This window comes from Ovis aries, chromosome 2 (assembly GCF_016772045.2).
Source record: "Ovis aries strain OAR_USU_Benz2616 breed Rambouillet chromosome 2, ARS-UI_Ramb_v3.0, whole genome shotgun sequence".
Lineage (NCBI taxonomy): Eukaryota > Metazoa > Chordata > Mammalia > Artiodactyla > Bovidae > Ovis > Ovis aries.
In genome coordinates, this window is record NC_056055.1 from 28,475,573 (window position 1) to 28,547,103 (window position 71,531).

At 49.2% G+C, this 71,531-nt stretch overlaps 1 protein-coding gene across 11 annotated transcripts; it reads right to left on the reverse strand.

Moving 5' to 3' along the window:
• Positions 1-16,716: 16,716 nt before the first annotated feature.
• On the reverse strand, positions 16,717-59,195 carry FGD3 (FYVE, RhoGEF and PH domain containing 3). 11 transcript variants are annotated; one of them, XM_060409039.1, is made up of 19 exons: positions 59,175-59,195; positions 57,755-57,826; positions 49,971-50,156; positions 41,750-41,839; positions 40,942-41,078; positions 38,573-38,729; positions 37,252-37,390; positions 36,648-36,706; positions 33,789-33,935; positions 33,370-33,462; positions 31,482-31,561; positions 30,234-30,264; positions 29,203-29,310; positions 27,765-27,827; positions 20,830-20,949; positions 20,274-20,396; positions 19,819-19,959; positions 17,921-18,067; positions 16,717-17,646 (listed from the first exon to the last, which is right to left on the reverse strand). In XM_060409039.1, exons 1-19 carry the CDS (start codon positions 59,178-59,180, stop codon positions 17,404-17,406), a joined length of 2,142 nt encoding a protein of 713 aa, XP_060265022.1. In that variant the 5' UTR covers positions 59,181-59,195; the 3' UTR covers positions 16,717-17,403. The 11 variants fall into 11 exon arrangements, with proteins under 11 accessions (XP_060265022.1, XP_042098940.1, XP_042098937.1 ...); XM_042243006.1 differs by having other exon boundaries at positions 16,717-17,649; XM_042243003.2 differs by lacking the exons at positions 57,755-57,826; positions 59,175-59,195 and adding exons at positions 48,627-49,140; positions 49,759-49,827 and having other exon boundaries at positions 16,717-17,649; positions 49,971-50,084.
• Positions 59,196-71,531: the final 12,336 nt, after the last annotated feature.

A 71,531-nucleotide genomic window follows, 5' to 3' on the forward strand; every position in this document is an offset into this window, starting at 1 on the left:
GCCCTCGCAGGGCAGAGGGCGGGGCCGACCTCGCAGGAGCCGTCGGCCCCGAGGGGGCGAAAGTCGCGGAGCGGAAAGTCTCGCTCCAGGGACTTGCGCAGGCGTTGCTCTCAGTCCCTGCCCCTCCGAACACCAGGGTCCTCCCCAGCCCAGGTGTCCTCGGTGAGTAGCACATGTGATCCCCATCTGTGTCACTGGGTCAGGCCCTCTGTGGTGGGTGACGATGTTATGCTTCTTCAGTGAGGACCCCCGGGTCGTGGGGGCAGGATTCAGACCTCCAGGGTCTGGCCCTAGGCTCACATACCACACTGAAGGGTCCTGCGCTCTCCTGACTCCTCCTGCCCAGCCCCCTTAGAGGGGGCCCCTGGCTAGGCTCAGAGCTGCGGCCCGCCCTTTCCTCTCTCTAGGACCCCGCCCAGCCCAGGAGCAGCACCCCGCCCAGGCCCAGGAAATGCTGAGGAAGCTCTAAGATTACCGAGTCCACAGCGGGGTCTTCCCAAGGCAGCTCCTGGTGACCAGTTCTGCAAAGCTGGAGGAAGGTGTGTGGAAGATTCTGGGTCTGTCTTGGACCGCAGTCCTGGTTTAATGGTGGATCACTAAGTGTATCCAACTACGTAGTGGTGACCAAGATAGACTTATAGATCCATCCTTTAGACTAGGGGTGCAGACCAAGGTAAATCCAGAGATCCGCCCTTAAAATAGGGCTTCCCTGGTAGCTCAGCTGGTGAAGAATCCACCTGCAATGCAGGAGACCCCGGTTCGATTCCTGGGTGGGAAAGATCCCCTGGAGAAGGGATAAGCTACCTATTCCAGTATTCTTGGGTTTCCCAGGTGGCTCAGTTGGTATAGAATCTGTCTGCAATGAGGAAGACCTGGGTTCAATCCCTGGGTTGGGAAGGGCATGGCAACATACTAAGTATTCTTCCATGGAGAATCCCCATGGACAGAGGAGTCTGATGCCTGCAGTCCATGGGATCACAAAGAGTTGGACACGACTGGAGTGACTAAACACACCCTTAAATAGGTAGTGGAGAACAAGATAGACAACATTAGGGTAGCAGTACACACAATGATAGACACAGGGATCTTCCATTAGACTAGGTAATGGACACCATGGTCGATCCAGGGGTCCACCTACAGACCTTGGAATCCTCCATTACTAAGTAGTGGAGACAAATACAGACACCAGACAAATACAGGGATCCACCATTAGATTAGGAATGCAGACTAAGACATATACAGGAATGCCCCGTTTGCCTAGAAATGGCAACCCAGGTAGACACAGGGACCTCCATTAGACCCAGATAGATCTGGGACCCAACACTGAACTACGCAATGGAGAGCAAAACAGACACAGGATCCACCGTTAGACCAGGAGTGCAAACCAAGACAGACCCAGGGATCCACCATTAGACTAGGAGTAAATACCAAGATAAATCCAGAGAACCACCATAAGACAGTCAGTGACAGAACAGCTGATGCAAAGGCCTTAAGATCTTAATTCTTTGGAACCTCGAGGTACAACCAGAAGTTCAGTATGGCCACCACTGGAAGTCTCTGAGATGGCCCAGGTGGACAGAACTGGCTCCGGAGTGCCTGGCAGGCAGCAGCAAAGAGGTTGGTGTCTTGTGGGACAGTAGGGCAGGGTCCCAGCAGGCCAGCCCCTCCCTGCCTTTGCTTTCTTAGTCTGGTAGACATTCATGTTCAGTGTAATACATAAGGGCCCTCCTTTTTCCTGAGTCAGAGTTGTTTTCCCCATACTATCTAATTCCCACTTCAGACTTGTGGGTCACATGTAATGACTTTCTTCATTTCCCTAGATATGAACCAAGCATGTACGTCCCGTCTGCCACACTGAGAATCCAGGGGAGTCTGCAGGGCCCACTGTGATCTGCCCCCTCCAGACCACACTCAGGGACATGTGACAGTGGCTCAGTCATGTCTGACTCTTTGCAAGCCCAGGGACTACACAGGCCATGGTATTCTCCAGGCCAGAATACTGGAGTGCATAACCTTTCCCTTCTCCAGGGGACCTTCCCAACCCAGGGATCGACCCCAGGTCTCCCGCATTGCGGGCAGATTCTTTACCAGCTGAACCAAGTCATGTCTTCCTTTGAGCCCCAAAGGGAAGCCCTCAGGGACATGGGACCCCAGAATTCCCTACAGATGGCTCCATGTCCACCTCTGGGGTCTTGTGGCCTTCCTGTTGGTTCTGATCTTTTGTGTACAACACTGTACCCAGGACAGCTATCTGAAGATGCATTAGCAGGGTTGGGAGGGGAGGTCTGGTGTGGCCCTTGAAATCACAGGATAGAGCTGGTAGGAGCTGCCTGCAGGCTGCCTACACTACCACACGCTGGCCCAGGGCCTGGTTATTTAGAATGTATATGCTTCCCAGGGCTGCTATAACAAGGTACCACTGACTGGGTACCTTGGGACTTCAGAAGTGTGTAATCTCAGGGTTCTGGAGGCTAGAAGTCTGAGGTGAAGGTGCCTGCAGGGCTCTGCTCCCTGTGAAGGCACTAGAAGTGGTCTTTTCCATGCCTCTCCCACACTTCTCCTCAGATAATTCCCTGGCTGTGGCAGCATCATTCCGGTTTTTACACAGCTGTTCTGTCCCTTTGTGCATGCCTGTCTCTGTGTCCAATTTTCCCCTTTTTCTAGGGGTGCCAGTTCTATTGGAACAGGCCCACCCTGAGGACCTTGTTTTAACTTGATTGCTTCTATAAAGATCGTATTTCAAAATAAAGTCATGTTCTGAGGTACTCAGGGTTACAGTTCAGCCTATAACAGCCTGTAACATGTCGGGAATGAAACAATGTGTTTTCTTGGCCATCTGCAGCACACTTACATGTTCTGGGTATTCAAGCATGTGGTGCTGGCCTCCATTTGTCCTGTTAGGGAACTGGGAGTGGCCTGAGACTTCTGTACAAGAAACCGTACATCTTGTTATGCCTCAGAATGCCCACTTGTGTCAAAGACATCTTCAGGAGCAGTGGGAGACAGTGGGTTCTTGGCCAATATGAACTCAATCTAGACCCCATCCACCTTTTCTGGGGCTTCTTGGAATGGCATGCTCCTGGAACACCAGCAACACCTACCATGGGTAGGGAGGGAAACTGAGGCAGTAGCTCACCACAGACTCAGACTGCTTGGGCCACCACCTCGCCCCCTGCCCCATTCATGTCAGGGATCATAGTTCTGACAGGCACCTGATGCCTGAGCCTTAAAAGTCTCATCTAAGGAATAGAAAAGATCTTGCCACCCTCCCAAGGGAAGGGAGACTGTGACATGATCAGGAATGGACCATCATCTGAAAGCTGGGCCAACCCTACCTCCCCGCAACCTCTCCAAGACCTGGCCCAGATGGGGAGCAATGCCTGTGCTATGCCAGGATGGTGTCCCCAGGCCCCCAGGCCTTGGTCACCTCCTTAAGGGAGCCCTCCCTGATGCCCTTCCCTGTTCCGTGCTGCATGACCCCAAGTTCTAGGAAGCAGACAAGACATATGGCTCCCCTGCGGAAGGCAGCATGTGGGCAGCTGGCAAAGAGGCAAGAAAAAGCCAGCAGAGGCTCTTAAGAAGCTGACCCAAGCCTTGGCCTCTCTGCATTTGGGGATCTAGCCCCTACCCCATTACCTCTTCTGCATCTTCATTGGTATCTGGGACCACAGAGTATCCCCAGACAAACATTTGTTGAATAAATGAACTGGCAGGAAGGAACCAGGGAGACTGGTGAAAGGGGAGGGTTCTGGGAGCTCTGGGTCTCAATATTCTGCTCTGTGAAATGGTCTTACACACATGCTACCAGAGATTTTGAGGGGATGTGAAAATCTCGTCTGGGCATCTTCTCTTCCCTCAAGACTTAGCTGGAGTGTTGCCTGTCCCAGGGAGCCTACCTCAACCTGATTCTCCTGACACAGCATCCATAGACCATGGTACCCCAGTGGGTGGTCATTTTGTGTGTGTTTGTTTTCCACAAATTGTATAATAACTTTGGAAATGTAAAATGCTTTTTGTTTTTCTTTAAATATTCTTCATTTTTTCTCTCACTCAGTATAAAAATAAGATTTTTATCTTAAAAACTTCTCATAATGGACCAAGGCTAGGAAATTGCATCCCAAAATAAGAGTCAGGGAAGCAGGTTGGTCTCATGGGCTTAAGGGCTTCCCAGGTGGCAACCCACCTGCCAATGCAGGAAATGTGAGAGCTGCGGCTTCTATCCCTGGGTCAAGATCCCCTGAAGTAGGAATTGGCAATCCACTGCAGTATTCTTGCCTGGAAAATCCCACGCACAGAGGAGCCTGGCGGGCTACAGTCCATGGGGCCGCAGAGAGTTGGACCTGAATGAGCAAAGTAACTAAGCACTTATGGGCTTTGCCTCTTTTCTAAAAAATTACATTTTTAAATTAAGAGTAATTATTTTAAAAAGTAATCTGAACTTGTAGCTCCAATGAGCTGGGTATCTGAGGAGAGAAGAATTCTCCCCCGAAATATTTTCTGCCAGGCTGTTTGGCATCCTCCACACGCACTAGTCCTCTGGCTGCTCCAAAGGCAGGCCAGAGCTGGTCCTCTTCTGTAGGGAACGCCTGCCCGGAGCCCATCCCCACCAGGGTCCAGGCTCTGACTGCTGGGTTGCCTTCCCTAGCCCTGAGTCTGCACAAGCGAGGCATTCCTCGACTTTCAGGAGGGAGAAAGGTGAGTTACCCCCGGTGACATCTGAGCCACCACCCACAGGTTCACAGTGATGACTTAGAGACATGTAGCAAGGCAGCTGGGAGGAAACAGGCCTATGGGCTGTGTGCTTTCCCAGGGAGGGCAAAAGCAGATGACGGAGTCACGGAACAGAGAGGACCAGCCCCTCCTGAATGCCAGGCCCACATGAGAGCCAGGACACAGGGTGCCCAGGAGGAACAAAGCCTGATGGGCTGCTTCCGGGGCTCCTCCTTCACCTCTGGGTGGCCAGATTGTGGCTCATTTCTCCTGCCTCTTGACGCTTCTCTGCATTGTCTGAATTTTTTGCAATAGGCATGAATCTATTCTCTCTTCAGAAAACAGGAAACTAATAAAGATTTTAAAGGTGGAATACATGTGAATGATTACACACATTCACTGGACAGTTCTGAATTCTACCTGTCAGTGGCCCCTCATTTACAGATGGGGAAGTGGAGACTCAGGGAGGTAGAATGATCCCACCTGTGGCCATTTGCCTGCTCGAATGATGCCTCATGACTGTGGTCTGAGGGCTCACTCATAGGGCTTGGGTGTGCTCTGCCAGGGGGAAGAGGTATGTTTTCACAGACAGAAGTTTTTCCTAGGTAAGCCTGGGGTAAAATGTGCATTGGTGAGTCCAGGGTAATTCAGAGGGTTGGTGGTTTTGAGCCCCAGTTAAGCTTCTTTGAGGCCATATACCTGCACAGCCAGCATGGCGGGACCCCGAGTCCCCAGTCACAGGAGAGGTATGGGAGCCTGCCTCCCATGCTCCCTGCCTGCTTCCCCCTGCCTAACACAGACCCTGTGACCTCTTGGCCCTCATCAGCCCCTCACAGGGCATTTTAACTACTTCTGCACCCTGCTGGTCGACTTTGGGTAAGCTCTGTCCTGTCTCTGGGCTCCTGTCTCCTCCCCACCTCTCCCAAGCCACATCTACCAAGGCTGTGGCTCAGGGGCACTGAGGCCCAGGCTTGTGGCCTGGCACACTCCTTGTGGGAAGGCACTTCCTGGGCCTCCTAGGAAGTGGTCTTTCACAAGGTCTGGAAGGCTGGCCAAGGCCATCCAAATGAACAGATTGGAGAGACCTGCATGGAACAGGTGCTTGGAGGGCTCCCATTTCACAGATGTGGAATCTGAGGCCTGGGGGAAGGACCTGTCCATAGCAACAGTGCTTACCCCCAAGGCCCAGCCTCTGGGGCCTGACTTTCTGGCTCTCTCTGCCTCTCAGTTTCCCTGAGATGGGCATGTTAACACTCCTCATACCAGGGCCAAAGGAAGGACAAGATGTACATTGCAAGTCCAAGTATGCCCAGGATCCGAGCCCCATAGTCAGGGCCAGAAGGAAGGTTGGGACAGCAGAGAGCAGGAAGGGGCTGTTCTGAGCCCTGCAGCCTGCGTACCTACTCACCTCCTCACTCCCTGTGCTGACAGCTGCTTTTCTATCATTCAGTCTGATGATTACTGATTTTCCAGTAATCAGCATGAGCGCTTTGCTGTCCCCATTTTACAAGTGAGAAACTGAGGCTCAGGACTGTGAGTCATACATTTGCTAAATAGCTGCATTAGTCATCTTCAAGGAATAGAAACCCAATATCAACCCAGAAGAGATAGCTGTTGGCAGTTACAAAGTTTTTAGGGAAGCCCTTGAGGCTAAGGATCCCAGAGCAGGGGGGCCACTCTTTCAGCATCCCAACACCTCATCCCAGAGGTAGGCTGGACCATGTGTTCATCCCTGGACAAAGAGCTGTGTCAGGTAGAGTCACTCGATGGACCAGGGTTATGTGAACCTGTGACTGCATAACCACAGATACTGTTTATAACAGATACTGTTTATTACAGCAACAGTCATTTCTGCTCATAAATCTGCAGTCCAGGCAGGGCTCAGCATCTTGGCTCTGCTCCACGGTGAGACCCCACTAGACAGGGCTCATCCCAGGGCATCATCACCTCTCCATAGGGCTGCTTGAGCTTCCTTATGACATGGTGCTGTCTTCTAGGAGCAAGCATTCCTGAAGACAGGGAGTGGAAACTGCCTGTTTATTCAGGCCTTAGCCTGGAATGTCACTTCCATTGTATTCTGTTTATCAAGCTGCCATGGAACTCAGACCTCACCTTCAGCAAATCTGAGGGCCCCCATGGGAGCACAAGCACTAGGCCAGACTTCTCCTGAGTATCTGATGGGCACCTGCACACTATTAGGCCACTCCGTATTAGAGAGCTAGGATCAAATTCAGACCCTAAGTGTAGGTATAGTCTGAGTTCTGATAAAACACGCCCAAGCAGATGCAAACACAGGAGGGCTGGAGGACATGGCGTTAAATGCTGATAGGAAATATGAGTAATGTCTGTGTTTTTGATGTTTGTCCACATTTTCTGAACTGTTCAGGGGAATGTACACTTTATTCGTCTGGCCTTGGGCTGTAAAGATGCTATCTGAGGGCAGGCGGACAGAGACCATAACCAGAGACAAGGTCATCTCTCACATACCCACTTGTGGAGTCCCAGTGATGGTGCCCTCGAGTTTTCCTTCCCGTCGAGGCCCAGCTCAGCCCAGGTGGGTCCAAGCTCATGTGAATCATGCATATTGCTATACACGTTTCTCCCCTGTCCCCCCATGGTCCCCGTCATCCTGGAAACCGCCTTGTTTTCAGCTCCTCTGAGAGGCTCAAGGAGGGCCAGGGGAGGCTGAGGCCAGCCCGTTAGGTGAAGGCCAAGATCCTTGAGGGTAGTGCATGGGCTAAATGTCTTTGTTTCTCGGTGCTCACTGGGGCCCCTGTGCAGAGACAATGTGTGGAAGGAAGATAGTGATCCTCGGTGGGGAACATGCTCCTTCAGCCTTCAGAGGACTGGGGGCTGCACAGGTCCTGCCTTGCCTTGCTGATGGCCACCACCTCTCAAAACCAGACTCACAGTGTGATTAGTTAAAAGGTCCCTGCCCAGCTCTTCTTGACTCCCTCTTTTATTCAATCTGATCGTTAAATACCTGCTCCTACCTGACTCTGTGCCCCATGCTGCCAGCCTCTGTGATCTCTTGGGTTCCCAGGGCCTGGGAGTAAAGCCTGCTCACTCATTCCTTCCTGTAGAAACCATGGTAAAGGTTCTCGCCACAGGTCCCCCTCCCCCTCTGCGTCCTAAGCAACAGTGGTGCTTCCTTGTATAGCCCTGCATAGTGCAGCGTGCTGCCAGCTCCCAGCCCCCAGCCCCAGGGGCAGGTTAGCTCCGAGGCGATGGTTCTGCACTATGAGAAAGCTGGGGCTATCCTGATGAACAGAAACTGTCACAGAACATCAGCATCAGACAAGGTCACTCTGTGAGACAGGCAACACCATATATCACCAGGATAGAGACATAACTAACCATCCCCATCCTGGTGATATAAGTGACCGCTGCTTTGTTACCAGCCACAGCCTTTGCTTCCCTTCATTCCTCACACTTTCCAATAAAGTTTACTGATACTCAAGCATGGAACAAGTCCCACTTCCTAACAGCGTCCAACCCAGCTCTGCTTCCTTGAACCCTCATCAAAATTGCCTCACATGAGCCCAAACCCTACTCAGGCCCTCCCTAACATCATTGTACTGAGATGGCTCACACGTTCCCATTGCAAGCACTTCATCTCATCTCACTGCGGAAGATCTAAAAACCCCAACGTTGTCCTGGGGTCTCTGCTGGGAGGAATGGGTGACTGGCACACAGGCTTCCCCTGCAGCCAGGCTTCAGTTGCTCCAGACCTCAGTTGCTTGCTAATAGACTCTGTGTATCAGTGTCCTGGGGCCATTACAAGGAAGTACCGCACATCAGGATGCTTAAAACGACAGATGAATCCTTGGTGTGCCTTGGCTTGTAGGTGCACCGCTGCAGTCTGCCTCCACCAGCACGTCTCTCTGTGTGTTCTCTCCCTCTTTTTATAAGGACACCAGTGATTGGATGGACCTCATCTTAGCTAGTTACATCTGCAAAGACCTTACTTCCAAATAATGTCACATTCTGACATTCCAAGTGGACATGAATTTTAGTGGACATGAATTTTAACCCATCATCATCTGCCTTCTAACCCCCTCAAAAGTCACTTTGGTCCCCCATGTACAAAATACATGCACCCCATCCCAACATCTCCCAAAGTCTTAAATCAGTCCTAGAGGGAGAAAAAGGAAGGTGCAAAGGAGCCACTGGTGCAAGTCAGAAGCCCAGCAGTGCCAGTTCCAGTAGATTTCACGGCCTGTAAATAACCCTTTGTGTCTTGATGCTCTGGGTGCATGATGGTGGCCCTGCTTTCTGTGGCTTTGGCAGTAGCTGTAGCCCCACCTTCTCGTTTCTCTGCCTCTACCTCATGGCTCTGCCTCCAAGCCATTCTTCACTTCATTCCATCCCTGGGCCTCTCAGTCTAGACTGGCAGATGTAACTGATGTAATAGTCTCAAAAACCTTGCTGGTCTTCTGTATAATTCACAGGGAGCCACACCATCAGATAAGAGGCTCCACAGATCTTTCCTGAGTAACCCCATCTCTGTTCCTTCATTCCCCTGAGATGGTGGAGTAGGCCTGCAAGTCATGTGCCTAATCTCTTCAGCAGTAGGCTCTCCCACACCTTTGGTGCTGTCTTTAGATCACACTTTCTGAACAAGAAGTTTTCCTAAATTTAACAAACTGAAGTGAAGTGAATTGAAAGTCGCTCAGCTGTGTCTGACTTTCTGCAACCCCATGGGCTGTAGCCCGTGAGGCTCCTCTGTCCATGGGATTCTCCAGGCAAGAATACTGGAGTGGGTAGCCATTTCCTTCCCCAGGGGATCTTTTCGACCTAGGGATCAAATTGGGTCTCTCATATTGCAGGCAGATTCTTTACTGTCTGAGGACTTCCCAAATCATCAAGTGCTGATTCCTTTTTGCTTATCAGTTCCTTCCCCAATTTCTTTCTTTTGTCTCAGACTTTACTATAAACAGCAAGGAGAAACCAGGCCATATCATCCACATTTTACTTGGAAATTTCCTCAGCTAAATAGTCAAGTTCATTCCTTACAATTTCTACTTTCCGCTCAACATTAGAACATAATTCAGCCGAGTTTCTGCTACTTCATGGCTTTTCCAATAACCAGTTCTTCACTTCCATCTGAGATCTCACTGGAAGAACCTCTCATGTTCATACTTATATCAAAAATGTGTTCATGATCATGTATGTATTCTTGGAGACAATAGAAACTTTCTCTACATTCTCCTCACTTCTTTCTTTTCTTTTCCATTTTGGAGGTTTTTCTTTTTTTTTTTAATTGAAGTAAAAATTTACAATGTCGTACACCAGTACAGAAAAGTGGTCCAGTTATACATACATATATATTTTTTTCAGATCATTTCCCCTTATAGGTTATTGCAAAATATTGAGTATAGCTCTCTGTTCTATACAGTAGGTCCTCATCAGTTATCTGTTTTATATATAGTGTGTATATGTTAATCCCAAACTCCTAATGTATTCTTCTCTCCCACTCTCTCCTTTGGTAACCATAAATTTGTTTTCTATGTCTGTGCATTTACTTCTGTTTTGTATATGGGTTCATTTGTGTGGTTTTTGTTTGTTTTTTGATTCTACATATAAGCAACATCATGATGTTTGTGTTTTTCTGTCTGGCTTATTCCACTTAGTGTGAGATATCTCTGGGTCTATCCATGTTGCTGCTATCATGCCTACTTTATCCATTTAGATTGCTTCCATGTCTTTGCTATTGTAAACAGTGCTGTGATAAACATTGAGGTGTGTGTATCTTTTTGAATTATGGTTTTCTTCAGGTATATGCCCAAGAGTCCTCACTTCTTTCTGACCTCAGTCTCACCAGAATCACCTTTGTTGTCCATATCTCTACCAACAATGTCTTCAAGGAAATATAGGCATTTTCTATCATGTGCCTCAAAACTCTTCCAGCATCTACACATTACCCAGTTCTGCAGCATTTTTAGATATCTGTTATAGCAGCATCCCCCTTCCTGGTACAAAATCTGTATTAGTTTGCTAGAACTGTTGTACAAATTTAGTGGCTTAACACCACAGAAATTTATCCTTTCAAAGTTCTGGAGGCCAGTAGTCTGAAATCAAGATATTGTCAGGGCTATGTACACTGTGGAAGCTCTAGGAAAGGATCCGTCTATGCCACACACACCAGAGTGACACCAGAGTGAGCTTCTGGTGACTCCGGGTGAACTTTGCTGTTCCTTGGCTCATAGTCATGACATGCCAGTCTCTGCCTCCATCATCACAAGGCCTTCCTTGTGAATCCTGTCCTCTTCTTATAAGGACACCAATCATTGGGTTTAGGGTCCACTCGATCCTCATTTTAACTAACTTCATCTGTGAAAAATATACTTGCAGGTAAAATCACATTCTGAGGTTTCAGGTGAACATGGATTTGGGATGAGGGACACTATTCAACTCAGGAAGCCAACTTGTGTTGGCTTTCTTCCCTTTTCTGCCTCATTCTCCATTCCACTACTATTCTTCCTGGGTTGCCTCCCAAATAAACTCCTTGCATTCGATCTGTGTAGCAGGATCTGCTACTGAGAGAAAGTTACATAAGACACAGGCCCCCTGCTGGGAGCCAGTGGGGCCCCACCTAAGACATGTTCCCCTCCTCTGGGAGCTACTGGGAACCCACTTAGGGTATGACTCTCAGTGATGAGCTACAGTGTCCCCCTCTGTGAATGGAGTGAAGATAATGGTCCCTTCCTCTGAGGTTTTGGGAGGAAGGAGGGAATGCTGGAGGACTCTGGGCTTAGGACCACACACAGAGAATGGCCACGCCCTGCCTCTGGGAAGTGGGGATGCTTTGGGAATTACTCCAGTATTTTTCTCTGGAGATGGGCTGCTCTGGTGTCAGTTTTCCAGTGCCCTTTGGGGGCAGATGTTCCAGGGGGCTATAATTTGCTCTCTGAGTTTGGATAGAGCACAGGGAAGTGGCCCTCCAAGATGAAGATAGATTCATGAGATGTGGCAAGCACATTTTCAGCAGGCAGAACTGGAGTGCTGATGACCAGACCCCCCCAGGGGCAGGCCTGGCCCTGGCAGGAAAGGGGAGGGTTTTGTCCCTCTCAGGGATACTGCCAGCCTGGATCCTGTTGGGAATATAGGGTCAAGGCAGGACATTTTGGAGGATGCAGGCTGGTCCCTGTCTGTGCGTGCTGTGGGGTGGAGCAGGGCCGTAGAAGAAATAGGACTCCAGATGAACTTTATTCGCTCGTCGTTGCTGCTTCAGGCAAAAGTCAGAGATGTGTTTCTTCCCCTCTGTTCTCCTATCCTAGTCTGGGCTCGCTGGGAGGCCCTCTCATCTCATTCTAGGATGGTCCCCCTCCACCCTGAAAGGGGGACTGACTGTCTTGGGTCACATGGCCATCTTGGACCAACCCCGGCAGAGGGAGCAGAGAGCCGGCCAGTGAGCCTGTGGTATAGGGGCCCAGATGGAGGCCTTCTCCTGCACACCTTCCCTTTCTATGACCTTGGGGCCAGATGGCCCACCGGAGCCACCAGCTCTTCTCCTTGGCACCGCCTGGTACTTGCCATCCTGCTGGGGTGGGTTCCTGGCTGCTCCCCATGGCTTGCCCTAGTCCTGCCCACCTCTCTGGCCCTCCATTTTCTCTCTTATAATTGAGGGGCAGGGGTGGATGTAGGAGGGTATGTGACTAGGGAGCAGCCAGGCCTCCTGTCACAACTGGTTGCCTTGGGACCACCTGGAGCTCCTCGGATCACTTGGAGTACTTAGGAATACCTGAGCTCCCTGGGGAGACCTGGAGCCTCACAGGGACCATATGGAGTTCCTGAGGACCACCTGGGGTCCCCCAAGACAAACTAGAGACCCACCTTGGGCCCTCAGAAACACCTGGAGCCCCTCAGGACCACCTGAATCCCCTGTGACCACCTGAAGTCCTCTAGGACCATCCACGGCCCCCTGGGAACCCCACGAGGAAGGGGAGGTGACTAGTAGGAATGGGCAATTGGAGTCCACAGAACAGCTACTCTCAGTTGCCAGCTGGGCTCACAGAAGGATCGTTCAGAGAGATCTTGTCTACAGACACATTGCAGTGGCTCTTGAAGAGGTGAGCCCACCCTCCTTCCTGGGTGCCCAGCACCTGGGCCAGCTCCTAGGAAGGGCTTGGATTCCAGGGCTCTATCAGACCTCAGGAGGTGGGAAGGCCCTGTGAGCATCTAGGGGATGCGGATTAGAGCCCCCCAAGGCCTGGGAGTGTCAGCCGGGGCTTCAGGGGCTGATTCTACCACCTCCATGTGTACAGGGGTCCACTATCTCCTGGGAGGGCAGTGAGGGATGGGCACAGGTGTAAGTCAGACCCATTTGGGTCCCAATGCCCCTCTGGTTGGAGAAGGCAATGGCATCCCACTCCAGTACTTTTCCCTGGAAAATCCCATGGACGGAGGAGCCTGGTAGGCTGCAATCCATGGGGTCGCTAGAGTCAGACACAACTGAGCGTCTTCACTTTCACTTTTCATTTTCATGCATTGGAGAAGGAAATGGCAACCCACTCCAGTGTTCTTGCCTGGAGAATCCCAGGGATGGGGGAGCCTGGTGGGCTGCCATCTATGGGGTTGCACAGAGTCAGACACGACTGAAGCAACTTAGCAGCAGCAGCAGCAGCCCCTCTGGTGATTTTCTGGGGGCGTGGCAGCTCTCTTGGTCTCATGTGCTATTCTCTGCAATGGGGACCAGATGTCTGAGGAGAACCTGGCTATGTCCCGGATACCTGGGGACCTCGGAGCGGGCAGGAGAGCCACTGGGCCTTTATGATCCCAGGCAGCCACTGGCTCTGTTTCCTGATCTGTTAAAGTGAGTGAAGTCGCTCAGTCATGTCTGACTCTGCGACCCCATGGACTGTAACCTACCAGGCTCCTCCGTCCATGGGATTTTCCAGGCAAGAATACTGGAGTGGGTTGCCATTTCCTTTTCCAGGGAATCTTCCCGACCCAGGGATCAAACCCAGGTCTCCTGCATTTTAGGCAGATGTTTTACCATCTGAGCCACTAGAGAAGATCTGTTAAAAGAGGAGTCCAGCCCCAAAGGGCTCTGGGGCTGCATGGCAAGAGCAAAATCCCTGAACTTTCACTAATGCTGTTGGAAGATATTAACTGAGCACTGATTCTCTGCCAGGTGCTATCCTAGGTGCTTCATTCTGCCCTCAGAGCTTCTGCTCTAGATGAGGAGACAGAGATTAAACAAGAAGGCAGATACCCAAACAAAAACTAGAGAGATTAGGGCAAGGGCTCTGCTGAGGTTCATGGAGCAGACTCTTGCAAAGTCATGAAGGAAGAACCCCCAGGCAGAGGAACAGCATGTGCAAATTTCCTGAGATGGGAGGGAGACTAGTATGTTCTGAAGACCCAGTGACTGGAGCCTGGTAATCTGAGGTCAGGATGAAGCAGCAGGGGAGCAAGGGAGGGCAGGAGAAAATGAGGCTGGAAATGTGGCAGGGTCAGAGGCTAAAGGGCATTATTCAACCCCTGAGTCCCAGAGATCCGAGTGGCTGGCGCCCTAGTGCCTAGCACACAGGCATGCCGTCAGTGCTTGCTGCATGAAGAAATGGACAGAGAGTGAATGGGTGACCCAGCTGGGTCCCTGATTTACTGTGTGACCTTGGGCAAGTGTATTTCCCTCTCTGGGTCTTTGTTTCATTACTACTAAGACACTCCCTGAGTTATAATTCTTTTCAGCTAATGGCTGGACTGGGTGCCTGGCTGCAGCAGGCCCTTGTGTATGGTGGCTCCTTCCTCTTCCCATGACTATGAGGGACACAGCCAACATCCCCCGTGGCCTTAGTGGGGACATGTGTTCCTCACACTGCAGGCAGCAGCCCCTGGAGGCACAGAAGACTTTTAGCTCAGGCCTTTAACTCCTGTGGCAGTTGGGTACCTCAGACCTTTTCCTGCCCTGACTGGCATTCTTTAGGACAGGGGGATGGCCTCCTGTCCTGCAGGATTGGGAGCTGGACTTGGGGAGGAGGAGATGATTGAAAAGGAAGGACAGTGAAGAAGCTATAAGCCAGTGTGCATCCACCTCCCCGCTCTGTGGGTGGGCAGTGTGGTGTGGGCAGGCCCTCGGTTATTGGGACAAGAAGAGAGTGGACAGATGTTGGCAATGTGTGCGTGGGAAGAAGCCCAGTCTCAAAGTCACCCAGACATATGGTGTGGAGACTCAGGCAGGCAGCCTGCTTTTCCCAGTCCTTACTGGGGCATCCAGAGGGCTCAGGGAAGGCCAGATGCCCCTAGTCGGAGAGATCCCTGGAGCCATCCACTGGCCACCCACCCCATGACTTCAAACTCTACAATAGTTAACATTTATTGGGATGTTTCATAAGAACATTCAAGTTTCTTTCATCTCCTGAAAAGCTGGAAGCTCTGGCCACATAGGTCCATGCCTGCATGGGCACAGTTGGCAGAAGTGTCCCTATATCACCATGACTGCTGGTGTGCCCATCATGGGGGTCTGTGTTGAGATACCTGGCCCTGTCTCCATCTCTGCCCTGGTCATCCCTATTGCAGCCAACTGGGTCTATTAAGACTCGCCAGGCCTGCCCCTTGGCTCTCGCCTCCTGGAGCTTCACCAAAAAAGACCCTGTGGAGACCCCATGACTAGGCCTTTTCTCCCCCAGGCTCCTTCTCCTCACTGTGTCTCACTGGTTCCTCCAGATCTTGGTGGCCCTGCCCTCAACTTAGGCACTCTCTCTGTAACCCCTCCCCATGTCCTGGTCAGGAGTGAGGCTTCCAGGGCAGAACCCACAGTGGCAGCCCTGGGTGAGGACCCCGAATAGGGGGCCCAGTCTTGACCCCTCAGACTGGCAGAGTGGTACCATGTCCAGTGGGTCAGTTCTGGCTGTGCACTTGGTCTGGAGCTGTGAGACTCTTGGAGGAGTCCTTTCTGTGACTCAGTTTCCTCAGCTGTTAAGTGGGAACATCTTGGGATTCAGGTAAGACGGGAGTGTTACAGAGTTGACCCTGAGAAGGAGCCCCACTAGGCCCCCTCGCTCCGAGGGAGAAGGGGCAGGACCAGTGGGGAGGGGCTGGCTGGTCCCTTCACTGCCTCTGACACCCGCCTTGGCTCCATGGGTAGGACTTTGCTGTGTTTCCTTGAATAAGAGCACAGTTGGAAGGGCCTGGCCCCCCTTTCCCAGTGGGCAGGTTGCTGTTATCAAGCAGCATCAGAACACCTACTGCAGGGTGGGTGGGCTGTCACAGGACTGAGGCCCAGGTATACAGCTGCTGCAGCATGCAGGCATCACAGGGTGGGCATGCAGGGGATGGCGCTGACTCATGCATAAGCTCACCTGTGCCCTGCCTGCCTCACCTGTGTCTCTACCTGTGCTCTCTCCTACCTCACCTGTACCTCACCGACCCTGTCTACCTTACCTATGGCCCACCATCTCACCTGGACTCTACTCACCTCACCTGGGCCCTGCCACTCCTCACCGGAGCCCAACCCCCACCTCACCCACGATCAGTCATCCATTTCTGGCTCTCCCAATGGCCCTCTCAGCCTCCAGGTAGGTGCCCTGCAACTCTGCCCACAACTGGGCAGTGATAGACATCCCTGCAGGGTGCCTTTTGGATGTTGGAGAGATGGGGGTCCCCAGGGACTGGATACCCCTCAGTCATCACTCCCTAAGTCCCTCAACTCTCTCCCAAGGCTCTGGACCAAATAGACCTTCCTGTTGACTTTGTGAGTGTGCAGCACTCCACGATCCCATAGCTAAGTCTGGCTCCACTTGCTATAGGGGCAAACAGTCCTGTCCACCCCACTAGCATGAGCAGCGACACCGCAATTGTCCAGGCATGGCACCTTGCCTGAGGCCTCGCTATCTGATGCCGCTGTATCCTGGGGCACCCACAGGAGTGTGACTTGCACCCTGAAGGCCTATATGGGGGTCCAGGCCCCAATTACTGGCTGAGCCCCTGTACCCTCATTCTCCATCCAACCACCAGCAGGCCCACTGTGTGGAGACCCTGCCCCAAGGCTATATCCACCTGTTGGCTGCCAGCATTTATTTATTTATGCAGATAAGCACTGTCCACCACCCACCAGGGGAGGCAGGCACAAATCTCGGGGCCCCACACAATGCCTGTGTGTCCCCCTGTAGTTTTGCAGCATGGTTATTTAGGAACGTACCATTCGCCCCCTTGGGCATCTCCAAATGAAGTGGAAAACTACAATGCTGTGCCCAGTCGCTGGGAGGGGAAAGAGAAGAGAGGTGGAGTCCAGGGGCCAGGTCTGGTTCAGCTCGCATGGATGTAGACGGTGGGCAGTCACTGGGAGGGATGGCATGACTGCAGACATCCACCAGGTGTCCCTGGGCACCGCCCATGAGCTCCTTCTGTCTTCTGGCACAGGTGACTGCTCATGGCCCACTCAGACAGACTTTACTTGACAGTCACACTACGCCCTACTCTGGGCCACACGACGGGGCCTGCAGGCAGAAGCCCAGGTCTTTGAGAGACATGCTGGATGACATAGGCAGTTGGCTGCCCTTCTCTGGGCCTCATTTTTCTCCTCTCTGACATGGAGGAACTCTCCAGAGCAAAGTGCTGTGTGGCCCATTGGCCCCTCAGAGGTCCAGGTTCTCTTCATGCCCATGTGTGGCCTTGACACCACCTCTCAGAAGAGCATAGGCCCTGCTGTGGCGGCTGTACAGTTAGGAGAGATGGCAGAGACTCAGCTCATGGGGCAGCTGGAGCCTGGGGCTGCTGGGCCCCCAGGCTGGCCTGGAATGAACGCCCATGGGCTGCTGAGCTGAGAGCCTCCAGCCACTGCTGCTGCAGCTCGGCAGACGGGGCACTCAGGTACAAAGACTGCTGGGCCTGCTGCAGCTGGCACACGTGCCTGGCATCCAGTCTCTCTGCAGGCTCCAGCACACTCACCCTGCAGCCGGAGAGGGGGATGGCATGGAGCAGCTGGCCATCCTGCTGAAAAGTAGAGGAGCATCAGCACCCTAGCTTCTGGAGTCCTGGCATCACTAAATACCACCTCCCACAAGTGGGCAGCAGAAGGGTGATTCTGGACAGTCGGGGAAACAGGCCCTAGGGTCACGTGAGCCATCATCCAAGTGAAGTTGGTCCCAGGCAGCATGGCGCAGGCCTATATGGGCACGGGCCTGAGGCCAAGGGTCTGAGGTTCTGGTTGCCGAAGCAGGGTGAACCCCCATCCCCAGCGCGGCCCAGTGGACAGAGCACACACCTGGCTGCCTCCGTGGAGGTGCAGCACCAACTCCAGGGAGTCCGACTCAGAGATGGCAGCCCACACATTGCTCCATGCTGTGCCGCCATCTGACACCTGCAGGGGGCCGCAGAGCAGGCTGGGTGGGGGGTCCGCAGTGACTGGCTTCTGGGAACGCAGAGAACAAGTCAAGTGAGTCTCACTTGTAAGAGCTACTCTCCTGGGGAAGCATCAGGGCCAAGGCTCTGTGGGGAGAGAGGCAGGAGGGGAAGACAGACTGGACAAAGGCCTAGGCCCACCTGACTTTGCCCAGGGTCACTGCAAGGCCACTTGGGGTTGGGCTGGACCCTCTAGGGACTGAGACCACAAGAAAGGTCAAAGACAGAAATAAAGGCAGAGCAGAAAACACTGGAACTGCAGGAAACCAGAATGTGGTGGCTTTTGGTGATTTATCTGTACACACACACACACACACACACATACACACACAGGTACACACCCCTCACACATACCACACACACACACCCATACAACACCCACACACACCTCACACACCACACACACATATTCATTCACATACACATCATGCATCATACACACCCTTCTCTATCTTCTGATGTGTTTAGAGCAGTCATGGACACAACCCCTAGGTCATCAGAAAATCCCTCAGACACACCTGATAAAACCGGTTCCTGCTTGGACCTGGGACACGGGTCTCCCAGACACAGCGTTTAAAATGCATGGATGAGAAGGCCGAGGGAGCTGTGCAAGGGGCCCCTCTCTCCTCTGTCGAGATAATACTTCACTCAGTTCTAATACACCGATGCACTTAACCTCTAAGACATACAGAGACTCTAACTAGGGCGCCAATCAGAGTCCTGATCCACCTGGATAACCTTCCCTAGAACCTTTATGAAGGGAAATGAACATTATAAATAGCTTCCCAGAAGACCCCAATGTGCAGCTGGCCTTGAGAATCATGGACTATGTTATGTGGAGAGAATGGAAAAATGTACTTTTTTGGAAAGCCATATTCTCTTTTTTTCCAACTTTCCTGTTACTTCATCAAATAGGGACAGTGCCCTTCAAGGAGGGCCTGGAGGGCAGCAGCCATCTCCAGAGAACAGGAGGTGAGAAGGGGGTAGGTGTCCTCACTGTCCCCACCGCCCTGATGGCTTGGTCAAGGTGGGAGCAACATCTCACTTCAGCAGGGTCTCCAGGCCTACAATGAGGGTGACCGTGAGTGAAGATGAAATGTGTTCCCATCTGCTGAGGGCTGAACTGTCTGCCCTTAAACCCATATGTTGAAGCCCTAAGTGCCAACCCCGCCTCCCCCCCACCGTCCCCCACCCCCCACCCCCCCGCCACACACACACAGTGAGACTGGAGATGAGGCTTCTAAGGAGGTAATTAAGTTAAAATGAGGTTATATGTATGGGCTCCAATCCAATATGACCAGTGTCCTCACAGGTGAGATTAGGATACCCATAGAGAGAGCACCATGTGAAGACACAGAGAATAAGTCCATCAACAAACCAAAGAAAGAGACCGCAATTGAAACCAGCTTGCTGATCCCTTGATTTCAGAATTCCAGCCTTAAGGACTATGATGAAATAAGTTTCTGTTGTTTAAGCTGCCCAGCCTGTGGTATTTGTTATTCAGCCTGAGCTGACTAATGCACCATCTAACTCCAGGGTGCAAAATGATTCCCAAGCTCTCAACCATGACTAGACCCTATGAAGCTCAGCAAGCACACAGGAGATATTTGGCATTCAGTTGCTAGCTGCCTGCAGTGGCCTATGGATCCAACTGAGCCTCATCAGTCCTGGTCCCAGGGAAGCCAACAGCTCTGGGAGCACCATCTGTCAAGGCTCCTGGGGCCTTGTGTTTGGAAGGCTCACCAGACCAAGCCCACCTACCTCTGTGCTCTGCTTGGGCTCCAGGGGCTCCTCAAGGCTGAGGCTCAAGTGGGCCACTGGCTGGGTCAGGAAACACTCTTTGCAGACACGGCTCTGCCTGCCATTCTCAGCCTTGAACTCAGAGCACTTCGCACAGATGACCTACAAGACAAGGGCACCTGTGACCCTACCACCCAGGGACAGAAGACTGTCCAGAAGGAGGCTGGAAGGGCCACAGTGACCAAGAGAGATGTGACATCATGTGGAGGGGAAGGGTTTGCCCATGAGCCAGGGGGATCAGGAGCCTTGTCCAGCAGGCAGAGGCCCCAAGGCTGGACCCTTTTGGGCCTCCAGGCCCTGCCTTCTTACTCAGAGGGTCCAGAATCCAGGGGGTCTGTGTGCATGGAAAGAAGATTGGGAGGAGGAATGAAGCACATGGAGGTCCCAACAGTTGGCCTCCGCCCGCCTGGACTCACCGCCCCACACAGCTTGCAGTGGTGTTTCCTTTTGGTGATGGAGTTGAAGGTCTCACCACAGCTGCTACAGCCCTGCTTCTCCTTGTCACGTCTGGTCTTAGAGGACCCTCTCCTGGGCTCAGACTGTTGGAGGCAAACCGCTGCAGTCAGCTTCCCAGCACGTGTGGAGTGGCAGCTGTGTGACACACAGGCAACGCACATGCGGGGCAAGAAAGCTGGACGTGCAGAAGGGAATTAAGCAGGAGCCACGTTGGCCATGGCCCCCTGTTCAGCCTCGCTCCCCAGAAGCTGCCCTGCTATCACACAGAGTGAAATTCCAAGAGGATCAGGAACTCTATACTTGGAATGACTTGGCCCTCCACAAAGGTCAGTGACGTAACCCTGCTGTGTCTGCAGAGATAACAACCGGAACCCACACCAGGGGAAATGGTGGCTGCTCTGCACCAAAGTCCAGACGCCGAGGACCCGGGTGTCTGCACCCAGCATCTGGCCAGGTGGCCCTTGCTTCCACACTCTTATCCTTCACTGGGCCCCAGAGCGTGATGCCTGCACTCACCCACCCAACACATGTGAGAGGGCTCTCCTGGGGTGGAGGAGTAGGGTCATGGGGCTGGACTCCCCTCTCTGTCTCCTCTGGTGCTGCCTGAATTTCCCACAAAGGAGGGCACTGATGAGTCTTTTCAGCAAGAGAAGAGAAACAACAGGAAGTCATGAAACATAATGTGGTGTGTGTTCAGAGAGGTTAAAATACCTTTAAGACGAGTCACAAGAACACACTATAAAATCCTTTTACTTTTGTTTTGTTTAACGTATAAACAAGCTGTTTTGTGTAAGGTTTCTCAAAAAGATTTATAAGAACCACATCAAAGTCCTTGGAGCCAAGAGGAATTGGGAGTGGCAGGCAGCAGTGGGAGAGAGATTTTTCATTTTCTTCTATCACTTTACTTTTTTCTTAAAAGTATTTATACCTTTTATGGTATGCATATATTTACAAATCTTCAAGAATCTGATGCAGTTTAAAACTAAGGAACAGGTACATAAATCATGCCTGGGAGGTAGATGTCAGGGTGACTTATCGGAAGATTAAAGGTGTTGAGGTCTGTAGCTAAGGGAAACAAGCAAATAGCAAAATAACACACAGTAGCATATGATGTTTATACCAAAAAGGGTACATGCATGAAAAACAGACTGGAAGGAAGCACACCCTGATGATCCTATTGGCTGTTTGGGGTAGAGTTACTCTTATCTGACTCTCTCATCTGGATTGTTTCAATTGTTCACCAGAACAGCTTGTGAAAGAAGAAGAAAACCAAAAACCATATAGAAAGCAAATCAGGCACTCACTGACCAGCACCCCCAACACCCCCACCCCCCACCTCACATTCCCATCGAGGACTGTGTCCCCTCTGCACTATGAACAGAAGTTTGAGAGCTGGGGTGGTCTGCTCTGGCCACCTAGCCCCTGGCCATAGTGACATCAGTTGTGTCTAGGACCCCAGCCCCATCTGATGCAATGGCTTGGGAGGCAAGTGGGAGGCAGGCAGGAGTGAGGGAGGGAGGGGCACTGACCATGCAGTGAGGCTGGGATGGGGGCTCAGAAGGGTTGTCTGATTAGGTTTCCCCAGCTGGTTAGCAGGAGTGCAAGTTAGGCGAAACTCCCAGAGCCCTGCCCCGCCCCTCCTCAGCCGTGGGACCCTGCATGAGTCACTTTTCCTCCCCAAGCCTGGCTTCCTCATCCGTAGAGTGGAGTAAGTGACAAAGCACAGAGCTGAAGTTGCTCCAGACGGCTGAGGCGGGGCTCGCTGCCCGTTATTTCTACTTCGGTGTGTCCAAAACTTCTATAATAAAAATCTGAACAAAATAAGCTAGAAATAGATTTAATATAAACTCTGCAAACTTAAGGAGAAAGAGATGCACTGGTCAGGGGTGAGGAGACAGAAAGGAGGGGCTTTTGCTGAATTGTGTCCCCCAGAAGTCATAATCCCCAGCACCTTGGAATGTGACTGTAGTTGGAGAGAGGGCCTTGAAAAAGGTGATTAAAGTAAAATGAGGTCACTTGGGTAGGCCTTAATCCAACATAACTGGTGTCCTTATAAGAAGAGGAGATTAGGACATGGACACGCTCAGAGGCAAGACTATGTGAAGACACAGGGGAAAGATGGCTATCTATATGCCAAAGAGAGATGCCTGTAAACAAGAAAAGAACAAAGACAGTCACTCATTATCCAGTTATATAAGGTTTAGACACAACCACTGCAGTCATGACAGTGCGGCCAGAATGAAAATACAAGAGGAGACATTCTGTGTGCTGGATAAACAGGCCCCAAGATAGATGCACGTCTCAGAAAGAATTTCAAAGACCCCAGATTCTTGTATCTTCCCATGCACAGAAAAACACCAAAAGTGTAACTTGAGATATGTGTTCTTTATGATTAGCAGTCATCTTTTACTAGGATGGATGTCTGACTACATGTATGTCCTAGCCAAAAAAATATCCATTCATATCCTGGCTCCTCCCCCTCCTCTTAGAATCAGTTTCTCAGAGTTGTCTGCTGGGCTACAGTCTTCAGTAAGACCCTGAATAAAACTTAAATTCAACTCTTAAGTTGTATGCTTTTCTTTAAGGCGACAGGCCTCAGGAGAAACCAGCCCTGCCAACACCTTGGTCCTGGATTTGCAGCCTTCAGAACTGTGAGCGAATAAGTGTCTGCGGTGCTTTGTTAAGCAGCCTGAGCACCGGCCTATGCTCCCCAGCTCTGCTGCCTCTGCTCATAGTCCCCACTGTGGGCCCCACCACCGTGAGGCCAGCTCCGGCCACCTGGTACTAGGAGCCCTGAGACAGCTGGTGCCTCTGAGCATGACAGGAACACTTATTCCACCCAAGACCTCCCCGCTTCTCCTCCATCTCATGACCCCTGGCCCCATGGACACTGGGTTTAAGATGTCCCCCTCTCAGTTTATTCCATGCAGCTCAGGACCTCAGAGCTCTGTGGGTGTAGAACGGGTAGCACAGACCCAACAAGCAACACTGATGCTCCCTACATCCACACGTCTCACCCAAGGCCACCCTGCCATCGACATGGGCTGCCAGCCACACTGTAGCCCTGAGACACATTTGTCTGCCCCACTCGGGGTTCTTTCCTTGGAGACCATCTCCAGAACTGCTAGGGCTCAGACAAGAGGAGAGAAGGGAGGGGCCATCCCCGGGTCTGCAGCAGCCCCAGCCCTCCACCAATCTTCATGGCGACCCTGTCATTCCCATTTTCCAGGTGAGGACACCAAGGGCACTTGGGATGGGAGTGGTCAGAGGTAGGGTGGCTGGATTCACCAGCTTGCCTTCAAGCCCTGACGTGTGCCATAGAACCTCGGCTCTTCAGACCCTGAAAACAGCACTGCACAATCGCAGAGAACACCAGAGGACCAAAGGGGCTTCCAGGGTATCCCTGAGGGCCAGGGGGTAGGCAGGGGGCTGGAGGGGCAGGGCTGGCCCACAAGATGGAGGAGACGCTGTAGTGGGCCAGAGGTGTGTGGCCATGAGCTCAGCCTGTGAAGGTCACCAGGACAGCAGGGACCCTGTCCTGGCCAAAGGGACAGAGGGCAGTTCCCAGAGCAGGGCATCTTGGGGCTGGGGCTCGGCTGAGCAACCCTCCTGGCTTCCTTTGTCAGGCAGCAGCTCAGTGTTCAGACACGGTTCAGGCTAGGTACCAGCTCCCTCCATGCTGAGGACTATAAACCACTGTGGCCCACCACTGATACACTACCCCATGCAGTTCCCAACACCGAAAGTTGGTGACCAGGTGGCTGGGGTGAGCCCACCTGTGTTGTTGGGGACAGGTCTTCTTGGCCAACCATACTTCCTGTTTGGATGAGGATACAGAATAGGCCAACAAAAGGGAGAGGCTTAGATTTTCTCTCTGGGTGTGGAGACATTGGAAAGGCTGGGCCAAGTCTAACCGGGGAGATGTGGAACTGTGGCTTTCTCCAGTAACAGCCAAGTGACTCCACCCGCAGCACTCCAAATAAGCAAGCGTGGGCCTGGGAGGAGGTATGTGCCAGGGCCTGTTTCACTAAGCATTTTCTCTTCAGCAGATTCAATTATAAAGCAGGGAAGCAGGAGGAAAATTCAGGTTAAGAAGTGGGTCCCAAAAAGTGGTCCTGACAACCAGTACTGGAAGACAGAGCCACACAGTTACCATCTGTCCTGAAGGGTGTGGACATAGGCCTACGTCTTAGGCCCTGCCCAGTGAGGCCCAGGCCCTCTTCCTCTCATGGGCAGCTCTGTCCCAGGGCCCTGGAGGGTGGGTTGCACTAAATCTGTGCATGCTGAGGAGAGGGTGGCAGGGGTGGGGCCTTCCTCGGCATCGTGGAGGGGTCCATGTGTGGTCACGGTAGGTCGGGGACTCTGACATTTCTGTGCTTCTGAGAAGAGAGATGTAACTTTTACAGAACAAGGAAGTCTTGGGTTTCTGCAAGGCCCCCTTGCAAAACTTCCTGGTTTAGCTTCTCTTAGGAAAGATGGCTTGTAGAAACTGTGTCTGAGGACAACACCAGGAAATCAAACCAGCAAACCAAGAGTGAAGTTACATTTCCTCTCCAAAAGCTGACATCTGGCATGTTGTAGCAAAGATCGCTCTTTCTAGTGTCAGAATTAAAACCCATTTTTGGGTGCTTTCTGCAAATATCCACTGAGTATGTCTTAGACTCGCCTTATATAACAGGAGCTTCACTGAGTTGTCTTGGGTCCACTAAAATCTGTGCTCTCCGGAGACACAAATGAGAAAAACCACGGCCAGGCCACCTGTGCCGGGGCCAGAGCTACGAGTCTGTTGCTAACAGATGTCTGTCTATTGTAGGGCCCCGGCCTGGCTTGGGGTGGGTAAACGGACTGGGACAAGGAGGCCTGAACTTGAACTGTGATCTCAAGCGTCTGCGAATCAGAGATGCTGCAGAGCCCTGAGAAGGCTGAGCCCCCAGGTGTCAGGACCCACTCACAGGTTAAAACATTAAACATGTGGCCTTCAGGTCCTTCCAGCTAGAAGATTCTCCGGTGGGCACTGCCTGTCCTGTGTGCCAGCCACACCTCCTGCTTCTCTCTCCCTGCCTTGGCACTGGATCCTCCTCAGTGCCCCTCCCTGACCATGCGGCCTGCAGCCATTCCACGCCTCCTTGCATCCCAGGGCTGAGGCCTGCTATGGACTCGCCCAACAAAGAATGGGGGTTGCTCATGGCTCCTGATGCCCTGTAGCCCACCCCAGGCCGAGGGTTAGATGCCAGAGGGCCCTGCATGGGGTCCAGCTCAGCTCCCCTGTGGAGGCAGGGAGAGGCAGCGTTTTATGCAAAGGGCCACACAGAGGCTGTCAGAGACCCCTGGCCAAGGGACCCAGGGGCCAACTGGAAAACTACAGAGGCCCCATCTATCAGTTCTCTCTGGTCAGTTACACAGAGGAAGCCTGAATGTGCGGACTGCTTTTCATGACATTCCTAGACGTTACTGAAAGGAGCCCCGTAGCACAGTGCAAGCCTTACATGTATAGTTTTGTGATTCATAAAGCTGATAATGGGCTGCTTCATGAGGGAAACACTTGTCAGTAATCCTGGGGTCAGTTGTGAAGGCCTCACAGATGAGATCTTGGGGTAGAGCGGACATAATTGAGGCATTCTGTACAGAGCGGGCAGCAGGTACACAGGCCCTGGGACATGGCTAAGTGAGGGGGACCAGAGCATGGTCGGGGAGGGTGGGCTGGAAAGAAGGCAAGGTGAGACAGGGTCACGATGCAGGAAGCCCCTCAGGGAGTTTGAAGGGCTGTGATAAGACCATCTCTCCCCTACTGACTATGCGGCTTTTAGATTTCCTGATTTTGAGTTCAAACAAATTAGCACAGGCTGCCTTTGACCCCCACAGCATACTGTGTGGCAGAAATATCACTCAAATAAGGGGGTTCCCTTCCTCTCAATTGGTCCCTGAACCCCATCCTGCTCTAGAAAAACTATATATTTCCCTCAGAGCCCAAGAACTTCTCAAGGTTTTCCCAGTGCCTGCAATCCAAGACATGTCAGGTCAGGGGTCATGTGTGACCTGGCAAAGCCTCTGCTCTTGTAACAGAGCCGGGGGTCACCCCTTCTGTTCTGGGGCCTCAGCAGGGGCTCAGTGCTATCAATGCATGGATGTTGTGGGAGGAGGAGATTAGTTTTCTTACTGAAAATCTAAGTCAGGACAGGAACACTTACTCCCTATGACAAGCTAGGCAGCTGTCCCTCCCTCTGCTGCTGTCCCAGGCAAGTCCAGTCACACCACGAAGTGCAGAGTCGAAGGCTAGGTCTCCTCACCTGTCAAGCCCATTTCCACTTCCTAAAATGAGCTGTTCTTCACAACCGCCAACCCAGGATGGCGGTAATGACCAGCAGGGTGGCCCTTGTAGCCAGGAAAGAGGAGCTCTAGAAGCTGGTGCTACATTTAGGCAGACTTTGCTGTCCGACTGGGGTGCACCTGCCCCCAAGGGAATGGTCCCGATAAGGGTGTGAGAAAGAGAAGTGGGGGAGGGAAGGAGAGGCAGGCATGGGGGAGAGAAGGTGGGGACAGTACTGACCCACCCACAGGAGATGTTCCTTTCTAGGAGCAAATACCCTGTTAGGTGTCAGGCTGGGCCTCAGGCCCCCACTCATTCTTTTGAGCCTGGAAAACTGAGGAATAGGGCCAGGTGGGGCTAGTGGTAAAGAATCTGCCTGGAGATTCTGGTTCAATCCTTGGGTTGGGAAGATCCCCTGGAGAAGGAACGGGCCACCCACTCTGGTATCCTTGCCTGGAAAATCCTATGGACAGAGGAGCCTGGTGGGCTACAGTCCATAGGGTCACAAAGAGTCAGACACAACTGAGCATGCACACACAAGGGCAAAGAGAGGGTGCCCAGGAGAATCCCCTCTCAGGATGTGGGGTACAGACCTCCCTGGTAGTCTAGGGTTATAACTGTCATCAGACTTCATGACAATTAGGCCCAGTGGTTAATAATGACGCTCCCCTGTACTGCATACTCACCGCATGCGAGGCACACACATTTGCCCTCCTGCTTAATCTCCCAACCAACAGAGTGGGCGGGACTCAGGCATAGTCCCATGGCCTGGCCCTGTCAGAGTGGGGACAAGGACACAGGCTGTCCCTGGACATAGCATCTTTGCCCACGCTGATTGAGCATCCCGAGGGCCAGGCACCACCTTGATGCACATTCATCCGGGGCTATTCTATTCACGGTAAAGAGCACAAGTCTTCAGAAGATCTTAGCTGTGTAACCTCCACCCACCCCAAAAAATGGACATTTGGGTCCCAGCAGGCTTACCCCAGCCCTCTCCCGACAGGCCCCAGAGGCCATCACTGTAAGGACCCAGGCCTCATGGAGTAGGGGGAAGGCTTACTCCTAAGGACTCACCCTCAGGTCACCCTGATCTGACCCCAACTTCCACCTCCCACCCATGCCAACAGCTGAGGGGGTCACTCACCCCTGAAGCTCCCCCTCCACTGTTGGCTGGCACTGCGGGCACCTCGGAGCTGGGGCTCATCATCTGGAAGGGACAGAGACAGCTGGCGTGAGCAGAGGTCCCATGGCCACATGCTGACATCCAGTGTAATATTGGAACACCACCAATTCTTCCATCTGATCACAGCGTCAGGAGAAAGACTGTTGGGGCCTAGCATTTGCTGTGATTTTGACAATCAGCCCCTCCCTGGCCTGGCTGAGGACTGAAGGCGTCCCAGGAGAGTTATCATCTCCCAGCTGGGGGTGGGGGAAGGTGGGCAGGTATGAAGCTTCTCAAGGCCCATTGGGCCTGGCTGGCTGCATCACACCACGTGAGGGGCCCTGGGTTCTAGCTCCTCCCTCGGCATCCATGGAGAGCTCAGTGCCCTGTGGTCGGGCTCTGCCTCTGCATCGACTTTAATAGCAGGTATGGGGTGGGGCAAGGGGATCCTGTTTTCAGGTCACCTCTCTTCAAGCTAGGAGACAGCGCTTTTCTTGCCTGGGTATGACACAAAGTTTTCTTCCAAAATAGTCCAAAAAGCAGACAAAATGGAGATTTGATGCAAATATTAAAGTGGATAATGAGGTGGCCTGTGGGCCACAGGGAGGACCAACCAGGCCTGGTGTCTGGGACTCAGAGCTGTTGAGCCAGTCTGGGCTGGGCATCAGGGATGTCTCTGAGGACCCTCACCATGAAGTCATGTTTGGTTGTGCCCACACAGAGAGTCCCTTGGACTGCAAGGAGATCCAACCAGTCCATTCTGAAGGAGATCAGTCCTAGGTGTTCATTGGAAGGACTGATGCTAGAGCTGAAACTCTAATACTTTGGCCACCTCATGCAAAGAGTTGACTCATTGGAAAAGACTCTGATGCTGGGAGGGATTGGGGACAGGAGGAGAAGGGGATGACAGAGGATGAGATGGCTGGATGGCATCACAGACTCGATGGACATGAGTTTGACTGAACTCCGGGAGTTGGTGATGGACAGGGAGGCCTGGCGTGCTGCAATTCATGGGGTCGCAAAGAGTCGGACACGACTGAGTGACTGAACTGAACTGAACTGAACTGAACACAGAGGGGATGGCCAAGGCCTAGGGCCACCTATCTGGCCGTGGGTGGGGATCCTGCTTCCCTGCTCCCCCCAGGCCTGGGGATGACTCCCCATTGGGAGGAAGCCACCCCTGCTGATACGATCACAGCCCCTAGTGCACATGAGAGGACAGCGGATCATGTAGCAGCTTCATCCATCCCTGTCTTTCCCTCCCTCCATTCTGAGTGCTGACCACACCTGCGGGGAGCAGGGATCCTCACATGGATGCTCAGTAAAGGTGAGCACGAGGAGAGTGTGGGGACCAGCTTCCCTCCCAGATACCAGTCCTTGTGGAAAGGGTCTAGGTCACCCAACTGGTGCTAGCTCTCACAGGGGATTCTGGAGTGAGGGGGGAATTCTCATCCTGGCTGAAGGAGCCACTGAAGGCCTTGAAAGTCTGGCTGTTCTGCTTGTGCTTCTCAATGGTGGCTTGAATGACCTGAAACAAAACCACAAAGAACAAGGGCCTTCAGAGAGCATTCCAGGAAGGTCAGGACAGGGAACTATGGCCATTGCCTTTTCCCCTGACCAACAGCCTCACATTTCAGCAATTACCCCCCCACCCCCACCCCCCCGCCATAAGGTGAGGAAACAAGGCTCAGGGAGGTAACCAGTGACTCCAGTTCCCATGGATCCCAATGCCACCCCACATGCAGTGCTCCAAGCCAAAAGCAGACACTCTCTGGGAACATTTTGTATGGATTTGAGGCTGTGTTCCCATTTCCTGCAACTGCATTACCATCTAGTATTTGTTTGAATTTCCTTTTTCTCTTCTCACTCAGATTTCTCTTCTATGAATTTTGTGAGCCACACTTCACTAATGGTTAGCATTTGGCCTGGTGGTGGTCTGCCCACCCTGCTCACTGCCTTGGTCTTCACACTGCCTTGGCCCTCCTGACCGGTGTCCCCTCCATGGCCAGCTCTGAGCTGAGCCTGCTCTGGCTGCCCCATGATGCTGCCTGGCCTGTCACTGGAAGTGCAGACTCCATCCTGGAAGTCAAACTGCTCTTTCCACACAATGCATCACTCCTGCCAGCCATGGAGAGAAAGGTGGCACAGACCCACCTTCAAACTGCCAGCCAGTAGAGATTCTCCCCAGGGTGAAGGTACCTCCCTGCATTCCTACTTCCAGGCCTTTACGTTTGTTTACTGAGGAGGAGCCCCAGATAAGAGAATGGATTCAAAGTTTTGTGGAGTCTGAAGGTACTTAGAAGCTTGGTCAGTCCATCACTTCAAGGTGGATAGATGGATGGGCAACACCTGAAGGGCCACAGGGCCATCCCATCCCTTGCTCCAGAATGAAATGACTATGCTGCTCAAGAATTTGGTCATTTGGTGACTTTAAAACTTTAGGAGCTTTACCTGAATCCATTCTTTCTTCTCCTCTTCCGTCCTAAAAAAGCCAAAACAGTATTTTATTAATTTTGTCTTGAAAGTGAAAGACTCAGTCTTGTCAAACTCTTTGCAACCCCATGGGCTGTAGCCTACCAGGCTCCTCCATCCATGGGATTTTCCAGGCAAGAGCACTGGAGTGGGTTGCCATTTCCTCCTCCAGGGGAGCTTCCTGACCCAGGGATCGAACCCAGGTCTCCCACATTGTAGGCAGACGCTTTACCATCTGAGCCACCAGGGAAGTCCTAATTTTGTCTTAGATACTGACTATAAACCATCGACTCCTCTCAGCTCTGCAGCAAATGCCTGAGCTGCTCACTGCCTGGAAGTACAATTCAAGGCTTGGAAGAGTGGCTATGGGACAATGCGGCCAGTATCACCAAGTGCAGTCAGGTTGAGTGTGGCCAAGTGGAGTTAGGTACGGCCATGTGGGTTCAGGACGGTTCAGGTGTGCCCAGACGAAGTCAGGTGTGACTATATGTGGTTAAGCTTGGTATGCAGAGCCCTCTGCAGTGGATATAAATCAACACCTCCCTGGGCCACAGTGGGTCATAGATGGGCTCTCCCATGTACTGCTGCAAGTCAGAGAGAGCCTGGCACCATCTTACAAGGTAGTGTGATAATAGCCACCAAAATTTAAAGTGGGTGTGCTACCCTTTGGCCAGCAATTCCACTTCAAGAATCTGTCAGATGTACATAACAACACATCTGTACAAAGCTTGGTTCATGGACACTGCTTGCAGCACCATTTGCAACAACAAGACCCCAGAGGAGCCTAGATGCCCATCAGTGGGAACCAGCCAATGACCATACTGGAATATTATCCTACTTTAGAAAATGATCATCATATATGGGATGATTTCTGATAAATTAAGTGAAAAAAGCAAGATGCAGAACAAACTAGACAGAAAATGGTCATCTGTGATTAAAAAAAAAAAAAAGATACATGTATGTATGTATGGGGACAAAAATTCCAGAAGGATACTTTAGAGATGGTTAAAAATGTCTGCTGGGGGTGGGATACAGGAGGTGGGTAGAGGCCTAATTTTCACTGACTTCCCCTTAGTACTGTTAACATTTTAAACCACAAATAAGCCAGTTAAATGAATAAATAAAAACACATCAAAAGGTTATCCACTTTAGAAAGGGAAGCCATCTGCTAAAATTTCAGGTCAAACACATTCACACAGCAGCAGATACCGAGGCAGCTGACCCTACCGAGTTTGTAGCTCCAGGGATCTTTTCTTTCCAGTTATGATGAATGTGTGGGCTGCACTTGACTTGACGATATCCTGCACCTAAAGGCATACAACCAAGGACAAAACAAAAACAGTGTGTCACTTAGCAGGTCCTGGACTGTGGGCTCACACTGTCACTCAGACTTGGAGGGTTTTCCCTGAGAAGGGGGCAGAGGGGACCCAGAGGGTCTGCAGGGAAGGTGTCCAGCTTAGGGTCATGGTTGCTGCTGGAGACTGTATGAGTCAGTCCATGGGGGTGGATGGACGACTGACCTGCCCAGGCAGGGCTAGGACCACTCATCCACTGTTCTTAGAACTGTGCCGGCCAAATGTGTCTGTTCTTGGGGTTTCCCAGGAAGTCAATGCCAGTGCCTTTCCCCACAGGGTACCCCCAGACACTCCTGACACACAGGATGAAAATCTTAGAAGAGCCAGGAGGATCCCCACTTCTCTGCAGGGGTTTCTGAGGCCCCATAGGAAATAGATGGAGAAACAGTGGAAACAGTGTCAGACTTTATTTTTGGGGGCTCCAAAATCACTACAGATGGTGACTGCAGCCATGAAATTAAAAGACGCTTACTCCTTGGAAGAAAAGTTATGACCAACCTAGCATATTCAAAAGCAGAGACATTACTTTGCCAACAAAAGTCCGTCTAGTCAAGGCTATGGTTTTCCAGTAGTCATGTATGGATGTGAGAGTTGGACTGTGAAGAAGGCTGAGCGCCGAAGAATTGATGCCTTTGAACTGTGGTGTTGGAGAAGACTCTTGAGAGTCCCTTGGACTGCAGGGAGATCCAACCAGTCCATTCTGAAAGAGATCAACCCTGGGATTTCTTTGGAAGGAATGATGCTAAAGCTGAAACTCCAGTACTTTGGACACCTCATGCGAAGAGCTGACTCATTGGAAAAGACTTTGATGCTGGGAGGGATTGGGGGCAGGAGGAGAAGGGGACGACCAAGGATGAGATGGCTGGATGGCATCACTGACTCGATGGACGCGAGTCTGAGTGAACTCCGGGAGCTGGTGATGGACAGGAAGGCCTGGCGTGCTGCGATTCATGGGGTTGCAGAGAGTCAGACATGACTGAGCGACTGAACTGAACTGAATGGGCAGGTACCTTGGATCGAGGGACATCTGCACCAAGGAGCCATCCTTCATCTCCTAGACCCCTCATTCCTTCAGCTGGATGTGGCCCACAGGCAGGCCACTATCAGAAGGGATTTTTTTTTTTTTGGTATCACTAGCAAATCTTTACTTTTCAGAATAACTAAGTACTTTGATTTAGCTAGCATTTTTGGAATGCCTGTTAATTCAAAGTACTCCCCCACAGGAGAAGGGGCACTGATTCCAGCTCCAGTAACCCCACAGCATAAGACACAGATGGACTCAAGGAAGAGGGACGGCAAGAACAACAGGCTGTCTGGATTTGGGGTACAGATGTCAGCAGAACCTCATCTGGGTTCCAGATTGGTGCAGGAGTGGAGGGAGCATAGGACCAAGGACCAAAGAACAGACAGGATGGGCACCCCATCTGTATTCACCTCAAGCTTCCCTTAGAGTCTGTAAAGGGGGCCCTGAGTGCTGGGGACAGGAGACAGCCTGGTCCTGCCATGGCTCTTCAGCGTGCCAACATGAAGCCTACACGTGCTGGCAGGTAGGCCAAGCAGAGGGGCTGGGATCCTGCCCACTCAATCCAGGATGCCAGGACTCAAGAGATGTTCCTGCATTCCTGGATCAGGACAGAAGCAAGGCTCAGAGAAACAGGCAGATGACCAGTCGCACAGCAGTGAGTGGGTAGCGCCCTGTGTCCCTACAACTGCTCCGTGCTTTCCCAGGGTAACAGATTGTGTGGGAGGGGCTCACCCACCTGGAGGCCGGAAATGTCCATCTTCTCCCGGACACTGAACTTCTGGCCCATAAGCCGCAGTTTGGGCACACAGTAAAGGATCATGCTGTTGAACTGCGATAGGGACGGGCAGGCACGCGATGAGGGGTGTCTGACCCCATAGAGAAGCACCCTAGGGAGGAGGTGGGGCGTGGCCCTGGCGGTGGTGGACAGGGTAGGGTGGGGCTGGGCTGAATGTGGGCGTGGCGAGGGCATGCTAGGGGGTGGGCTGAGGGTGTGGCTTAGCTGCTGGGCGTGGCTTTGCTGCTAGTTGGGTCTGGGCTGGGTGAGGGTGTGGCTGAGTGACCTAGTGGGCCAGGACTCTGCGTCTGGGCTGGGTGAGGCGTGCAGCTGGGTTGGGCAGGAGTAGGCAGGGCTGGTGTGATTGGATGGGGGCTCACCAGGAAGAGGTGGCGGTCCTGGGTGGTGCCATTCTTGGCCGACAGCTTCTGGATGTGGCCCTCCTTGATCAGCTCATTTGCAGGGTTGACGATGTCCTCCTCCCCACCCAGTCTCTCATACACTTCCAAAAGCTTGTGCATTTTCTCCTAAGAGAGACACAGGGCTCAGGCAGCTGCACAACCACAGGGACTGGAGGCCTGCCAGGGCTGGGGACCCAGAGATGAGTGGAACCCTGGCCTGCAAGTGTGGACCAGAACCAAGATGGTACCATGAGCCTGTGTACAACCAGATGTGAGGGGAAACACGGGTGACACTCAAGTTGGGCACTGAAGAACATAAGTTCACCTCGCATATTATTAATAACTATTCAATTATAACAGCTGCTAGCACCATTGCTATGGGCCGTGCCCTGTTCTACACATAGCGTATTTAATACACATGGTGTATTTAACCTAATTCTAGCACAGGTTCTATGAGGCAGATCCCATTATTATCCTCAACCTTTAGACAGAGAAACTGAGACACAGAGAAATTAAGTAAATTGCTGGAGGTGCTTCAGTTAGAGAACTGGGACTGGCTCTCTTGGCCTCCACACTGCACGCCAGCGCCTTCTGTGGGGAGGCAGTGAAGGCCTTGGGTCAGAGGAGATATGTTGGGCCCCTCTTGGCTTTCTTGTTCCACCCTCAGATGGCCCAGGGCCATGATAAGACCAGACCTCTGCCTAGCCTCAGATCATCTCCCTCTGGCCTCAAGACTGGTTGTGTGGTCATATGATCAGCCAGCTCCCCTGGGGTATGAGGGGAGAGGATAGGCAGTTCATTGTTCCAGCTCTGGGCTGAGAGGCGCCTAAGCCAGGAATGAAGGAATGAACGCAGCAAAAGGCAGAGCTGAGCCTAAGGAACATTAACCCAGAAACAAGGAGAATGGATCCACGATGCTACAGCAGCCACTGCCCTTGGATCTGACCAGTCTGAATCTGCACGCCCTGGAGGCAGGCTGGTTTAGTTGGCCCTTCTGTCTCTGGTATGGAAACAAGTGGTAGATATGGACATGGGAGCAGAAAGGGGACCCCAGCCTAGAGATTAAGCAGGAACAGACAAGGCAGGACCAAAGGGCCTGTGTGTCCTGGAGGTTGGGCAGGCAGATGGCCTGTTGGAGAGCTCGTGTGTATACCTGGGAGGGAATGGCAGGTCAGGAGGGCTCTGAACAGAGAGTGACAAAATAAGCAACCCGTAGAAGGCTCTGAGCAGAGAAAGGTGGATCAGAGTCCAGGGAGACTGGGGGGCAGGCTGCAGTGGTGGTCCAAGATGAGATTACAGATAGATAGGGGGAAGCATGAAGAGGCTCCTGTGAGCACACACTGATAAACCATCCCCTGCGCCTGAGAAGAGCCCCCAGACTGTCACAGAGGCCTCACCAGACTTGGAGTGAGAACTGCCACGTGGTGAATATGGTATAGTGTGACAGGAGTCCACCCCATGCCCCTCAGAGATGTAGGCCCACAGCGGCTCCTCCAAAGGTCCACGGGCTCTATGTGACCTCATGACCATGGAGTTCCATGAAGCAGTTCTTTCTCCTCCATTAGATTTAGTATTGGGGAGAAAGAGACGGGAGATTAGATTTAAAAGGATCTAGAGTGAAATGTTGCCTGTTTCGGTTGCTGTGGGTACCCCCAAAGCAGACCCAATGCTGGGGAAAATCAGGGAGGAGGACATAGGACATGGATCACACACAACAAGAGTTGCCCCAAAATAGGCTGCCCACCTCTCATTTCTCACTGTTGAGAGATGTGGGGTCAAAGATATATTTCCCTTTCTTTCTCCTCTCAAAAAACAGCAGTGCCCATGTGAAAGTAAATAGGTCCCAGGACTGAGGGAACCAGGGCTGGGTAGAGACTGTGGCAGAGCCGGAGAGCTGGCTCACTGAGAAGATACCTCATCGCATCCCAGGTTGAAGTGTGGCCCTGGGGCTTTCAGAGTTTTCCGGTAAAGCCAAGAATTTGCATTCTCCTGTGAAATGCTCTGATCTAAAACTCTGGGTAAGGACTTAGAAATTCTTACACCATGTCCAGGCAGTGTGCAGACCAAACAAGGGCTGGGATGAAACAATGCCAGCTGGGTCAAAAGGTGTTGGTATGAGCTAGGAGGCCTCCCTGTCTGCAGACCCCATTGCTCAGAGGTATTAGATCAACAAGAGGACACCTTCAGGCTGTATTTGGAGATGGGGCCTTTGGTAGATGATTAAGTTTAGATGAGGTCATGGTCATGGGGTGGGAGAGGGGATCATGATGAGATTACAGCCCTAATAAGAGAGACATCAGAGAACTTGCTCTTTCTTTTTGCCATGTGAGGACAGCGAGAAGGTGGCTGTCTACAAGCCAGGAATCAGATCCATCAGCACCTTGATCTTGGACTTCCAGCCTCCAGAATGGTTAGGGTAAACGTCTGCTGTTTAAGCTGTCTAGTCTACAATACTTTGTTATAGCAGCCCCAGCTGACAGAGCTTGAATGAATGAATGAACAATCAAATGAGTGATGCTAACACTGAGAAGTAACACTGAACTGTACTAGGTCTTGTTCTGAGTACTTTATGTAGTGTGATTTGATCCCCACGATCCCCAAGGAGACAAGTTTTGTCAGTGACCTCATTTTACAAATGGGGAAACTGAGGCACAGGGTACTATTAACTAGCAATCATCAAGCTAGTAAGGGGCAGGCCTGTATAGCTCTCAGCAGAGCCTCTGTCTTCCTGGCGGCAGGTGGGTGAGAGTGCATAGTGATGATGCTTGGCCCGCCCTGTGCTTGCCCTGCTCTAAACTGCTGGTTCCTCAGGCATCTTCTGGGAATGCCCACACTCACCATTTTCCGAATGGCAGCGTTGGAGTGGTTGGCAGCTGTGGAGATGAGCTCCAAGGACCCTGCAGAAAGACCCCAGAATCTAGTTACAGGGCACCGGGTGGCTCCGCAGGTCTTCACCCCATGAGGCTGAGCGCCAGGCTCTGCCCTGCGCCTGTCCTTTCCCGGGGCTGTACCAGGTGCTCATGAGAACTGGCCCAGGGTGGGGCAGTGCAAACTTGCAGACATGTCCCATTTGCTGGGGGTCTGCCAAGGCTGGCGTCCCATTCCCCTGTGCAGATCCTGCCCCCTGCTGCCCACCAGCTACTGCCCGTGCACCAGGCACCGCCTTGCCAGTCCCACAAGGTCCTCCATGAGCCCTAAGCTCTGCCAGCACTTAGCAGTTCCCTCCACAGGAATGTCATCCTCTCCTCACACGGCAGTGGGGGCAGGGGAGGTTTTCCCTTACACTCGGTCGCTTCCTACTGGGGGTCAGTTGGAACTCTTTCCTTCTCTCTGTCTCTGTCTCTCTGTCTCTGCCTCTTTGTCTTTATCTTTCTGCCTGTTTATCTCTCTCAATGTGGATTTTCAGCAGGAGCCCCAACTCCCACCGCCCAGGCCAGCTCACTCTCTGCATCCTTCCAGTCTGGGGCATCCTCTGGGAGCCTCTTCAGATAGTCCTTGAGCAGCAGCTCATAGCGGGGGACCCTCTGCACGGGCTCCAGCATGTGGTGCTGCAGGGTCAGGTTTCCGCACATCTCCTGCTTCTGTGGGGTAGAGAGAGGAGGTGTGGGGCATCCATGGGCAGGCATGTGGCTGCCAGGCACACTCCACACTTCCAGCTTTTGCAGCCCCCAGAAGGCTGCCTGGAGTACCCACAATTGACTGACGGCAGGCCACATCTTACACAGAGGAAACTGAGGCTTGGAGAGGTTGAACAATGGACTGAGGAGCTGCACCCCAGGCAGGCCTGCTCCAGTGTTGGCATTTTTATATACATCCTCGTTGGAGACTGTTCTGTGTGGACAGCTGGGAGGGCCCAGCTGTAAGTGAGTGGGTGAGGGTGTAGGGGTGGCAGGTAAAAGGGGAGAAAGAAGCCCTCAGAATCAGAGGGGATGCTGAGAGATGCAGGCAGATCCAGGACTCTATACTAAGAAGTCATGAGTGATCTGATTACAGTGGGATCTGAGGAAAACCCAGAAAGTTATCAAGGGGCCACCCCAAATCTGAACCTGTCCTTCAAAGCCTTAGCACAGAGGGCTCAGTGCCCATGAACTCTCCAGGGTACAGTGAGGAATGTAGGTGCATGTATGCATGTGTGAACATGTGTGTACACATGTGTTACATATGTACATATATGCATGTGGGTGCAGGTGGCTCATACTTAAAATATTTTTAAAAGAATTACTCTATTTAAAATTGGTGAATGTGCCCAATTAAAACCCTCAAATTTTGTGTGGAAAACAAAATCATAAATAAAGTTAAAAAATAAAACATTAATGGGGAAAAATAATTTGCAACACATTTGACAGTTAAAAACTGACATTCTTAACATGTAAAATCTGCATGAATTAGTAAGAAAAAGACTAACAGGGCAGTAGACAACAGCAACCAGAGCTGTGAACAGTCTCTTTACAGAAAAAGAGAAAGAAAATATTGATGCAACATTTTTCTAAGTGTTTGCACCAGCCACTGAGGGATGCTCTGGAGGGAGACTAGCATTTGGATCCTGGTCCTACTGAATAATAGTTTGTGATGACATGATCACACAAATTTTTTGAGCCACAGTTTCCTCTTCCATGAAATGAAAATGATTTGTCTCTTGGAGTTATTTTAAAGATCAAAGCATTAATAGAGCATCTGGACACATCCCACAATTTTACTGATTTCCTTCATGTTGAAACACAAACCCATCATTATGCCCATGAAGCAGAGGTGGGGCCACCTACCTGGATGTTTTGGACAATGTCTTTAAATACCAGTGAGCGCTGGGTCCAGGTGCTCACCAGCTCCATAGCCCGATCAAAGTTCTTGACATATTCACCATACATCTTGAGGAACGGGGCCAGCTTCTGCAGGATGTCTCCAAGTCGGGGGTTCGCATCCCTTTACCAGGGAATGAAATCATTACACACATACTTCCGGTGAAGGGCCAGGGTGGGACAGGGACTTCACAGGAGCTATGGGACAATGGCCTGACTTCCAAGTCTGTGTGATGGTGGGCAAACTGGTCACCCTCTCCAAGCCTTACTTTCCTCTCCTATATCACATGGGATGGAAAATAGTGTGTTGCCTAGGGGATCATATGAAGTACTTCAACAGTGCAGTCACAAAGCCATTGCTCAAAACCAGGAGCTGTTAGTAATAATGGAACCACTTGATGAGCCACAGTTATTGAAGAGAACCAAGAAAACCCCATTATACTTCTATATGAGCAACGATTAGGAACAATAGGATGATCTAATTCTGGCAATATCATGGGAAAGCAACACTGTGTAATAATGAATGATTTGGACAGGGATTTAGAAATAAATTTAAAGGAACCAAAAATATATTAATATATTAGACTTTAGAACTGTGGGGGATTTATCCTAAAGAAATAATCCAAAAGAAGAAAAAAAGACACAGGCAAAAAGTCATCCTCTGCAGCATTACTAGGAATGGGCTTTCAAACGCAGAGGGGAAGCCCCTGGACTCTTGCACCATTATTACTCAAGGAGTGTCTGTGTACTGACAGTCTCTTCAGGGCCTTGAGGGGGAAAGTCATTTCTAGCAGGTGTGCACTGCATTAGCCAGAAAGGCAATCCAGCCCTGAGATTTAACCTCATGGCCTTGTACACAGTATAACCTGCTCTGCAAGTGGAGCATGTCCTTCTAAATATTTACAAATTGACTTGGATGCTTGCTGAGCCTTGCAGATGCAGGGACACCCCCCCAGTCAAGCCCCTGGCCCCTGGCCTCTGTGTTCTCTCTGGCCTGGCTCTAGCTTAGAGAATGGACTCTTGGGGACACTACAGGCCTTGCAGCTGAGCTGTCCCTCTGCTACAAATAAGTGGAAGCAGCAGGGGGACAGAGCGACAGCCCTCTGGGGACACTCACGAGAGAGAAAAACATCTCATTTTTAAAAGCAGAGGTGCAGTATATACTAGGAGGGAAAATAAACCCATAAGCATGGTCTATTCACTGGTGTTTGCAGATGTCAAACCACATTTAAATTCCACAAAGCCCTGGTTTGGTGGTTTTAGTTGTTAAGTCATGTTTGACTCTTACGACCCCATGGACTGTAGCCCACCAGGCTTCTCTGTCCATGGGATTTCCCGGACAAGAATACTGGAGTGTTTTGCCATTTCCTTCTCCAGGGGCTCTTTCTGACCTATCAGTCAAATCCACATCTCATGCACTGCAGTCTCCTGAATTGCAGGCAGATTTTTCACTGACTGAGCCACCAGGGAAGCCCAGAGAATTCTACTTACAGTAGCACCTGCTCAAGGTGCTCAGTCACATCTGACTCTTTTGCGACCCTGTGGACTCTAGCCTGCCAGGCTCCCCTGTTCATGGAATTCTCGAGGCAAGAATACTGGCATGGGTAGCCAATTCCTTCTCCAGGGGATTTTCCTGACCCAGGGATTGAACCCAGGCCTCCTGCATTGCAGGCAAATTCTTTACAGCTGAGCAATCAGGGAAGTCCTAAAGGAAATGGCAACCCACTCCAGTATTCTTGCCTGGGGAATTCCATGGACAGAGAAGCCTGGTGGGCTATAGTCCACAGGTTTGCAAACAGCTGGACACAACTGAGCAACTAACAAAGCCCTGAGCAGGTATTAAAGTCTCTTTCATAGCTCAGTCAGTAAAAAAATCTGCCTGCAATGCAGGAGACCTGGGTTCGATTCCTGGGTTGGGAAGATCCCCTGGAGAAGGAAATGGCAATCCACTCCAGTACTCTTGCCTGGAAAATCCCATGGACAGAGGAGCCTGGTGGTCTACAGTCCATGGGGTCGTAAGAGTCGGACATGACTTAGCGACTAAACCACCACCACCAATTTGCAGATGAAGAAGCTAAGACACTGAGAGGCCATGGGGTCAGGGTTGGCCCAGGACCCTGCAAAAGAGAGCCTAGGACCCTAGGAGTCATGTTTCCCAGGTAGCTCCTGGTTTGGGGGCATGCAAACCCCAGATTTAAAGGCTGTTTGGCAGGGAATGTACAACAAAACACTGCAACAGGATCACCATGAACTTCAATCTCCAAAGGCATAGGAACCAAACTCCCGGGGAAATGTCGGCCCCTCCACTTTCTCCAGGCACCCTGAGTTGCACTTACCACTCATTCGTGATCCGCGCCTGCAGCTCAGGCAGGAGGAACTGCCCGTGGAAGCGATAGATGGAGGAGATATTAGAAAAGATGCCTGTGGTGACTTCCGAAGGGATCCCTGCTTCCGTCAGCCGGGTGTAGAAAACCTGGGCATGGAGAAGCCCTTGCAGTGGTCACTAAATGTGGGTCACTGCAAACGGCTGCAATCATGCTTCTGCTACAGACATGGGAGCTCAGGGGAGGCTGCCGTTGCCTTATGTTTTCTTAATGAAACTTCTGCTTCATCAAACTGCCTTAAAGAACCTTATGGTCTTATAGCAAGCTTACTGATGGCCAAGAATTGGGAGTGAGGCAGGGACAGTCCCCTCTAGAGTGAGACAGACCATCTTTCTTCCATCTGCCTTTCATGGGAAATGGATGGTCCTGATTTCCTGTCTCTGCTTTGTGAGCCACAAACAGAAGCAGTACCTGTCAAAACCTGGTTTCTATTAGAGTTTTACTTCCTGTGCTCATAAACCCCATGTTGCCAGGTGAAGAGGGAGGGTGCCACCCACTGTTATAGGGCCTCTACATGCTCAGATAATTTAACTGCCATGAAGAAAAACCGCCAAGGTGACCAGACAAGACCTTTGCCCCAGAGCCACAAGCTGTGAAAACTAAAAATTTCTGGAGGAGATTTAAATATATCCAAGTTTCAGTATTCATGTCAGTCATATTCCAACTGCAAGGCCAATGCTAAGATAGAAAGTTTGCCTCTGAAACTGCCCATTGAAACTCTGGACGTAGACAAAGGCAGGCTCCAAGCCGGGAGGGTTACCTGGTCTAGCAGGTGCAGCCGCTTCACATAGGTCTCCTCCGTGTGCAGGAGCTCCTGGGCAATGTGGAGCAACTTCTGAGGCTCAGAGCACTGTGAAGAAAAGAGCTATAACTCACCTAGGGACGGTGAGTTTGGGGGAGGCAGCATCTGACACTGCATGCCAGGGATGACCACAGGCCCCCAGAGATCAGAGGAAGCTGCTGGAACTGGGATGTGAGGCTCAGTGCTCACAGATGGAATTTCCAGGGAGGTTTCTGGGGGAGACAGAATAGTTTTTACCAATCCCCTCAAATCTTCTGCAGCCAAGAGAAAACTATCCTCCCAGGGCTTTGACTGCAGAGCAGCTACAATAGCCACATCAAAATATACTGTGGAATGACATCACCAAGGTGGCAAATTAGAAAGCTACCAGCCCTCCCAACAGAGACATGAAAAGATGCTCAACATCATTAATTGTTACAGAAAAGCAAATCAAAACTATAATGAGGGTATCACCTCACACTGGTCAGAGTGGTCATCAGTCATTAAAAAGTCAACAAATAAGAATATTAGAGAGGGTGTGGAGAAAAGGGAACTCTCCTACACTATTGGTCAGGATATAAATTGGTGTAGCCAATATGGAGATTCCTCAAAAAAGTAAAACTAGAGTTGCCATATGATCTTATAATCCCACTCCTGGGCATATGTCCAGAGAAAACTATAATTTAAAAAGGTACATGTACCCCAGTGTTTATTGCAGCACTGTTTATAATAGCCAAGACACAGAAACAACCTAAATGTTCATTAGCAGATAAATGGATAAAGAAGAGGTGGTGCATATATACAAGGGAATATTGCTCAGCCAGTAAAAAGAGTGACATAATGCCATTTGCAGCAACATGGACTAGATATTATCATACTAAGTGAAGTAAGTCAGACAGAGAAAGACCATGTGATATCACTTACATGCTTAGTTGCTCAGTTGTGTCTGACTCTTTGCAGCCTTATGGACTGTAGCCCACCAGGCTCCCCTGTCCATGAGGATTCTCCAAGCAAGAATACTGGAGTGGGTTGCCATGCCCTCCTCCAGGGATATCACTTATATGTGGAATATGAAATATGACACAAATGAACTTATCTATGAAACAAAAATAGGCTCACAGATATAGTGAACAGACTTGTGATTGCCAAGGAGAAGGGTGAGGTGTAGGAGGGATGAACTGGGAGTCTGGGATTAGCAAATGTAAACTACTATATATAGTATATAAAATGGATAAACAAGGTCCTAGTGTATAGCATAGGGAACTATATCCAATTCCTGTGATAAACCATAGTGGAAAACATATTAAAAAGAATGTATTACTGAATCACTTTACTATACAGTAAAATTAACATAACATTGGAAATCAACTATGCTTCAAGAAAATAAATTTACAAAAAAGAAAGCTCCAGGCCTTCCTTCTCCTACATAGACATGGAGTTAACAATATACAAACAAGAATACCTTTGTGAAATCTCAAGACAGCTGAGAAACTATGGCTTCCAAGCCATTTTAAAACTAAGAAGAGATGCTATCAAGCAGCGAATGACAACTGGTGTTTGGTACACCCTTTTACGTTCCTCCTCCAAGCAAAATAGCATGGCATGACCGGGAGGAACTCCCCCTCCCCATGATACTCCTCCCTCAGGATGAAAACAAAGTAATGAACTGTACATCCAGGGTTCTGTCTCATCTGGAAGTTGCCTGAGGGATGGTTTCTGTCTTGCCAGACTTGGAATGCTATCATGACCAGTGCCAGAGTTTGAAAGACACTGAAAACTGAGGCAAGAAGCATGTTAGAGCTGATGATCTGCAGAGAGATGCCAGAGGAGCAAGAGATCAGACAAAGTTTACTAAGTTTTAGAACTTCTAGCCTGACTGGCTAAGATTTTTCCCTGCACAAAGCCAGAATGTGAAGACTGGAGAGATGGTTGTTTTCCAGATGCCAAATTCCAGCAAAATATTACAAAGAAATAGGGAAACGTGGTGTGATTAAAGGAACAAAATAAAATTCCAGAAACAAACCCTAAAGAAGCATAGATCTATGAGCTGCCTATAAAAAAATATTAAATACCTGTCATATAGATGCTCAGTGAGCTAAAAAAAAAAAAAAGGGAACACAAATAGACAACTTAGTGAAATCAGGAAAGTGATGCATTAACTAAATGAAAATATAATTAAAGATATGCTGCTGCTAAGTCGCTTCAGTCGTGTCTGACTCTGTGCGACCCCATAGACGGAAGCCCACCAGCCTCCCCCATCCCTGGGATTCTCCAAGCAAGAACACTGGAGTGGGTTGCCATTTCCTTCTCCAATGCATGAAAGTGAAAAGTGAAAGTGAAGTCGCTCAGTCATGTCCGACCTCAGCGACCCCATGGACTGCAGCCTACCAGGCTCCTCCGTCCATGGGATTTTCCAGGCAAGAGTACTGGAGGGGGTGCCATTGCCTTCTCTGAATTAAAGATATAGAAACTATAAAAAAGAGCCAAACAGAAATTCTAGAGCTGAAAATTTCAATAATTAGACTAAAAAATTCAATCTAGGTCATTTGAAAGTCAGAGAAACAAAAAGAAAAACAATGAAGAAAAGCAAAGAGAGCCTAAGAAGTCCATGGAATACTATCAAATTGACCATATATGCATTATGGGAGTCCCAGAAGAAGAGAGTGAAAGGAGCAGAGAGTTTACTTGATAAATTATTGGCTGAAAATGTCTCCCAAATGAAATGGACATGCAAATTCAAGAATCTCATGGAACTCCAACTAGGACGAATCCAAAGAACCACACTGGGACCTATTATTTAAAAAGGTGGGAAGGGGGGCAGTGGGATACTATATTTAAAGGGCTGAAGAAGAAAAAAAAGACAAAACAGCTGTCAACCAAGAATACCTTATTCAACAAAGTGATTCTTCAAAAATGAAGAATAAAGACTTTCCCAAATAAGCAAAAGATAAAGAGTTCATTATCACTAGACTTGCTATACAAGAAATGCTGAAGGAAGTCCTTTAAGTTGTGAAAAGATGGTAGATAGCAACATGAAGTTTACAAGAATATGAAGTTCTTCAATAAAAATAAATGCATAAACAAATATAGTAACCTATACTACCATAATTTTTGGTACAAAATAACACAAAAAGGACAAAAACATTTAAAAACTATAAATCTATGTGAAAGGGCATACTGTTCATATAAACATGTAATTTGTGATATTACATAGATCATCTGGTAGGGACAGCTGTAAAGCAGAGTTTTTGTTTACCATTGAAGTAAGTTTTTACCAGCTTAAAATATAATGCTATAACTTTAAATATTTTATGTAATTGCAATAGAAAAATATGTAGAATATACACAAGGGTCAATGAGAAGGGAGTCAAGGCATATTATTACAAAAAAGTCAGTTACACTTAAAAGAGGAAAGCAGTAAGAGATGGACAGAAAAGTTACAAAACATAAAGAAAACAATGACAAAAGCAATAGTGAGTTCTTCCATATCAGTAACTTGTTTAAATGTAAATGATTTGAACTCCCCAATCAAAAGATATGGATTGGTTGAACAGATTTTAAAAAAAAACAAACAGCATTCAGTTATATGCTACCCACAAGAAAGTCGGGCTTCCAAGGTGGCTCGATGGTAAAAAATCAACCTGCCAAAGCAGCAGATGCAGGAGATGAGAGTTTGATCCCTGGGTTGGGAAGATCTGGAGGAGGAAATGGCAACCCACACCAATATTCTTGCCTGGGAAATTCCATGGACAGAGGAACCTGGCAGGCTACAGTCCATGGGGTCACAGAGAGTCAAACATGACTGAGTGACTGAGCACAGAGAAGAAACTCACTTCAGGCTTAAGGATATACATGGGCTGTAAGTGAAAGACGTAAAAAGATACTTCCTGGAAACAGTCAACAGATAGATTGAGTGGCCTGCTTACATCAGACAAAATGGACTTTAAATAAAAAACCTTACACAATACAAAGACATTATATGATGATAAAAGGATCAATTCACCAAGAAGATATAAAAATTATAAATATGCATCAAACCTCATGGTGGTGGTGGTTGACGCTAAGTTGTGTCCGACTCTTGCAACCCCATGGACTGTAGCCTATCAGGCTCCTCTGTCCATTGGATTCTCCAGGCAAGAATACTGGAGTGGGTTGCCATTTCCTTCTCCAGGGGATCTTCGCAAACCAGGAATCGAACCTGGGTCTCCTGAATTGTAGGCAGGTTCTTTACCTCATAACACCTAAATATATGAAGCAAACTTCGACAGATTAGAAGAAAGAAGCTGATTACAACAAAATAACTGTAGGAGACTTCAGTTACTCTACATTCAATACTGGACAGGACATGCAGAATATCAATAAAGAAGCAAGGGATTTGAACAACAGTGTCTGAATGAACCTAACAGACATATATAGACCACTCTATCTAATAATGGCAGAACATACATTCTTCTCAAGTGCACATGGAAACCCTCAAGATCAGACCATGTGTTAGGCCACAAAACAAATATTAACAAATTGAAGATTGAAATCATATGAAATATCTTTTCCAATCACATCAGAGTGAAACTAGAAACCAACAGCACAGGAAAACCTGGAAAATCCACAGATTTCTGGAAATTAGATAGTACAGTCTTAAACAACAGTCCATGGGGTTGCTGAGGGTCGGACACGACTGAGCGACTTCACTTTCACTTTTCACTTTCATACATTGGAGAAGGAAATGACAACCCACTCCAGCGTTCTTGCCTGGAGAATCCCAGGGATGGGGGAGCCTCGTGGGCTGCTGTCTATGGGGTCGCACAGAGTCGGACACGACTGAAGTGACTTAGTAGTAGTAGTAAACGACAGTCAAGGAAGTCACAAAGGAAATTAGAAAATAGCTTGAGACAGATGAAAGTGAAAACACAACATATGAAAACTTACGGAACGTGGTAAAAGCCGTGCTAAGAGGGGCATTTATAGCTGTAAATGCATACATGTATAAGGAGGAAAGATCTCAAATCAACAACCTAACTTTGTACCTCAAGATTAGAAAAATAACACACTAAACCCAAAGGAATCAGGAGGAAGGAACTAACAGATTAGAGCAGAGATAAAACAGAGAGTAGAAATACATTTAAAAAAAAACAACAAAACTAAGAGTTGTTTTTTGAAAAGATGAACAAAATTGACAAACCACAAAAAATGAGAGAGAAATCAAATAAATAAAATGAAAGAGGAAACATTACAACTGATACCACAGAATGCGAGGAATCATAGAGATGGACAATGAAACAGTTGAATAAATTAGAAGACATAGATAAATTCCTAGAAATACAACCTACCAAGATTGAATCGTAAAGAAACAGAAAACATGCACGGACCAATAACAAATAAGGAGGTTAAATAAAAAATAAACTTCCCAACAAAGAAAAGCCCAGGAACAGATGGTTTCACTGGGAAATTAACACCAATTGTTCTCAAATTTTTCCAAAAAATTCAAAGAATGAGGAACACGGACTAACTCATTCTACGAGACCAATATTATCTCAATACCAAAGCTTTGGGGCCTTGCTGACCCTAGAGATACGGTCCCTCCCAGGGTACACTGATTCCTAGAGATATAAAGGATTCACCAGCAAGACAAAAAGTGTCTTTCAAGTGCAAACCAACCCATCCAGAGCCCACAGCCAACCATCTTCTTTCCTGAATCACACAGGACCAGGTGTGAGGTATCCAGGGACAGCCCCTGTACGTGGAGCCCACTGAAATTACACAGACTGGCCAATCTTAGGCCTGCTTACTCTGTCTCACCCATCCATCTCTTCAGAAATCACAATAAAGACTCTACTGCAACTTAAATAGTACTTGTGCATCAATTATACTTCAATTTTAAAAACAATCATTAAGTGATTAAAAAAAGATTCTTGCTCACAATTTCCACCCCCTCTGTCTCCTGACCCACCCTGGTGAGTTTCTCTCTGGTTCTCCTTGGTATGATGCGCCCCCTCTTTTCATGTGCTATGAGTAATAAACTGTCTTTACACAGGGGTCATCTCCTGATTTGTTGGCTTCGCCATTCCTGAATAATAATAACACCTATTTTAAAATATGCCCCCAGCCCACTCGCTGAGACTACAACAGCATAGGCCTGTGGCTGCCATTTGCCCACAAACCTGCCTCTTGATGCAGCCATGTTTGTCAATACCATCTCCAACCAAAGGCCACCTGCGCTTCTCTTGAGACCCAGTCACTTGCAGCTTACCTGTGCTGTTCTCCCATGCACTTGCGGTCCCTCTAAGCCAGGGCTATCAGCTTTACTCCCATGTCCCCATGAGTCCCAGTGCAGAGCCCAGAGCCCCAAATGCTAAAGGGCCACAGATGAGCTTTCTCTAACACTGAGCCACAGTGCATGAGCATACCTGTTTCCCTGGCCCATCTGCATGGGGCTCTACTCCCATGCCTGGGCTCCCTTCCTGCCTCTGTACACCCCGTGCGCAACAGGAGTGTTTTCCCATTCATAAAACAACATGATAACCACGCTGCCTTCTTCATGAGGCTTCTGCAAGGCAGGCAGCAAGCACTGGTGAACAGAGCTGGTGGCAGTGCTGTTTCCATTAAGACTGGGCCACTGTGTGGCCATGGAACTGAGGCTCAGGAGTGAGATCATTGCCTGATGTGTCGGGGAGACCCCTGCTTGTGTGGTCCTGCCCTCGGGACTGCCCACCAACCCATTGCAGGGGCTTCTTTGAGAGTGGTGTTTGAGTATGCACCCTGCTACTGGCACCAGGCTAAGTGATGGCCCTGTAGACCTCCAATACCCTCAGAGGAGGGCCCTGCAGCCCCTGACACCTGGTGCAGGAAGGTGACCTACCTTGGCTGGATCCGTGTCAACCTTAGAAGGGTTGTTCTCGGGGTCTGGCTCCTCACTGCTGCCCTCGCCTGCATCGCTATCAGCCTCCTCCTGTGGAGACTTGCTGCCCAGGGCTGTCCCCAGGTGTGGCCCTTTGATGATGGTACCTGGGCCCGCCTCACCGCTGTCCTCACAGAAGTGCTCGCCGACCACGCTGCAGGATGGGCTGTCTATCCCGCTGTCCCGGTTAGGGATCTTAGAGCTGCTGGCCTCACCCACTGAGCTCATGTCCCCAGCAGAGGCCTGGCTGCCAGGGCTCCCAGAGGCAGGCTCCCTGTAATGAGTTCCAGGCCCGACAGGGAGCACTGGGAGCTTCCCTGGGTCTGTGCTTGGTTGCTCCAGGGAGGAGTTATTAGGCCCAGCATCTGGCTCCTCCATGGTGGCATTGGGGGCCGGGGGTGTTGAGGACCCCCCTCCTGGCTCCATCCTCAGAGCTGAGTTCTCTGATCTCTGTGAGGGGCTGGCTGGGGGCTTCCTGTCAGGGAGAAATGAGTGAAGTCAGTGCCAGCTGGCCTGTGGACCAGCCCCCAGGTAGGGCCCTCTGGAGAAAGTCAACATGGGGCTGTACTTGAGCACCCCTGTCAGCCTCAGCTGGTTTTCGGGCAATGGCAAATACAAAGCATTTTATTTTAAAAGTTAATTTCTTCATAAAGAAAGAAGGAAGAGAGAGAGGGGTGGAGGGAGGGAGAGAGGGAGAAAGAAAGAGAGAGAAAAAGAGACAAAGGAAGGAAGAAAGGAAAGAAAAAAGAGGGTGAAAGAAAAAGACAGGAGAGGGAGGAATGACTTCTGTAGCATGAAGCTACCTGCTCCTCAATGAATTAGAAATAAATGCATAAAATAATAGCAATAACCATCTTGAGCACAGTGGATCTGGTCTGTACCCTGCTCTGGCATCCATGACACTCTATCCTGCAAGGTAGCTCTGAGGTGAGGCAGGATCGCCATCAAGACCCTCCCTCAATAGCACTGTAGATATTCTGTCTGACAGGTAACCTGACACTTTCCAGAGACCCAGGGGCTGAGGAGCCTGGACCTTGGTCCCGAATTCCTCATGCTGCTGCGTTTACGCACTGGGGCTGTTCCATGCTCTCACATGGTGCCTCTTCTGGAAAACCTTGTGGAGGAAACGTCCCTTCAAGTGTCAGTCAGTCAAGTGTCAGACCTGCACAGAGAGGGTCAAAGGTGAAACTAGACTGCAGGAGACCGACATGCCCCCAAATCTTTTACTTGAAGCCACAGTGGGGCTGCAGAGGAGGCAGGGGCCAGGAACAGCAGCCACTGATTCCTGAGCAGCAGGTGGGTTACCTGAGGCTGGCAGACTCCAGAGGGCACTGAGGTGAAGGGCGGGTGCCAGGCTCCCTGCCGGCTGCTTTCTGGGTCCTTTGGGTTGGCCAGCCGAGGCCTTGCACGAGACGGGGGGTCGGGGGTGAGGGATTTGCTGAAAATCTTTTTCTCGTCCAGCAGTTTTGAAGTGGAGCAGTTCAGGAGGTTCTAAAAAAAAAATGGTGAAAAGAGAATGTCAACCACCTCCTCCACTGGCACTTAGAGCAACCTGGGTGACAGACCTAGTTCTCCAGGGAGAAGATGGAAGGGCGGCTTCAGGCCACCACTCAGTGCAGGGGACCCCTGAGCAGGTCGTAGAGGCCTATGGGTAGATGGAGCATGGCTGATTCCCTGGCCCCTAGCCCAGGGGAGCATGTGTGACAACGGCTGTGGCATGTAGCAGCTTCTAGGGCTGGCTTAAAACTGGGGCCAGAATTGAGCTTGTCCCCAGTCATGCCATGACTCAGGGAGAAAGGGTCCCTTCGAGTGTGCAGTGCCCATCATGACTGAGGGGACCCAGCAGGCCCTCCACATGCACTCCCTTTGCTCACAGTCACAATCAGCTCTGCTGTCAGTGGCTTCTTCACACATTCCCTTCCTCTCTCACTAAACAAAATAAAGAACCATCAGTGGAGGCACAGGTCCCCCTCCCCTCAAGACACACAATCAAAAAGGTGTCCTGAAGCCTGACCCTTGGCCACCCATGCAACAGAAGGGCCTCCTGGCAGAGTGTGCTCGGAAGAGAAGTGTGACCCACCTCTGTACGCACGTGGCCTTGAGGTGAGGCCCCGGGAGCCAAGCAGAAATCCAGACCCTGTGAGTCTCCTGCCCTCTTGTCTCCCAGTGTAATCAGATTTCTTGAGTCAAGTGACGCCAAAATCAGTGCAGGGTGCACATTTAGTATTGCTACTGCCACATTCTTCAAGAACTTAATGGGGAGGAATATCAATATTTCTAAACAGAAAATGCATGCTTTGCCGCATTCTTCTCATAGCACAGGAGATAATCTCCAGTTTCCAGAAATCAGACATGACACAGCAGTAAAAATATGCCAGATGGAATTCAGGCCACACACTCAGCTTTGGCATGTCTACTGCAGCCATCCGGTGCCAGGTTGAGCCTGCTGCAGTCACACCTCAGGGCCTCCTGCTTCTGGTCAAGACTGAATTAGCTGGAGCTACTCTCTCACCTGAAACAACTAATCATGGATAAAGCATACGAAACAGCAGTTTGAGAGACACCTTACACCAGGCAGCAAAGCACAGTGCTTCTGAAGGTGGAAACATGTGCAGTGAGCCCTCTGTCACCCCAACTTCCTGCCTGGAGAAGGGGATCCCAAGTCGACCCCTGAGTGAGGAGACAGAGCTGGGCATCCAGAAACACCAAAGCAGCTGGACGTCACAGGGTAGAGGGCTAGAGAGAGAGCTGCACAGAGGGAGCACAGAGAACCGACGAGGGCCCCTCGGGATAGCTCAGTGCATGTGCGAGGAAACTACAAGACTTGAGAAAGAACTACCTGAGAGGATCAAAGGGAACATCAACTCAGGCTCACACAAGGCAGGGAATAAGCCTGTTTCCACCAGCCAGATTGAAAACCCCAATATCCACAGGGACTTAGATAACTTGGAAGGGTCTTGCCTCAATGTGGGGGCATAATTAGCCCCACAGTGAGCTCTACTCAGGTCCCACCTAATGAATACAGATGAATTTTAACAGGAAACTCTCTCTGTTTACAAGCAACTTAATAGCATTTCTAAACAATGCTCCAGGACAATTATAGAAGCACAGACATATTCAGAATCCAGTAAGGTGAAATTTACAGTGTCTGGCATCCAACCAAGAATTACCAGACACAGAGGGCACGAATACACAGCCCACAGTGAGGAGGAAAAGTCAATGAACTGCAATCGACTCATATCTGATACAGATACTAGAATTAGCAGACAAGGTCTTTAAGGCAGCAGCAGTACCTGCTTTATATTCAAAAGGTCAGCAGAGACATGGAAAATAAAAAAAAAGATGCATACGCAATTTCTAAAGATGGAAAACACAAGGTGTGAGATCAAAACCCACTGGAAGGGACTGATGGCAGATTAGACATTAAAGAAGAAAAATTAGTGAGTTTGGAGAGACTATAGAAGCTTTCTAAAATGAAAGAGAGAGAATGAATTGTGAGATGCAGAAAAACTATGAGCAGCATAATATTTGTGTAACCAGAATACATATGTGGAGTGTTAAAAAGGAGTGAGCTTGAAAAATACTCGAGAAAAAAATGACCAAAGTTGATATCAATTCTACACAAACCTTTTGATCACTGAGGGGAAAAGGGAATGCTTCTCACTAATAAGGATGAATCTAGAAAAAATTATTTCAAGTGAAAAAAAGACAAAGGAAAAGGTGCCTACTTGTTTTTCCATTTAGAATTCTAGGAAATGTACCCTAACATGTGATGCCAGAAAGCAGACCAGGATGTTGCCTGGAAGGAGGGGTACGTGTGGTGTGGGGGTTACAATGGAACACAAGGAAGCCTTGCAGAGCTGACAGATGTGCTCATCACATGTGTGTGTGTACGTGTGTGTATGCTGAAACATCCAATCATACATCTTAAACATATGCAGTTAATTGTATGTTGACTATACTTCAAGGAAGGTGATACCTCTGAGTTACATAGATTTGGTGAGTTGCTGACATTCACCAGTGTCATTTTCCTTGTTACAGAAGGGACAATGAACTATGTAGAGGACGGTGGTAAGGGGTGTGGCAGGCCCAGAGCCTGGGGAGGCTGCAGCAGATACGCTTCTCTGAACCCCCTGGACTGGGTTCCAGGCTCACTCTGACATGTCCAAGGCCAAAGATGTAAAACCATGCAGGAGCCAAGCAGCATTTGTCATTTCTATCTTCCCAGCCACTCACCTCTCTCTTCGAAGCCCTGAGCTCTCTGAGCTGAGAGAGCCCACCCTAGGTGAATTGAGCCTGCTACTGAACTCAGCCAGGGCCCAGGGCCCCTGACACCCAAGGCTGCCACCAGCCAGTATCAAAGGCCCCAAACCTGGGACCAGGGGAGGCGTGGGGACTGGAGAAGTACAGAGAAATTAAATGTGCCCCACTACCAAGTGCATCGTGCAGCCAGTGGATAGGGTGGTAGGAGGGGTGTGGTCCCTGCCCTGGAGTCCCCAAACTGCTTGGCACCTGCCTGAGACAGGCAGGGATAGTCCTGCAGACGGGCCACGATTCTGCTCCACCTGACGCTGGACGTCCCCACTACGGATGCAGTGCAGGAGCTCCCACTAAAATCAACGCTATGCCCTTCTCTCTTGCTGCCTGTCACCTGGTACCTTGGAGGCCCCAAGTGGGCAGGGATCTCCACAGGTGTGTCACTGACATGGCTTAGTAGCCCCGGAACATGGGGCCCCAGCTGACAGCTATCAGCAGCCATCAGAGGTGTGAGCCTGAGAGGAAGCCTTTGAAACAGTTCTACCCTTGACTGGCTACAGTCCCAGAGAAGCCCTGAATGAGAGCCACTGGAATGCACCCCACCAGTCCCAGAATCATGAGAGATGATAGTGCTCAGTGGGGTGGTTGGTTACGTGAAGGAGGGAATCCAAACAGTACTGACAGCACCATGGGGCAATACCAGAGACTGCTATGCTGCACATACCTACATGCAGGTTGCAGGCTGGGGGATAAGGCTGCAGAAACTTACGAGGCACAACAAAGGTCTGGTTGTACAGGCCCTGCCAGACGCAACAATTGATGGCATGTCTGCAAAGCTGCTCCATGACCCAGAGGTGCCTGCACTCCAGTGTTAGGATCCAGAAGCACAATACTTGTCTTGGGGCCTCAGCCTAGGAAGTGTTCTGGCTGGTACAGTCTGCTCCATCCTGTGTGCTGAGAACCCGAAGATGGACACAGACACTGGGGTGCCATATGCTTCAAAATTCAGTGGGAGTCAATGGGACTTCAAGGCAGGATGGGGCTAGCAGAGCGAGGAGGAAAGGAGACTGGTCAACAGCATTGGACCCAACAACAGTCCCATAAAGGTTCTTAAAGCCTGAGGCAGCACACAACACTCTACCTCCAACTGGGTATATCATTGCTTTTTAGTGGTTCTAACAGACAAAGATGGGCAGGACACCTCACCAGGCTGATGAGCGTCGGCCATTAGCATCACCTGAAGCTCCTAGTTCCCCATCACAGGGCTTGCTCAGCTACAGTAGGAGTTGGTAAAATTACACAATGAGCCCAGTAGTGATGACATGTGCCCAGAGCTGAGTTGACAGAAGTTCAGGGAAAGCAAGTCCAAGAATGCACTGGAGCTATGACTAGAAGGCCCACAAGCAGAGCTGCACTGTAAACAGGCAGGTGTGTCTGGGAAACAGATCACTGTGATGTTTCTTTCTTTCTCTCTTCTTTGGCCGTGCTGCACGGCATGTGGGATTTTAGTTCACCAAACCAGGCTCCAAACCATGCCCCCTGCAGTGAAAGCGTGGAGTCTTAACCACTGGACTGCCAGGAAAGTCCCTGTACTGCTTCAACTTCATTTTTTTGCTTATGTATATATTTACTATTCTTCTTTATTTCCTTTTTTTTCTATTTTTAAATTTTTTATGCTTATTTCTGATTCATATTTTGTTTCTGTTTTTATTTTATTTTTTCTAGAAGGAGAATTAAGTATAAATACTACAGACACTATGCATTGCCATACATCAAAAGCAACCACAGAAATAAAATCACAACCTTGGAAAAAAAAGTAAAATCCTTTCTTGCATAAGCAGCTGGATGTATGATAAAGCAAGTAGAATCTCAGGAGTGAGCACTGCAAAATTATTGGAGCTTTGTATTTTTAAAATGTTTTGTAATAAAGTTTTTTGGGAAGAGTTTATCCCCACAGCACCCAAGATCCCTAGGCCCACACTCAGGGTGAGGCAACAGGGGCTCCTTGTTCCATTCTGACCTCTCCCATGGGGCACCCTGGGCTCACTAAATATTCCTCTCTACTTTTGATTGTGTTTAAAATTTTTATTTAAAAAAGCAATGAATCAAAACAGATAAGAACTTTCCAACAGCTTCCAGTTGACACTGAAAACCCTATCACAGATATGACTCTGCCTCTCCCTCCACACTGAGCCACTTCAGGGGACTTTGCAAGGCCCTCCCTCTAGAGGAACAGCCTAGCCCAGCTCCCCGCACTCATTCCCTGCTCCATGATAGGCCTTCCTCAGAAGAGAACCGCCTCCTCCATAGCTCCTACCCGCCAGGCTCACCCACACCTCCCCACTCCACTCCCCACCGGCTGCAGACCACACAGGTGGAAATCTTACCTCCTTCATGTGGTCCGCCACCTGGCAGACAGCAGGGCTCAGTAAGCATGTTCAGTGAGTAAGTGAATAGATGAATCTGAATCAACATCTCAGTTTTATTTCCTTCTAATATGTACTTTTACATAGCCCTACAAAAATATGCTCTGGTCAAGTCCAAATTTTTGAAAATACAAAATGCAAATCAAGATTACAGGGGGTCAAACCCCATTTCCTACCGTCCGTCACTTGACAGCCCCACATCATCTTATCTAACTGCACAGTGACCCTGTCAGGTAATTACAGTGAAATGGAGGCCTAGAGGGTGGATTCACCCCCACCAAAGCCGCATGGCTGCACCAGCAAGAGCTCGGTGTCTTGGGCACCAAGGGGCTCCAAGTAGCCCCCACCAAACCCCCCAGAACTGATGTACAAGGTAGGTTACCATCCACTTCAATGGGAACCTAGGCAACCAGTCATTGCTACCACACACAGGGGCTCAGACAGGGGACAGCAACCCAGACAGAGGGAACAGCGTCCCAGGTAGAGGGAACAATATCTCAGACAGAGAGAACAGCATCACAGGCAGAGGGACCAGTGTCCCAGACAGAGGGAAGGGCACAAAGCAAACAAGAGAGAGCCATGCCGTCTGAAGAGCTGGCAGTGTGCTTAGGTGTGTGAGCCCAGAGGGGAGGAGACAGGATCTGGGGGTTGGAGCCAGGATGGATCTCATAGCTGTAGGCAGCCAGGGGGTCATGCAGGTGACTGACACCCCATTCAGGTTTGGGTTTCACATCTGTGCTATGGTCAATACTGCTCCAAGGTTACACTTTTACTCCCAGGCTCATCCACTTTTCTATGGACCTGTTTCCTCATCTGTCAGTGGGGTCATCAGAGCCCACCTGGAGCAGGTGGCAAGGATGCAGCAAGGCAAGCGCTCCTGGCACTTGACTGTGATCCTGGTGTGCTCCTGGAGACTCTTCTGTGATCACTGTTCTGAGTCCAGCAACAACCCCCACCCTAGGCTCTCAAGGGGCTCAGGGCAGCAAGGCCTCAACCTTCTTCTGGGGCCTTGCTCAACACCTCATCTCAGCTCTAACCTCAACAGACCTACTGCAGTCTAGGCTTCTGTGTGTGCAGAACATACAGTCCTGTCCAGCTTTGGGGGCCACTGCATATTTGGAGGTGCTGGTTTTGTGTGGAAACAGACGTCAGTGCAAGTTGCGGAACCAGGGCCTTGGCCTCCTGCAACTACCCAGCCGAAGACAAACCACTTCCTCCCCTCAGCACCCAGACCCACCCAGCCCCAGGGCCACTTGCCAATCAAATTTCCAGGCTCCAAAGGTTTGAGTTTGGGCCCAGCTTCTCAGCTTACTGTCCATGGTCTGGGGCAAGGGATGGGCCTCAGTTTCTCTGTGGCCCTCAGTTTCTCTGTGGCCCTCAGTTTCCTCTCCTAAAAGAATGGTGGAGCAAAGTCACCATGGGATTTGTCTGAGGACTGATGTGAGTAACAGCAGAGCTTCCCTGAGCACACCCAGCCTCCCAGGGCTGTGCTCACCTCTGGAGCCTGGCACCACTCAGATCCCACTTCACATATGGGAAAGCTGGGTGGTAGAATCAGTAGCCCATAGTCACAGAGCTGGGGGAGGGACTGCAAGCCAAATGTCCCAGTGGGCCACGAACATCACCAGGATACCAGCTACCTGCTGCTGCATACTCAGGTTCCCTCCTCCAGTGAAAACCCTAGACCCATCTTTCCACCTCCCAAGGAGAACCCACACTGACCCAAGAAACTATAAACGGGCTGATGGTCTGCAATCACAGGAACTCCCCACTGCAAACGCCACAGCGTCCTGGGAGCCAAGTGCTCTGGGTACAGTTGTGCCCTAGAACATGCCCCCTCAGTACAACCAGCACAAACACAGCTGCCTCTGGTACCCCATGGCTGCCCATCACCCTCCCCGAGGTCGAGGTGGCCTGGCCACCACCCTGCACTCTCTGGGCACAGCATGAGGTTCTGAAGAGGCCCTGACAGACTCAGCCTTCCCTCCTAGCAGCCCATCATGGACAGGCCCTGTCAGGACCTAAAATGCAGATTGCAGAGGCTTCTGAAGCCCCACAGTCTCTAGGGACTGTGTTTGGGACTGCTTATCCCTCCTCCATAGGTCCAGTCTATTCAAGGACCCCGGCCCTCAAGTTCATCTTTGCTTGGGTCTAAACTGCCACAGGACACTCAGCAGTGTGCTCACTCACTGCTCAACGACCTGCTACAAATCATGCCAGAGGCACCACAGGAAGACAAAAGGGACACAAGACACCGCTCGGCGCCACTACGGCAGCTTCCTGCCTTAGAGACATCCGACCCCGAATGACTACTGCTCTGAACTTTCCCTGACCCCAGAAGTGCCCCTTATGGGGCCAGCAGAGGCTCTCTGGGCTGGCGAAGACCCCAGAGCCAGCACCACTCACCTGTCTCCTGTGGCGGACGTACTTCTCTCCAGGGCTGACTTCAGGCCGCAGCAAAACACAACTTCCTTTTGCCTGTTTTCGCAATATGGGTCACTAAACGACAGAGCATTTGCATTTCCGCACTATCACACACTCAAGCTCACTGGTTCTTCCCTTGCCTCACATGCAAAGATACAGCCCCAACCGGCTGGAATGCTGTCCGAGGACCAGGCGATGCTGGCCGCAAGGTGGCCTGTGGTGGTTTAAAGTTTAACAGACTGCTCTGGGTGCCCCAAGTGGTTCCGGGTGTGGAGGCTACAGTCACCCTGCCTCTGCCTCTATCGGTTTTTCTAAGCAGACTCCCAGGTGCCCGTCTCTCAGACCTTCAGAGAAAGGGCATCCAGTGCCTAAGCAGTGGGGCTGGCTCCAGACCATACAGGCTGTGGCTCCCAAATCAAAGAAATGGCCCAATGGGTCACCAGAGGCTTTCTTGAATTTTCTTGAGTGGGAACAGTGAAAATGGCCATAGACTGTTGGAAAATTGAAAATGGATTGTTTCAAGGTGCTCCCAGGGGTGAAACCATTCGCCACCCCCACCCCAATTTCCTGAGACCTGTCCCATATTTGATGATCTGGCTGCTCCAACCAGATTCAGCCCTTCCTAGCACCCACAGAGAGGGCTTCATGACTTTTAGAGAGAAGTACTTTTAGAGTGAAGATACAAGATTGCTACAAGGCTTAGACCACAAATTCTGGTCCAGTTTAAATGATGGATTCTCGCCAGTCTATGTCTGACGCAGGATACAGCATGCTTGGGGCTGGTGCATGGGGATGACCCAGAGAGATGTTATGAGGAGGGAGGTGGGAGGGGGGTTCATGTTTGGGAACGCATGTAAGAATTAAAGATTTTAAAATTTAAAAAATAAAAAACTAAAAAAAAAAAAGAACATGTAAAAGTGAAAAAAAAAGGAAAAAAAATAAAAACTTCAAAAATGAAAACAAACAAAAAAATAAATAAATGATGGATTCTTCATCCAGCCTTACATGTTTTTTAAAAAGCAAAGAGATTTCTCTGGACCTTGGTTTCCTTGTTGTATGGGGGTCACCATAGAGCCCCCTCAGAGGCAGTACCTCACACACAGGGATCATGTGAGTATAACGAATGAAACCATTGAAGGGGCCAGTTAATGAGATAATTTCTCCAGTCCACGCTGACCTGCCTTGGCAGACCACACAGCCATGTTTCTCCATGGGTTCCCAAGGGATGCCCACACCAGCTGGAGAGGGGATTTGCTTCCACCCTCCGTTCTTCTAAATATTTACCAGTTGTTTTGGAGGGAATAGTTGAGAGATGCTACCCACTTTCACCTCCAGATATTCTTCCTTTCAACCAAAGACTTGAAGAATTCTATGACTAAGACACTGATAAGCTCTTGCTCACCTCCATGACTCATTGCAGTGAAATCCACCATGTGCCAGGCCCTATGGACAGGACCACCTTGGACCCAGGTCCAGCTCCGGGATACATGAGTGCCTCTTCTCCAGGAATCTGAAGACCAACATTAAGATGAGTTGCACCTGGCCCCCAGCCATTACTGTGGACTCAGAGCAGCTCAATCAGCAGGTGATGGAAGAGAGGACAGCCTATGTCTCAGGGGTACCCGGTTTCACATCCTGGCTGATGGGGTGTCTCACCTCCATACATCACTAAGCCCCTTGGAGCCCCAATTCTTCTCATAAAATGGAGATAATACAGGATGCATGGTTGGAGTTTTGTGAGGAAAGAGAGCCTGGCCTGGGGTAGATCAACCATCCAAGTGCTTCCAGCCCAGGGTGGCAAGGACAGTGCCTGCCACCATCACCCAGCACAGCCCTTCCCCTTGTTGACATCCCTAAGGCAGAAGACTGGCAAGGGGACCTCATCAGGACCTGGAGACCCAAGCTCAAATCTATGCTGTACAGAAATGGCCCAAGAAGGCAGAGATGAACCCCGGCAGCATAGCAACAGACCAGGTGTAATGATCCATGGGTCATGTGGTGGTGGAGTATGCTGAAAAGAAGAACTGGGGTAAAGTGCCCCCTCATCCTCAGGTGAGGGAGGGGGGATTCTCCACTGGGAGGTGGGTGACACCCTCCAACAAGAAGCATGTTTGTGGCAGCCATGCCCCAAGAGGAATCTTGGTGACCCCACTCTGCTGCAGCTGTGCCCACTGTGAATAGGGTTGATGCAGTAATGCAGTCAATAGGACACTGCAGAAATATCAGGGGTAACTTCTGAGGCCAGGTCAGTCAGCACATTGCAGCTTCTGCCTTTTTCTCTTGGGACACTTGCTCTGGGGGAGCCAGCCACCATGTCATGATGGTGCTCAAGTCGCTCTCTAAGGAGAGCCCCATGTGGGGAGGAGCTGGGCCCTCAGCCAGCAGCCAGCACCAACTTGCCACGAGGTAGTGAATGACACGGAAGGGCACCCCTGGCCCCAGTCAAGTCTCTGGGTAAGACTACAACCTCACTAAAGTCTCCAAGCCAGAGACAAACTGTACCAAAATTCCTGACTCACCAAAACTGAGTTGGTAAGTGTTGTCTTATGTCACTCAGTTTTGGACATTTCATTATGCAATCAGCTCAGTTCAGTTGCTCAGTCATGTCCGTCTCTTTGTGACCCCATGAATCGCAGCACGCCAGGCCTCCCTGTCCATCACCAACTCCCAGAGTTCACTCAAACTCACATCCATCGAGTCAGTGATGCCATCCAGCCATCTCATCCTTGGTCGTCCCCTTCTCCTCCTGACCCCAATCCCTCCCAGCATCAGAGTCTTTTCCAATGAGTCGACCCTTCACATGAGGTGGCCAAAGTACTGGAGTTTCATCATTCCTTCCAAAGAACATCCAGTGTTGATCTTTAGAATGGATTGGTTGGATCTCCTTGCAGTCCAAGGGACTCTCAAGAGTCTTCTCCAACACCACAGTTCAAAAGCATCTATTCTTCAGTGCTCAGCTTTCTTTACAGTCCAACTCTCATATTCATACATGACCACTGGAAAAACCATAGCCTTGACTAGACGGACCTTTGTTGGCAAAGTAATGTCTGTGCTTTTCAATATGCTTTCTAGGTTGGTCATAACTTTCCTTCCAAGGAGTAAGCATCTTTTAATTTCATGGCTGCAATCACTATCTGCAGTGATTTTGGAGCCCCAAAAAATAAAGTCTGACACTGTTTCCAGTTTCTCCATCTATTTCCCATGAAGTGATGGGACCAGATGCCATGATCTTCGTTTTCTGAATGGTGAGCTTTAAGCCAACTTTTTCACTCTCCTCTTTCACTTTCATCAAGAGGTTTTTTAGTTCCTCTTCACTTTCTGCCATAAGGGTGGTGTCATCTGCATATCTAAGGTTATTGAAATTTCTCCCGGCAATCTTGATTCCAGCTTCTGCTTCTTCCAGCCCAGCGTTTCTCATGATGTACTCTGCGTATAAGTTAAATAAGCAGGGTGACAGTATACAGCCTTGACGGACTCCTTTTCCTATTTGGAACCAGTCTGTTCTTCCATGTCCAGTTCTAACTGTTGCTTCCTGACCTGCATATAGGTTTCTCAAGAGGCAGGTCAGGTGGTCTGGTATTCCCATCTCTTTCACAATTTTCCACAGTTTATTGTGATCCACACAGTCAAAGGCTTTGGCATAGTCAATAAAGCAGAAATAGATGTTTTTCTGGAACTCTCTTGCTTTTTCGATGATCCAGCGGATGTTGGTAATTTGATCTCTGGTTCCTCTCCCTTTTCTAAAACCAGCTTGAACATCTGGAAGTTCACGGTTCACGTATTGCTGAAACCTGACTTGGAGAATTTTGAGCATTACTTTACTAGCATGTGAGATGAGTGCAATTGTGCGGTAGTTTGAACATTCTTTGGCATTGCCTTTCTTTGGGATTGGAATGAAAACTGACCTTTTCCAGTCCTGTGGCCACTGCTGAGTTGCATAATGCTGCTATCATTATGCAATAGATAGATCCATTATGCAATGATATAAAATGGTCATTAGGAAATGCACGAAGGGTGACTTATGGTCAGGGGGCATCTGCCCAAAGTGAAGAGATGACTACAGGGTATTAACAGCACACAGTCCTATTGCTCTATCCAATTATTCTATTAATGACCCAGTGGTTCAAACTGTGTCCCCATCCCTGAAGGGTTCTCTGGTAACAATGGTGAAGGCTCTGCCATTCACTCTTCATGACCCTGAATAGCTTCATGAGTCAGAGGCTCTTCAGCGGAAGGCCAGGTTCCCCAAACTGCATCCCTCTGCCCATCCATCCTCCAAAGGGGATGCTCACTCCTCCCCCAAGCTGCTCGGCACACAGGAAGCAGCGCTGATCATGAGGGCTCTCCCACATGGTCCCTGCTTTGCCCCAGAAACTCCCAGCCCCACCTAGCATGACAGCTGGCAAAGACTGAGGGACCGCCCATCTGAGAAAGGCAGAGGAACCCTGCAAGCTGTCACTAAAAGGGAACTTGTGGAATCAAAGGCTGGGCAGGGTAGCTGAGCAGAGGCCTTCCTACCAGGGGAATATCCATTCATTTCACTCAAGAGGTGATCCAAAGGAAGAGAACCAGCCAAGAGAAACTGGTCTGGGGGACGGTGAATGGGGCCCAGCCCATATCCTGACGTGGGGCTGCTGCATAGCACCCAAGCCCACACAGAGGAGGATATGACAGTCTCTTGGAATAAGGGACTGGTCAGAGAGGAACCCAGGAAGATCTCATGATTTGACTTCTTCTGTGTTATGATTCCTACTCATCTTGTGTGAAACTCATAGGACTTAAGCTACATTAAATAACTCAAGATGCAGTCACAGTGGCAAATGTGAATTACCGAATTAGTTGTTTTGAAATGTACAACATAGGACTCTGAGTGTCTAAGTGTAATACATTGAGAGTGTCAGCAGAGATAAGGCACTTGTTTGGCAGCATCCTAGGAAAGACTGGGAACAGAAGGGGTGACTGATAGAGACAAGACCCCCGGAGTAACAGTTACACCTACTGACTGACTTCTTAAAAGCTCAGACCACTGAGCCAAATGACTTAATGCCTCTTTGCTGGAGGACCCAACTCCACACTGCTGAGTGCTATTCCAGATGGCCCTGCCAGAGGTTCTGCAGGAGCAAAGCCACTTCCCACTCACGCTTGGTCAAGGGATCCACTGCTGGACGAGAGACTGATGCTCATGCCGAGATACTTCCTTCCGGGACTTTCTCCTGGAGTGGTTTGTTACCCCCTTTCCTATTTTCTCCCTACTTTGACTAGGCTGTGTTGTGACCTGATGGTGTGCAATAAGCTGAGTGACTTGTAAGGTGAGTGTTGGTTGCATTTTGTGCGCCTCTAGTCCTGTGATTGTTGCCTGGTCTTACTGGTGTGCCCTCAACAAACAGGTCTGCACAAAGAACAGTGGAAAGAGTGAAGAAAGAGACCTTGGGTGGTAAAATCCAGGGTTTATGGAGTCTCTCTATATATGTGTTCGTCTCTCTGTACATTACTTTCCTGCTCAAAGCTGAACTCCCTGATTCACTGTTTACTTCAGGAGTGTATACAACACCTGTTGTGTCCCAGCTCAAGCGACACAGAGGTCATCCAAAACAGATATTTTTATCATATAAAATATTAAACATAAAATGGCCACATATAGTTGTGTCTTATCCGCACTTATTTGAGCATGAGGAATATGGACCAGTACTGAGAGTGAAGTGACCACATGTTATTACTCCCAACCTCCCCTGTGGATGGTGGGCCGTGTTGCCAGTCCTGGGCAATGGGAATGACATGCTCCCTTCAGGCTTGGCCTCTCAAAAAATGTTCTCAAGATCTTCCAGTTTGCTCTTCCCCATCTGCGAGGCAAATGCATAGTAGTCGGGCCAGTAGCCATCAGATGAAGGGGACTGGACTCCAGACTGTCGACGAGCTGAGCTGGACTGTGTCTCCCATAACTCCTTCTCTATGGAGACATGAGTTAGGGATGGTCACAGGGGAAATTTGCACAATATCTGGGAGATGAAAGTGAAGCAATGCCTCCCTTTCTGAAGGTCACTGTGCTTAGATGAGAGAGACCCAAACAAGAGCCCTAGAAGATTCCAGTTCATCCCATTCCTCTCTGCTCTCTGTCCAGCCCTACATCTCCCAAACAATCACACGTGCCCCTTCATGGTTCTTGACTGCTGGTACGCCTGCCAGCAGACCCTTCTTTCCTAGCTGGTATTTACTAAGCACGTACCTGGGCCAGACTCCACCTGGACTGGATTTGTGAGGTTACTTGACACCCATTGGCCCACCCCAAATGCTACTCAGAATCAGATCAACTGCCAGGGTCCTCTGATCATGCAGACGTTTCACTGGCTATGGACATCTGATGGCCCCAGAACATGCAGAATCAAACATGTGGTCAAGCTTCACTGAGGTTTTCCTGCAGACAGGGGACAACAAAAGCACTGGCTCTGGGCAAAAATCACCTCTCATCTGTACTGTATGTGGCATTGAGCTTTGAGATCGTAACTAAACCCATATGAGATTCTGAAGATGTTTAAGACACTTTCCTGTGGGAACAAATTCAGATTTTACTCACAGTTGCCAGCAATAGAAAAGTGCCTGTTAGAAAAGGGGAGGCCTAGCCCACCCACATACATTCTGAGTGGGCAGTCAAAGGTCTCAAATCCTCTGACCATAGCAGGGTAGAGAACAGAGGCTCGTTCCTTGTCACCAGGAAGTGGCAGGGCTGGGAGTAGCTCCATCCTCTCGCCTGTACTGATCAGAGCTGAACTAGCTCTTGCTGTCCTGCAGTACTGTAGGTGTAAGCAACCTCTCCTGGGACACTCTTGTGAGCTATCAGATGTCCATTTTGGACCATGGGCATTGAGTAATCACTGCTTCGGTACCGGGCAACTTGGAATACACCCAGGGCAGCCACTCTTCTGGATGGTCCAAGAACTGTCAGCTCCACTGTTCTCCCATCAGAGACCCTAATCTCAGCATTGCTACTGGCCCCTGCATGTGCCCCCCGACCTCCGCCCCACAGTCCCCCTGTGTCCTTGGGGATCAGAACCACACAGTCAATACCACTTCAGTGTCCCTGATGGGGTATCCTCTGCCATCACAGTGACCCAGAGCGGGCATCAGCAAATCCCTTCTAACCAGCCAGGCAGCAGGCAGCCCCTACTGCACGGCAGTGCAAAACCAAGGAAAGGGCCTGCAAAGTAATTCTGACCAAAACAGGGGGAAGTACTACTGTTCCAGCACCTTTAGAAATTTTGTCAGAACATTGAAAATCTCTCACTGTTGCTATAAATATAGACAGACGAAAAATAGTAAAACCAGCATTCATTCATTATGTTGTGACAAGACATTAAAAACATTAGAATTAAGGTGCTTTATTTCTTCATATAAAAACTTACATTGTTAAAAAAAAAAAAAACTTATACAAAGAGAAACTAATTCTCTCTTCAATTGCTCAATCTGTTACAATTGCTCTGTTGTAACAAATGTACCACTCTGGTGGGAGACGTTGTTAACGAGAAAGCTATATATGTTCAGGGGTGGGGAATATATTGGAATATCCCTTTTCCCTCTTAACATTGCTGTGAAAGTAAAACCACTCTACATTTTTTTAAATTTAAAAATCCAATATAGTAAATAAAATATGATACCCGAGATTGGATGCTGGTGAAATCTGATTGCAAACTGTAGTTTGTGGTATTCTCCCAATGCCAATTGGAACCTAGTTTTGTAGATGCCCATGTTGTGGCAAGCTGGGGAAGGGTATAGGAATTTATATTATCTTTGCAGCTTGTCTGTACATCTAAAACTACTCCATAATCTAGGGATTATAAATTCAGTACTGAATATTTTAATGAGATGGAACAATCCTGTTGTAAGGCCATGAGCAAGTTCGCTTTCTCTCAAAATCTTGTCTCTTATGACATTTCGCATTCTAAATAACTGTCTGGTCCATGTGTCAGTGAGGCCACATGAAAGACAAAAGGATAAAAAACAGCTACCAAATGTAAAGCAATTTATTTACTGTTAATTTGACTCAACCTAAATTTGGTTTTGTTGCAAAATGGTTCAGTTTTTAAATTTTTTTAAGATTCAGAGGGCTTAAAGATGAAAGATTCTGATGGCTGATCTGATCTGCCATCAGATGAGCCACTATCATTTGGGCCAGATGAGGATGCTGCTGAGTGGAACTGTGAAATGATCCAGAACCCAATAGCTCTGGGCAAAGGTCAGGAACAGATAATCACAGAAAAGGAGAAGTGGCTCCACCTCGCACGTAATGAGGGAACTACAGATTACAGCTACACTGAGATAATTTTCCTCCCAGTCAGACTGGGAAAGACTGAGGGAGGAGGAAGGTGAGGCATGGGAAGAGGCTCCTTCCACATGGCTGGTGGGAGAGTGAAACAGCACATCTGCCCTTTGACCCGGCATTCACGTCTCTGGTGAATGCGGGCATTCTGCTGGCGCACCTGCACAAGTATACAACAGCCTGCATCAGGCTGCTAAGAGCAAGGCTGGAAACAAGGCCCACCTAGGAGGGACCTGCTGGTAAACCACATGGCCACCTCCTAACTGCAGAGGGAAATTTGCACAATGAGGGGCACCTGGCAAAACTGCCTTAAAGGACGACACAGCTAGTCACTAAAATGGAATGACCAGAGCCCGAGTGACACAATAGGAAGTATCTAGCCACAAAATGTTCCGTCTGTGAGCTCTGAGAGTTGTTGGTGTTTTTTTTTTTTAAGATGGTTCTGACCAAAAAAGTCTGCCTATATTACAGAGAGAAAGAGGGAGTAAATATGGGAAAATGTTGACACTTGCTGAATCAATTCTTATAATTTTTCTGTAAGTTTGAAAATGTTTAAAAGCAGTTTAAAATGGTTTATCTATACAGAACAAGAGGAAAGGGATGAAGATAGGGGTAGGAGTGAGATTTCTCTTGTATCATTTTATTTTTCTAGCCATATAATCATTGTAGCCATTTTTTTAATGTAATCATTTTCTTAGAATAAGATAATTTAAGCAAGCAAAAAATTCTACTTCCTCATATGGTTCATCTCCATGACAAAGCACAGAAGCAAGACATGAGATAGCACTCCAGAGGCACCAAACACTGGAGGTTGACTTGGAAAGGGGCAGTATAGTGCCTGGGGTACACCATTCCCCCTGCTCTGCACCATGTTGTGGAGAGCAGTCTGGAGCCTCGACCAAAACAAGGATGGCAACACACAGCTTATACCTCCTCCCACCCAGCCATGCCCACTCCAGGTGTCAATCCTTCATGCTCACACAGATGAGAAAGGACATGCAATACAGTCATAATGGTAATAGGTGAAAATTGGAGGTGTTGTGGATGTCCACCAACAGAGAGCTAGTTTAATAGATTACCACAGCACAGGTCTTACCATAAAATATAAAATGATTTAATTTATTAAGTAAAATGATTACTATAATAATATTAAATACAAAATCAAGACACTGCGATAATATAGGCATTGCTGTTGTTCAGTCAACAGCAAAAGAGCTGTTTGACTCTTCGCAACCCCATGGGCTACAGCATGCTGGGTTTCTCCGTCCTCCACTATCTCCCAGCATATTGGCATACAGATAGAGAAATAGATCAACGGAACAGAATAGAGTCCAGAAATGGACTCACGTTCACTTAGTCAGTTGATTTTCAGTAAAAGTGCCAACAGCTGTCAATGAGAAAGGAAAACCCTCTCAACAAGCTGGAATAATTGGTTATCTATATGGAAAAATGAACCTTGATTCACCACTCACACCACACAGGTGAAAATAACTAGAAGTGAATCACAGTCTTAACTGCAAACACCAAAACTAAAACTAAATAGGTGAAAACATTCATGCATTCGAAATAAGCAACAATATCTTAGGCTATAAAAGATGCTAGTGAAGTGAAGTCATTAAGTCGTGTCTGACTCTTTGCAACCCCGTGGACTGTAGCCTACCAAGCTCCTCCATCCATAGGATTCTCCAGGCAAGAATACTGGAGTGGGTTGCCATTTCCTTCTCCAGGGGATCTTCCTGACCCAGGGATTGAACCCGGGTTTCCCGCATTGGAGGCAGATGCTTTAACCTCTGAGCCACCAGGGAAGCCCATAAAAGACACTAGCCATACAATAAAAACTTCACAAATGAACTTCATCAACATGTACAACCTGTGCTCAAAAGGCTCTCTTAAGAAAATGAAAAGGCAAGTCATAAAAAGAAAGAAAATATTAGTAATACATCTATCCGCAAATGTCTTGTATCCAGACTATATAAAGAATTCCTACAAAGACATTATGTAAATTCCTCAAAAAACTGGGAGTAGAACTACCATATGACCCAGAAATCCCACTACTTAGCATATATCCTGAGAAAACCAAAATTGAAAAAGGCACACATACCCCAATGTTCACTGCAGCACTATTTACAATAGCTAGGACATGGAAGCAACCTAGATGTCCATCATCAGATGAATGGATAAAGAAGCTGTGGTACATGTATACCATGAAATATTACTCAGCCATAAAAAGGAATGTATTTGAGTCAGTTCTAGTGAGGAGGATGAACCTAGAGCCTATTATACAGAGTGAAGTAAGTCAGAAAGAGAAAAACAAATATTGTATAGTAACACATATATATGGAATCTAGAAAGATGGTACAGATGAACCTATTTGCAGGGCAACAATGGAGACACAGACATAGAGAACAGACTTACGGACACAGGTCAGCAGTGGGGGAGGAAGGGGAGGTTGGGACAAATGGAGAGAGTAACATGGAAGCATATATACTACCATGCGTAAAACAGATAACCAATGGGAATTTACTGTATGACTCGGGGAGCTCAGACTGGAGCTCTGTAACAACCTAGAGGAGTGGGAAGAGGGGGAGGGGAGGTGGGAAGGAGGTTAAAGAGGGAGGGGTCACATGTATACCTATGACTGACTCATGCTGGTGTATGGCAGAGGTCAACACAATATTGTGAAGCAATTTTCCTTCAGTTAAAGACAAGTTAAAAAGAAAAAAAGTGAAAGCAAAGTCTCTCAGTTGTGTCTGACTCTTTGCGACCCCATGGGCTGTAGCCTACCAGGCTCCTCTATCCGTGGGATTTTCCAGGCAATAGTCCTGGAGTGGGTTGCCATTTCCTTCTCCAGGGGATCTTCCCAACCCAGGGATTGAACCTGGGTCTCCAGCATTGTAGACAGACGCTTTACCGTCTGAGCCACCAGGGAAGTCCTAAAAGAATTCCTACAAATCAAATAAGAAAAAAGGGCAAGTGATCTAATAAAAACAATTTTTTGAGGAAAGACTAAAGTAAGTACTCAATTAAGTTATTTTAAATAGACAAAAAACACATGGGAAAGTGCTCAACGTCACCTGTCATCAGGGAAATGCAAATAAATTTCACAGTGAGATATCACCATGCCCCACCAGAAGGGCTACAATGTAAAAGACTGACTATACTGTTGACAAGAATGCTGAGCAAACAAATCTCATATAGTGTTGGTGGAAGCATAAAATTTTACTACTGCTTTGGAAAACTTCTTGGCATTTTCTTATGAAGTTAAACACACATTTGCCCTATGACCCAACAATGGCACTCCTAGGGGGTCTACCCAAGAGAAAACATTCGTCCACACAAAGACTTGGTCACAAAAGTCTATAGAAGCCCTGTTTATAATATTTCAAAACTGGAAAAATACCCAAGTGGCCATCAACAGGGGAATGAGTCAATGAAGTGTGGTATAGCCCTGCTGCTGCTGCTAAGTCGCTTCAGTTGTGTCCGACTCTGTGCGACCCCAGAGACAGCAGCCCACCAGGCTCTCCTGTCCCTGGGATTCTCCAGGCAAGAACACTGGAGTGGGTTGCCATTTCCTTCTCCAATGCATCAAAGTGAAAAGTGAAAGTGAAGTCACTCAGTCATGTCTGACTCTCAGTGGCCCCATGGACTACCAGGCTACCAGGCTCCTCTGTCCACAGGATTTGCCAGGCAAGAGGACTGGAGTGGACTGCCATTGCCTTCCCCAGTGGTATAGCCATAAAATGAAACAAAAAGGAATGAATTACTGACATAACCAATGATATGGATGTATCTCAAAATAAGCCAAGCAGAAAAGGCTGCTTTTGATGAAGTTCACGAACAGGCAGAACTAGTCTATGAAGTTGAAGTAGTGATAATCTCTGGGGCTCTGGGTTGAGAGGGTGGGTATTAGTTTGCTTGAGCTGTCATGACAAAATATCATAGAAACAACAGAAAAAATTTATTATCTCATAGTTTTGGAGGTTAAAGTCTGAGATTCATATGTCAGCAGGACTGGTTTCTCCTGAGGTCTTTTCCATGGCTAGGAGATGACAGTCTTCTCTCTGCATCCTTACATGTTGTTTCATCTATTTGTGTGTGTCTATATCCTAATCTCTTCCTCTTATAAAGACACCAGTCATATTGGATTAAGGTTACCACTTGTAAGACCTCATTTCAATTTAATTATACCTCTATAAAGGCTCAATCTCCAAATACAGTAACATTCGAGGTACTGAAGATTAGGATTTTAACATGTAAATTTTGTGGGACACAATACAGCCCATAATCCTCCTTAAGAATGAGAATGAGGCAAGGATATCTGCTTTTACCATTCTTATTCATCAGAGTGGCAGAAGATTCCTTAGCTAGCACAATAAAGGAAAGGAACTAAAATGTATACATAACAGAATGGAAGAAATAAAAATGTCCATATTTACAGATGACATGATTGTCTACAAAGAAAATTCCAAGAAGCTACATCATACTCAATGGTGAAAAGCTGAAAGCATTTACTCTAAGATCAGGAACAAGACCAGGATGCCCATTCTCACTACTTTTGGGCAACACAGTATTGGAAGTCCTAGCCACAGCAACTAGACAAGAAAAATAAATAAAATGAATCCAAACTGGAAAGAAAGAAGTAAAGCTGTCAGTGTTTACAGATGACATGATACTATATATAGTAAGTCCCCTACATACAAATAGTCAAGCTGCAAACTTTCAAAGATATGAATGTGCATTCCCTCGACATCAGGGGTGAATTAAAGTGAAACTTGCCCTCTGCCTCCTATTGCTGGTGATCCTTCAGCCCTACCATCTCCCACCTCCTCTACCTCCTCCAGCCAGTAATTCTGCTTGTCTGTTCACTTGATGCCAGACCCAGTATGCTAGACATTGATGAAAGAACTTGAAGGCAACACAAATGGAAAGATATACTGTGCTCATGGACTAGAAGAATTAATATTGTTAAAATAATCATTCTGCCAGGGCAATCTACACATTCACTGCAATCTCTATCAAAATATCAATGGTATTTTTCACAGAAAAAGACCAAATAATTCTAAAGTTTGTATGGAAACACAAAAGACCTTGAATAGCAAAAACAATCTTGAGAAAGAACATAGTTGAAATTATCAAGTTCCCTGACTTCAGACTATACTACAAAGCTACAGTAATCAAAGCTGTATAGTACAGGCACAAAAACAAACACATAGATCAATGGAACAGAATAGAGAGCCCAGAAACGAACCCACCCTTAAATGATCAATTAATCTATGACAAAGGAAGCAAGAATATACAATGGGTAAAAGATAGCCCAATAAATGATGTTACAAAAACTGGACAGCTAAGTGCAAAAGAACCAAAGTGAACCATGTTACACCATATAGTAAAATAAATGCAAAATAGTCTAAAGGTTTAAATGTAAGACCTGAAACCATAAAATTCTTA

Excerpts from the sequence above, each read along its gene's own strand:
- FGD3 (XM_042243000.2), bottom strand. The coding sequence starts at position 49,718 with ATGAGGAATTCGGGACCAAG. Across the intron at positions 41,079-41,749 it reads GGCTGCACCTGCTAGACCAG|GTTTTCTACACCCGGCTGAC; the intron begins GTAACCCTCCCG and ends CTCCATGCCCAG. Across the intron at positions 38,730-40,941 it reads GCGCGGATCACGAATGAGTG|GGATGCGAACCCCCGACTTG; the intron begins GTAAGTGCAACT and ends TCCCTGGTAAAG.